The 72,089-nt window shown below is 37.7% G+C and overlaps 1 protein-coding gene across 2 annotated transcripts; it reads left to right on the top strand.

Moving 5' to 3' along the window:
* Positions 1-23,572: 23,572 nt before the first annotated feature.
* GPR63 (G protein-coupled receptor 63) lies at positions 23,573-66,712 on the top strand. 2 transcript variants are annotated; one of them, XM_054557896.2, is made up of 3 exons: positions 23,736-23,826; positions 24,712-24,824; positions 60,951-66,712. In XM_054557896.2, exon 3 carries the CDS (start codon positions 61,101-61,103, stop codon positions 62,358-62,360), a length of 1,260 nt encoding a protein of 419 aa, XP_054413871.1. In that variant the 5' UTR covers positions 23,736-23,826; positions 24,712-24,824; positions 60,951-61,100; the 3' UTR covers positions 62,361-66,712. The 2 variants fall into 2 exon arrangements, with proteins under 2 accessions (XP_002817213.2, XP_054413871.1); XM_002817167.5 differs by lacking the exon at positions 24,712-24,824 and having other exon boundaries at positions 23,573-23,826.
* Positions 66,713-72,089: the final 5,377 nt, after the last annotated feature.

Genomic DNA, 72,089 nt, shown 5'->3' with positions numbered 1-72,089 from the left:
GAGAATGAGCTCCTGATAAAGAGGATGAATTTGGCCCAATTTCCCCTCTTTATGTCTCAAGTGCTCACTTGTGCTTCTGACCTTTTGTCATATTATGAGAGAGCATGAAGGTCCTTACCAGATGCAAGCACTATACTCTTGGAATTCCAGCTTCTAGTACTGTGAGAAATAACTGTTTTTTTTTTTTTTAGGGTAGAATGATTTATATTTCTTTTTTTTTTGTAATTTTACATTTTCTTTTTTTATTTTTTATTATTATTATTATTATTATTATTATTATTATTATACTTTAGGCTCTATGGTACATGTGTGCAACGTGCAGGTAAGTTACATATGTATACATGTGCCATGCTGGTGCGCTGCACCCACCAACTCATCATCTAGCATTAGGTATATCTCCCAATGCTATCCCTCCCCCCTCCCCCCACCCCACAACAGTCCCCGAAGTGTGATGTTCCCCTTCCCGTGTCCATGTGTTCTCATTGTTCAATTCCCACCTATGAGTGAGAATATGCAGTGTTTGGTTTTTTGTTCTTGCGATAGTTTACTGAGAATGATGATTTCCAATTTCATCCATGTCCCTACAAAGGACATGAACTCATCATTTTTTATGGCTGCATAGTATTCCATGGTGTATATGTGCCACATTTTCTTAATCCAGTCTATCATTGTTGGACATTTGGGTTGGTTCCAAGTCTTTGCTATTGTGAATAATGCTGCAATAAACATACGTGTGCATGTGTCTTTATAGCAGCATGATTTATAGTCCTTTGGGTATATACCCAGTAATGGGATGGCTGGGTCAAATGGAATTTCTAGTTCTAGATCCCTGAGGAATCGCCACACTGACTTCCACAAGGGTTGAACTAGTTTACAGTCCCACCAACAGTGTAAAAGTGTTCCTATTTCTCCACATCCTCTCCAGCACCTGTTGTTTCCTGACTTTTTAATGATTGCCATTCTAACTGGTGTGAGATGGTATCTCATTGTGGTTTTGATTTGCATTTCTCTGATGGCCAGTGATGGTGAGCATTTTTTCATGTGTTTTTTGGCTGCATAAATGTCTTCTTTTGAGAAGTGTCTGTTCATGTCCTTCGCCCACTTTTTGATGGGGTTGTTTGTTTTTTTCTTGTAAATTTGTTGGAGTTCATTGTAGATTCTGGATATTAGCCCTTTGTCAGATGAGTAGGTTGCGAAAATTTTCTCCCATTTTGTAGGTTGCCTGTTCACTCTGATGGTAGTTTCTTTTGCTGTGCAGAAGCTCTTGAGTTTAATTAGATCCCATTTGTCAATTTTGGCTTTTGTTGCCATTGCTTTTGGTGTTTTAGACATGAAGTCCTTGCCCATGCCTATGTCCTGAATGGTAATGCCTAGGTTTTCTTCCAGGGTTTTTATGGTTTTAGGTCTAACATTTAAGTCTTTAATCCATCTTGAATTGATTTTTGTATAAGGTGTAAGGAAGGGATCCAGTTTCAGCTTTCTACATATGGCTAGCCAGTTTTCCCAGCACCATTTATTAAATAGGGAATCCTTTCCCCATTTCTTGTTTTTCTCAGGTTTGTCAAAGATCAGATAGTTGTAGATATGTGGCATTATTTCTGACGGCTCTGTTCTGTTCCATTGATCTATATCTCTGTTTTGGTACCAGTACCATGCTGTTTTGGTTACTGTAGCCTTGTAGTATAGTTTGAAGTCAGGTAGTGTGATGCCTCCAGCTTTGTTCTTTTGGCTTAGGATTGACTTGGTGATGCGGGCTCTTTTTTGATTCCATATGAACTTTAAAGTAGTTTTTTCCAATTCTGTGAAGAAAGTCATTGGTAACTTGATGGGGATGGCATTGAATCTGTAAATTACCTTGGGAAGGATGGCCATTTTCATGATATTGATTCTTCCTACCCATGAGCATGGAATGTTCTTCCATTTGTTTGTATCCTCTTTTATTTCCTTGAGCAGTGGTTTGTAGCTCTCCTTGAAGAGGTCCTTCACATCCCTTGTAAGTTGGATTCCTAGGTATTTTATTCTCTTTGAAGCAATTGTGAATGGGAGTTCACTCATGATTTGGCTCTCTGTTTGTCTGTTATTGATGTATAAGAATGCTTGTGATTTTTGTACATTGATTTTGTATCCTGAGACTTTGCTGAAGTTGCTTATCAGCTTAAGGAGATTTTGGGCTGAGACAATGGGGTTTTCTAGATATACTATCATGTCATCTGCAAACAGGGACAATTTGACTTTCTCTTTTCCTAATTGAATACCCTTGATTTCCTTCTCTTGCCTAATTGCCCTGGCCAGAACTTCCAACACTATGTTGAATAGAAGTGGTGAGAGAGGGCATCCCTGTCTTGTGCCAGTTTTCAAAGGGAATCCTTCCAGTTTTTGCCCATTCAGTATGATATTGGCTGTGGGTTTTTCATAGATAGCTCTTATTATTTTGAGATACGACCCATCAATACCTAATTTATTGAGAGTTTTTAGCATGAAGGGTTGTTGAATTTTGTCAAAGGCCTTTTCTGCATCTATTGAGATAATCATGTGGTTTTTGTCTTTGGTTCTGTTTATATGCTGGATTACATTTATTGATTTGCATATGTTGAACCAGCCTTGCATCCCAGGGATGAAGCCCACTTGATCATGGTGGATAAGCTTTTTGATGTGCTGCTGGATTCTGTTTGCCAGTATTTTATTGAGGATTTTTGCATCAATGTTCATCAAGGATATTGGTCTAAAATTCTCTTTTTTTGTTGTGTCTCTGCCAGGCTTTGGTATCAGGATGATGCTGGCCTCATAAAAGGAGTTAGGGAGGATTCCCTCTTTTTCTATTGATTGGAATAGTTTCAGAAGGAATGGTACCAGCTCCTCCTTGCACCTCTGGTAGAATTCGGCTGTGAACCCATCTGGTCCTGGACTTTTTTTGGTTGGTAAGCTATTGATTATTGCCACAATTTCAGCTCCTGTTATTGGTCTATTCAGAGATTCAACTTCTTCCTGGTTTAGTCTTGAGAGGGTGTATGTGTTGAGGAATTTATCCATTTCTTCTAGATTTTCTAGTTTATTTGCGTAGAGGTGTTTGTAATATTCTCTGATGGTAGTTTGTATTTCTGTGGGATCGGTGGTGATATCCCCTTTATCATTTTTTATTGCATCTATTTGATTCTTCTCTCTTTTTTTCTTTATTAATCTTGCTAGCGGTCTATCAATTTTGTTGATCCTTTCAAAAAACCAGCTCCTGGATTCATTTATTTTTTGAAGGGTTTTTTGTATCTCTATTTCCTTCAGTTCTGCTCTGATTTTAGTTATTTCTTGCCTTCTGCTAGCTTTTGAATGTGTTTGCTCTTGCTTTTCTAGTTCTTTTAATTGTGATGTTAGGGTGTCAATTTTGGATCTTTCCTGCTTTCTCTTGTGGGCATTTAGTGCTATAAATTTCCCTCTACACACTGCTTTGAATGCATCCCAGAGATTCTGGTATGTTCTGTCTTGGTTCTCGTTGGTTTCAAAGAACATCTTTATTTCTGCCTTCATTTCGTTATGTACCCAGTAGTCATTCAGGAGCAGGTTGTTCAGTTTCCACGTAGTTGAGCGGTTTTGAGTGAGATTCTTAATCCTGAGTTCTAGCTTGATTGCACTGTGATCTGAGAGATAGTTTGTTATAATTTCTGTTCTTTTACATTTATTGAGGAGAGCTTTACTTCCAAGTATATGGTCAATTTTGGAATAGGTGTGGCGTGGTGCTGAAAAGAATGTATATTCTGTTGATTTGGGGTGGAGAGTTCTGTAGATGTCTATTAGGTCCGCTTGGTGCAGAGCTGAGTTCAATTCCTGGGTATCCTTGTTGACTTTCTGTCTTGTTGATCTGTCTAATGTTGACAGTGGGGTGTTAAAGTCTCCCATTATTAATGTGTGGGAGTCTAAGTCTCTTTGTAGGTCACTCAGGACTTGCTTTATGAATCTGGGTGCTCCTGTATTGGGTGCATATATATTTAGGTTAGTTAGCTCTTCTTGTTGAATTAATCCCTTTACCATTATGTAATGGCCTTCTTTGTCTCTTTTGATCTTTGTTGGTTTAAAGTCTGTTTTATCAGAGACTAGGATTGCAACCCCTGCCTTTTTTTGTTTTCCATTTGCTTGGTAGATCTTCCTCCATCCTTTTATTCTGAGCCTATGTGTGTCTCTGCACGTGAGATGTGTTTCCTGAATACAGCACACTGATGGGTCTTGAGTCTTTATCCAATTTGCCAGTCTGTGTCTTTTAATTGGAGCATTTAGTCCATTTACATTTAAAGTTAATATTGTTATGTGTGAATCTGATCCTGTCATTATGATGTTAGCTGGATATTTTGCTCGTTAGTTGATGCAGTCTCTTCCTAGTCTCGATGGTCTTTACATTTCGGTATGATTTTGCAGTGGCTGGTACCGGTGGTGCCTTTCCATGTTTAGCGCTTCCTTCAGGAGCTCTTTTAGGGCAGGCCTGGTGGTGACAAAATCTCTCAGCATTTGCTTGTCTGTAAAGTATTTTATTTCTCCTTCACTTATGAAGCTTAGTTTGGCTGGATATGAAATTCTGGGTTGAAAATTCTTTTCTTTAAGAATGTTGAATATTGGCCCCCACTCTCTTCTGGCTTGTAGGGTTTCTGCCAAGAGATCCGCTGTTAGTCTGATGGGCTTCCCTTTGATGGTAACCCGACCTTTCTCTCTGGCTGCCCTTAACATTTTTTCCTTCATTTCAACTTTGGTGAATCTGACAATGATGTGTCTTGGAGTTGCTCTTCTCGAGGAGTATCTTTGTGGCGTTCTCTGTATTTCCTGAATCTGAATGTTGGCCTGCCTTGCTAGATTGGGGAAGTTCTCCTGGATAATATCCTGCAGAGTGTTTTCCAACTTGTTTCCATTCTCCCCGTCACTTTCAGGTACACCAATCAGACGTAGATTTGGTCTTTTCACATAGTCCCACATTTCTTGGAGGCTTTGCTCGTTTCTTTTTATTCTTTTTTCTCGAAACTTCCCTTCTCGCTTCATTTCATTCATTTCATCTTCCAGGGCTGATACCCTTTCTTCCACTTGATCGCATCGGCTCCTGAGGCTTCTGCATTCTTCACGTAGTTCTCGAGCCTTGGTTTTCAGCTCCATCAGCTCCTTTAAGCACTTCTCTGTATTGGTTATTCTAGTTATACATTCTTCTAAATTTTTTTCAAAATTTTCAACTTCTTTGCCTTTGGTTTGAATATCCTCCCATAGCTCGGAGTAATTTGATCGTCTGAAGCCTTCTTCTCTCAGCTCGTCAAAGTCATTCTCCATCCAGCTTTGTTCCATTGCTGGTGAGGAACTGCGTTCCTTTGGAGGAGGAGAGGCACTCTGCTTTTTAGAGTTTCCAGTTTTTCTGCTCTGTTTTTTCCCCATCTTTGTGGTTTTATCTACTTTTGGTCTTTGATGATGGTGATGTACAGATGGGTTTTTGGTGTGGATGTCCTTTCTGTTAGTTTTCCTTCTAACAGACAGGACCCTCAGCTGCAGGTCTGTTGGAGTACCTGGCCGGCCGTGTGAGGTGTCAGTCTGCCCCTGCTGGGGGGTGCCTCCCAGTTAGGCTGCTCGGGGGTCAGGTTTCAGGGACCCACTTGAGGAGGCAGTCAGCCCGTTCTCAGATCTCCAGCTGCGTGCTGGGAGAACCACTGCTCTCCTCAAAGCTGTCAGACAGGGACATTTAAGTCTGCAGAGGTTACTGCTGTCTTTTTGTTTGTCTGTGCCCTGCCCCCAGAGGTGGAGCCTACAGAGGCAGGCAGGCCTCCTTGAGCTGTGGTGGGCTCCACCCAGTTCAAGCTTCCAGGCTGCTTTGTTTACCTAAGGGAGCCTGGGCAATGGCGGGCGCCCCTCCCCCAGCCTCGCTGCGGACTTGCTGTTTGATCTCAGACTGCTGTGCTAGCAATCAGCGAGACTCCGTGGGCGTAGGACCCTCTGAGCCAGGTGCGGGCTATACTCTCCTGGGGCACCGTTTCCTAAGCCCGTCGGAAAAACACAGTATTCGGGTGGGAGTGGCCCGATTTTCCAGGTGCCATCTGTCATCCCTGGAAAGGGAACTCCCTGACCCCTTGCGCTTCCCCAGTGAGGCAATGCCTCGCCCCTGCTTAGGCTGGTGCACGGTGCACTCACCCACTGACCTGCGCCCACTGTCTGGCACTCCCTAGTGAGATGAACACGGTACCTCAGATGGAAATGCAGAAATCACCCGTCTTCTGCGTCGCTCGCGCTGGGAGCTGTAGACCGGAGCTGTTCCTATTCGGCCATCTTGGCTCCTCGATTTTCTGTCTTTTCTTTATAAATTACGCAGTCTGTGGTATTATGTTACAGCAACAGAAAATGAACTAAGACACTTACCATATAAAGGATATTTTTAATATGCTTTATTTTTTAGGACAGTTTTATATTTACAGAAAAATTGAGATGATAAAACAGAGTTTCCATATACCTCACGCCAATTTTCCCTTTTATTAGCACTTTACATTAGTATAGTACCTTTGCCACACTCATTAACAAATATTGATATCATATTGTTTATACTTTATTCAGATATCCTTAGTTTTTATCTAACATCCTTTTTCTATCTGAGGGCCCTGTACACATTACCTCATTAGATGTAATCATCATGTCTTCTAACGTCTTCTTGGCTGTGAGAGTTTCTCAGACTTTCCTTGCTTTTGATGACCTTGACAGTTTTGAAGAGTATTAGTCAGGTTTTTCCTAATTCTATTGGAATTTGTCTTGGTTACCACAGAGATAAAGTGCCATTCTTATCACATCATATAGAGGGTACATATTATCAACATGACTTATCACTGCTGATTTTAACCTTGATCACCTGGCTGAAGTGGTTTTGGTCAGGTTTCTCCAATGTAAAGTTATTCTTTTTCTATCTCTTTCCATCGTGTACTCTTTGGAAGGAAGTGCTATGTGCAGCCCACACATAAGGAGTGGGGAGTGGTGCTCCCCATAAATTTTTACATTATGTAAAAAGACTATCAATTTTTTCTTTTATGCTTTCATATTTTCTCAAGGAAGCCTCTCTCATCAAAGCTAAATGGACATTTTCCTAAAATTTCTTTTATCATATCTATAGTGTTTTTTAACTTTAAGATTGTTAGTCCATTTGAAATTTATTTTTACATTGTTACTCATTTCATGGTTAGACTTTTTAAGAGCTTACCTTCTGAGTGGGCCGACATATTCCAAATAGACAATTCTCTCATTTATGCATTTTATTAAGTGAAAAGCCTAATATTAAATGATTTTTGTACTGTATGTTCTAAAAGTCAGAAGGCTAGCAGTGGCTGACAAGAGAAAAGAGGCTGACGATTTACCTATGAATGCTTTTTGGGAGTTTTAAAAATTGTACCTACTGGCTTCCATTAATCCACACAATGGTGTAAGCCTTATAATTTCTGTGCATTTTGAGTGCTCAGAGTATATCATAGGAACATATTTTCATTTATAAATGTATGAACATATATGTAGGTGAACTTAAAATAGGATTCTTAATCTTACCAGAATACAAATATTAATGAAACAGTTAATTTTTGAATGGATTTTCTTTCACTTTAAAATTATGCATTTGCCTGCCTGCATCTATCTCTTTGTCACTATCTTTCTCTTTTATCCACACACACACACACACACACACACATGCACACACGCACGCATGCACGCACAGTATCTAACAAAATTATAACCAGTATTACTGTAACCAATACTAAGTCTGCAGTTCTGAAATTGAGTCTTATTTTGTCAAAATGCAGAGATATAGATATATGATTATTATTTAAAGTATAAATCTGAAAATGGAGAGTAGTATAATAATGGTAAAGATTTGTCAAAAATATCATCACATAATCTGTTTTATTGTAGCAATTTTCTTACTTTGAAACTTTAGTGAATTTCTTTCCTCATCAATTATTTTCAGCTTCCATTTTACAAACACCAAAATTCTTGAAATTTTTCTATTTACCTGACAAATTTGAGTATATTCTCAACTGTAGAAGAGATACTAGAATCAAAAGTTAAATGTCCAAGAAAGAATTGCCATAGGGTTATGTGTCTGCTGTATTCTTGAGGGGTGGAAAAACAAAATTACAAAGGCAAATTTATTTTAGGGAAGATGAAAATTAAATGAGGTAGAATTTCTCTCTACCATTTAAATTATTTTTTTCTCAACTTCTTTTTATTCTTCATATTTTTAGTTTTGGCATTGAAACAAACAGAATACTCAAGTAAGTGATAATTTGTTAATATCTATGATATTTTGTACTGAAGTTTGTACTAATTGATGCTTTTCTTATAAGCTATGTATATATGACACCAGCTGAAGAGTGCAGTTCCCTGTGGGAACGTGGATTCCCTAGGTAGTTGACAATAGTATAGCCTTAGTAAATAATTAACCAGTTGTTAGTTAACGAGCCATGGTCTAGCCCTAGATGCTTTAAGAATGTTCATGGAGTTAATGGCTGTCTGTCTTAGTTCTTTGTTGCTATAAAAGACTACTGACACTAGGTAGTTTGTAAAGAAAAGAGGTTTATTTAGCTCACAGTTCCGCAGGCTGGGAAGTTCAAGGCGCATGGTGCCAGCATCTACTCAGCTTCTGGTGAGGGCTTCTGTGCTGCATCATGACACAGCAAAAGTTAAAAAGAAAGCAGACACATGTGAAGAGGCAAAACCTGTGGTGTGCCCTGGCTTTATAACAACCTGCTTTCAACATAGTCATTTATTGCTGTGAGAACTAATCCAGTAATGCCAGAGAGAGAATGGCATCAAACCATTTATAAAAGATCTGCCCCCATGACTCAAGTACCTCCCATTAGGTCCTACCTCCCTACACTGGGGGTCAAACTTCAACATGAGTTTTGGTGGGGACAAAGGATATCCAAGCCACAGCACTATCTTAACAAGAGATCATTCTTCAGGACTTATTATCTGTTATTTTATGAATTTCTTAAATATTCAGGAACAAATGCTATGGAAGTATTTTTAGAAATAAAAACAGTACATATACTCCATAGGCTATTTGAAAACACTGCTTGTTTTATTATAAATTAGTAATATTTAAAATGTAGATATCTTGTGTGAGTAAGTTAACTATTACCCATGTTTTAAATGAATGAGGGATGACTGTTGTTTGCGTGAAGTTTCCCTAAGTTCCACTACTTATCCCTTTCACCTTTGGGGTTCCCTTGCTCATACAGCAGTATATACAGGGACTAACCCAATCAGGAAATGATGACTAGATTCATTTATTAATAACTAGGAGCATGTATTGTACCTCAGGGCAAGACTGCAGTAAAAATAGAATTGGCTAAGCGAGAGAGGAATCTGCTAAGTACTTGAACTTAGTATATTTAGGCTGCCGGGCTTCCTAACTTACCCAGTAGAGGACAGACACATGAGCAGAGGAGAATGTCCAGGTTTACACAGAAGGCTGAAAGTGTACCCACTGCCCACAGGAACATGACCTACTAGAAATAATTGGTTTGACTTCTTCCTTTAAGGTACAAGGACAGTGTACATTAGATAAATGTGGCTAAATGAGGTTGATCCATTCCACAAATATTTACTGAGAATATTTTTAACCAGATACAAAGAAGAGTAAGACACTTGATCTCCCTTCTAAGATTTCATAAACCAGAAGCATCTTTCTCAAACTGTGTATTCCAGAAAACAGGTGATCTGTGCATAAGAGATTTGTGGTCCAGAAAAACTGAGAAATGTTGGGATATCAACATGAAATGGGTTGCCTTCGGCAGGAATTCTTAGAGCATTTAATGTGTGAATGATATTGTAATTCTCCAAGGGCAACAGAGTACATCATTTCCCAAAGTGAGAACAGGAATAAGGTTCCATTGGAACTCACTTTAAGAAACATTGTCCTCATCTACTCCTCTTTCCCTTTCTCCAGCCACACGGGTCTCTCTGCTGTTCTTTATTCCAGGCTAGCAGCCCAGAGGCTTTGTCTTTGCTGTTCCTCCTGCTTGGGACACTTTTCCCCAGAAATGCATTTCCCTGAGCACTCTGGTGTTTTTTATTTTTTTATTTATTTTTTTTGAGACAGAGACTCGCTCTGTCGCCCAGGCTGGAGTGCAGTGGCATGATTTCGGCTCACTGCAAGCTCCGCCTCCCGGGTTTAGCCATTCTCCTGCCTCCCCAGTAGCTGGGACTTCCCAGTAGCTGGGACTACAGGCGCCCGCCACCACGCCTGGCTAATTTTTTGTAATTTTTTTTAGTAGAGATGGGGTTTCGTCGTGTTAGCCAGGATGGTCTCGATCTCCTAACCTCGTGATCCACCCATCTTGGCCTCCCAAAGTGCTGGGATTACAGGCGTAAGCCACCGTGCCCAGCCCACTCTGGTGATTTTATTGTTAAATTCTCCTCCAAAATTCTTGCTCTCTTTTCCCTACTTTCTTTTTCTTCATAGTGATTTTCATCCCCCAATGTGCCATATATTTTACTTATTTATTTTGTGTCTCATCTGAAAGTAAGCTCCTGACGGCAGGAGTTTTGACTGCTGAATTCCAGTGATGCTTAGCCCTGAATATATGACTTAAGGAAGGATTGGTGCAGAAGCGTCTTTAGTGACTAAGACAGATGTGCAGTAACTTTGAAATTCTAAACAATGATAATATTGTTCTCATCTGTGAGTATTTCACATTGTCCTTCCTCTCTGTGTTTGGAGATCTACTCCTTTAATGTTAATACTTTATGACTTAATTTTAAAAAGAAAAATTACTGTTTAATTCTAAAACTTACCTCACCAAGATTCTGCTTGTTGATAATGGAGAGGTTGGTGTAGATGAAAGGGAGTAGATCTGGCTTTAAAGTTACTTTTCAAAGCTATAAGGCTCTAGTTCAAAAAGAAAAGATATGCATAATGTATCCAGAGAAAAACCTAAGAAGAACTTTTAGTTTTGATCTGTGGAAAAGAAAAAAAAAACCTTTTATTTTAGATTCAGGGGTACACATGCAGGTTTGTTACATATGTTAATTGCACGTCACAGGGGTTTGGTGTGCAGATTATTTCATCACACAGGTGATAAGCATGATACCTGACAGGTAGTTTTCTGATCCTCACCCTCCTCTCAACCTCCACCCTGAAGTAGGCCCCAGTGGCTATTGTTCCCTACTTTGTGCCCATGTATACTCAATGTTTAGCTCCCACTTAAAAGTGAAAACAATGTGGTATTTGATTTTCTGTTCCCATGTTCGTTTGCTTAGGATAACGGCCTCCAGCTTCATCCATGGTTGCTGCAAAGAACATGATCTCATTCTTTTTCATGGCTGAGTAGTATCCCATGGTTTATATACACCACCTTTTCTGTATTCAGTCTATTGTTGATGGGCATTTAGATTGATTCCATGTCTTTGCTATGATGAATAGTGCTGTGATGAACATACACGTGCATATGTCTTTATGGCAGAATGATTTAATTACTTTGGGTATATATTCAATAATGAGATTTCTCTGTTTTAAGTTCTTTGAGAAATAACCAAACTGCTTTCCACAGTGGCTGAACTAATTGACATTCCCACCAGCAGCGTATAAGCATTCCCTTTTCCCTGCAGCCTCATTAGGATCTGTTATTTTCTGGCTTTTTAATAATAGCCATTCTGACTGGTATAAGATGGTACCTCATTGTAGTTTGATTTGTATTTCTCTAATAATTGTGATGTCGAGCATGTTTCCTTTTTCTTCTATTTGTTTATATATTTTTGATACAGGAACTGGCTCTGCCACACAGGCTACAGTGCAGTGGCATGATTTTGGCTCACTGCAACCTCTGCTTCCTGGGCTCAGCTGATCATTCCACTTCAGCCTCCAGAGTAGCTAGGACTTACAGGCACGCACCACCATGCCCAGCTAACTTTTTTTTTTTTTTTTTTTGACACTGAATCTCACTCCAGGCTGGAATGCAGTGGCATGATCTCGGCTCACTGCAACTTCCGCCTCCTGGGTTCCAGCAATTCTCCTGCGTCAGCCTCCCGTGTAGCTGGGATTACAGGCGCATGCTGCCATGCCTGGCTAATTTTTTGTAATTTTAGTAGAGACGGGTTTTCACAGTGTTACCCAGGCTGGTCTCGAATCCCTGAGTTCAGGCAATATACCCGCCTCGGCCTCCCAAAGTGTTAGAATTACAGGCGTGAGTCACTGCGCCCGGCCCCCAGCTAATTTTTGTATTTTTTTGTAGAGATGGACTTTCATCATGTTGCCCAGGCTGGTCATAACTTCTGAGCTCAAGCAATCCATCCGCCTCAGCCTCCCAAAGTGCTAGGATTATAGGCATGAGCCACCGCACCCAGCCACCTTTTTTCATATGCTTCTTGCCGGCATGCATGTCTTCTTTTGAAAGGTGTTCATGTCTGTTCATGTCCTTTGCCCACATTTTAATGGGGTTGTTTGTTTTTTTGCTTGTTACTTTAAGTTTCTTATAGATTCTGGATATTAGACCTTTGTGGGATGCATAGTTTGAAAATATTTTCTCCCATTCTATAGGTTGTCTGTTTACTATGTTGATAGTTTATTTTGCTGTGCAGAAGCACTTTGGCTTAATTAGGTCCCATTTGTCAATTTTCGCTTTTGTTGCAATTGCATTTGGCGTCTTTGACATGAAATGTTTGCCAAGACCTATGTCAAGAATGGTATTTTCCAGGCTATCTTCTAGGGTTTTTGTAGTTTTAGGTTTTACATGTAAGTCTTTAAGCCATCTTGAGTTGGTGTTTGTACATAGTGTAAAGAAGGGGTCCAGTGTCAATCTTTTGCATGTGGTTAGCTAGTTATCCCAGTATCATTTACTGAATGAGGGCTTTTTTTTTTTTTTTTTTTTTGCCAATTGTTTGTTTTTGTCAGCTTTGTCAAAGATTAGATGTCTTAGGTGTGTGGCATTATTTCTGGCCTCTCTATTCTGTTTTATTGGTCTATATGTCTGTTTTTCTACCAGTACCATGCTGTTTTGGTTACTGTAGCCTTGTAGTATAAAGTCATGTAATGTGATGCCTCCAGCTTTGTTCCTTTTGCTTAGGATTGCTTTGGCTATTCAGGCCCTTTTTTGGTTCCATATGAATTTTAGAATAATTTTTTTCTAATTTTGTGCAAAATGTTATTGGTAGTTTGATAGAAATAGCATAAATTGCTTTGAGAAGTATGGCCATTTTTACACTATTAACTCTTCCTATCCATGAGCATGGAATGTTTTTCCATTTGATTTCTTTCAGCAGTGTTTTGTAATTCTCATTGTAGAGATCTTTCACTTCCCTGGTTAGCTGTATTCCTAGGTGTTTTATTCTTTTTGTGGCTCGTGTGAATGGGATTGCATTCTTGATTTGGCTATCAGCTTGGGCGTTGTTGGTGTATAGAAATGCTACTGATTTTTGTACATTGATTTTGCATCCTGAAATTGCTGAAGTTGTTTATGAGATTTAGGAGATTTTGGGCAGAGACCATGCGAGGTTTTCCAGATATACAATCATATCCATTTGCAAATGGAGACTTCTTTTCTTCCTATTTAGATAACTTTTATTTCTTTCTGTTGCCTGACTGCTCTGGCTAGGACTTCAAGTACTCTGTTAATAGGAGTGGTGAGAGTGGGCATCCTTGTCTTGTTCCAGTTCTCAAGGGGAATGCTTCCAGCTTTTGCCCATTCAGTATGATGTTGGGTGTGGGTTTGTCATAGATGGTTATTATTATTTTGAGGTATGTTCCTTCAATGCCTAGCTTGTTGAGGGTTTTTAACGTGAAGGAATGTTGAATTTTGTGGAAACCTTTTTCTGCATCTGTTGAGATGATCATGTAGTTTTTGTTTTTAGTTTTCTTTACGTGATAAATCACATTTATTGATTTGCATATGTTGAACCAACCTTGCATACCAGGGATAAAACCTACTGGATTGTGGTGGATTAGCTTTTTGTTGTGGTGCTAAATTTGGTTTGCTATTATTTTCTCGAGGATTTTTGCATATATGTGCATCAAGAATATTGACCTGAAATTTTCTTTTTTTGTGTGTGTGTTTCTACCAGGTTTTGGTATTGGGATGATGTTGGCTTCATAGAATGCGTAAGAGAGGAGCCCCTCTTCTTCAATGTTTTGGAATAGTTTCAGTAGGAATTGTACCAGCTCTTCTTCATATAGCTGGTAGAATTTGGCTGTGAATCTCCCTGGTCCTGGGCTTTTTCTGGTTGGTAGGGTAGGCTTTTTATTACTACCAACCAGAAATACAAGTTCTTGTCAGATCTTGTTATTGTTCTGTTCAGGGTTTCAGTTTCTTCCTGGTAAAATCTTGGGTGGTTATATCTTTCCAGAAATTTGTCAATTTCTTGTAGGTTTTTTAAGTTTCCTTTTTTTTTTTTTTTTCACATAGAGGTGTTTGTAACAGTCTTTGAGAGCTTTCTGTATTTCTGTGGGGTCAGTGGTAATGTCCCCCTTGTCATTTCTCATTGTGTTTGTTTGGATCTTCTTTTTTCTTTACTGGTCTAGCTAGCAGTCTATCAATCTTATATATTCTTTCCAAGAACAAATTTCTACTTTCATTGATCTTTTGAGTGTTTTTCACATCTCTATATTTCATTCAGTTTAGCTCTGTTTTTGGTTATTTCTTGTCTTCTGCTAGCTTTGGGGTTGGTTTGCTCTTGTTTTTCTAGTTCCTTTAGGTGGGATGTTAGATTGTTAATTTGAGATTTTTCCATGTTTTTAATGTGGGCCTTTAGTGCTACAGACTTTTCTGTTAACACTGCTTTAGTTGTGTCCCTGAGATTCTGGTATTTGTTTTTATTAGTTTCAAAGAATTTATTGATTTCTGCTTTAATTTTCTTGTTTACCCAAAAGTAATTCAGGAGCAAGTTGTTTAATTTCAATGCAATTGTATGGTTTTGAGTTATTTTCTTAGTATTGATTCTGTTTTTATAGTGCTGTGGTCCAAGAGAGTGGTTGGTGTGATTTTGGTTTTTTTGAATTTGTCAAGACTTGTTTTATGGCTAATTGTGTGGTTGATTTGAGTATGTGCCACATGCACATGAGTAGAAGATATATTCTGTTGTTTTTTGGGTGGATAGTTCTGTAGATGTCTGTTAGGTTTATTTGGTCCAGTGTCAAGTTCAAGTCCTAAATATCTTTGTTAATTTTCTACCTTGATGATCTAATGCTGTCAGTGGGGTGTTGAAGTCTCTCACTATTATTGTGTAATTATCTAAGTTTTTTCATAGGTCTCTAAGAACATGATTTATACATCTGAGTGCTCCTATGTTGGGTGCATATATATTTATAACAACAAGATAGTCACATTTTCTTGTTGAATTGAACACTGTAGCATTATGTAATGCCCTTCTTGGTCTTTTTTGATTGGTGTTGATTTAAAGCCTGTTTTTTCCAAAATTAGAATAGCAAACCCTGCTTTCATTGTTTTCTGTTTGCTTGGTAGATTTTTCCCCATCCCTTTACTTTGAGTCTATGGGTGTCACTGCATGTGACATAGGTCTCTTGAAGACCACATGTAGTTAGGTCTTGCTTCTTTATCCAACTTGCCACTCTGTGCCTTTTTATTTGGGCCTTTAGCCCATTTACATCCAAGGTTGATACTGATATGTATGGATTTGATCCTGTCATCGTGATGTTAGCTGGTTATTATGCAGACTTCACTGTGTAGTTGCTTTATAGTGTCAGTGGTTTATGTACTTAAGTATGTTTTTGTGGTGGCTGGTAATGGTCTTTTATTTCCATATTTAGCACTCCCTTAAGGCTCTCTTGTAGGGCAGGTCTGGTGGTAACAAATTCCTGTAGCATTTGCTTGTCTGAAGAGGATCTTATTTTTCATTTGCTTATGAAACTTAGTTTGGCTGGACATAAAATTCTTGGTTGGAATTTCTTTTTTTTTTTTAAGAATGCTGAATATAGGCCTCCTCTGCTGAAAGATCTGCTGTTAGCCTATTGGGGTTCTCTTTGTAGGTGATCAGCCTCTTCTGTGCTGCCTATAATATTTTTTCTTTCATGTCGACCTTGGGAAATCTGATGATTATATGTCTTAGGGATGGTCATCTTATATAGTATCTCTCAGGGGTTCTCTGCATTTTGTGATTTTGAATGTTGGGCTCTCTAGAAAGGCTGGAGAAATTTTTGTGGACAGTATCCTCTAGTATGTATTTCCAAGTTGCTTGCTTATTCTCCCTCTCTTTCAGGAATAACAATGAGTCATAAATTCAGTCTTTTTATATAATACCATATTTTTTGGAGGTTTTGATCATTATTCTTTCTTCTTTCTTCTTTATTTTTGTCTGACTGAGTTGATTCAAAGAACTGGTCTTCAAGCTCTGAGATTATAGTATAGCCAGCCAAGGGAAGCCACAAGGAATTAATGTGTAATTCTTTTTCTCAAATCAGGAAGGCTTCTTTACAGGATCATCATGTACAGTACCTGCAGAACAGTGAGAAGCCATCTGCAACTTTAAGAAAGGCATGCATGGTTACAGCAAGGCAGAGACCAGCAGAAAGGACTGCCTATAAGAGAGGACTAAAGGTATTAGCCACATGGAGAGAGAAAGAAAAGAGAATAAAATTATGAAACATTAAAAAATCAATTTGGGAATCCCTGTTTTGGTAAGTCAAAGAGATAATAACAATGTCCACTAGAGGAAGAGAAAAATAAAGAACTATTTCTAACTTATATGAGAAAGGGTTGAGGGAGAGAGAAGGGATGATTAGCTGAACAACCACCACCAGAATTTTTCCCAAGAAGGAATGGAAGTTCCCTATGTCATGGTGGAATTAGAAGTATAATTTGTGATTTTCAAATGCCGAAGTGTTTACTTAACTACCTTGTCTTTCTAGTTAAGCCCCTGCAGAATTGGGCTGGCAGTGTGTGAGCTATGAAGACTCCTTTTGCTTCTGTAGATAAATGCAGAGTTTCAAAACCCTTAGTCATATATAAAAACTTTCCTGAATTTTGCATATCCTCAAAATATCTGCACTTTTATTCACTTAACATTTTTATTAAATTGACTTATTTGAATTAATTGCTTCTTAGTAGAGACAGGGTCTCACTATGTTGCCCAGCCTGGTCTCAAACTCCTGGTCTCAAGTGATCTCCTGCCTTGGCCTCCTAAAATGTTGGGATTATAGGCATGAGCCAATGCTCCCAGCCAAAAACGAACTCTTTAAAAAACAAAAAATCTAGCGTCATCCTCAGAAGTAATATCCATGAAATGAGATTGATATGTTATTTTTCTAATTCTTGATACATTAAATAGACATACTAAAAGTTACCCTACCCTGGCCGGGTGCGGTGGCTCACACCTGTAATCCCAGCACTTTGGGAGGCCGAGGCGGGCGGATCACAAGGTGAGGAGATTGAGACCATTCTGGCTAACGCGGTGAAACCCTGTCTCCACTAAAAATACAAATAATTAGCCGGGCGTGGTGGTGGGCACCTGTAGTCCCAGCTACTCAGGAGGCTGAGGCAGGAGAGTGGCTGAACCCGGGAGGCGGAGCTTGCAGTGAGCCGAGATCGCGCCACTGCACTCCAGCCTGGGCGACAGTCAGACTCCGTCTCAACAACAACAAAAAAAGTTACCCTACCCTAAAAGTAATCATGTGTCAATAATGGTCCAAATACCAGTGTTGGAAAAACAACAGGCTAAGGCACGGACTAACAGCAGGCTGAATGGCTGCTCTCCGTCTTCCTTCATTGGTCTTGGCCTACTGGATCTTATTTACCACTGCAGTGTTTTCTTGGAGTGTGTATGCAAGAGTGTGTGCATGTGTGTGCACGCACACACTTGTGTGTCTTCTTTGAGGGGTAGAAAATAGTGCGATGTGGTAGGATGAGGGAAAGGTTTTTGGCCAAGAGACCATGTCCTTACTAAGGCTTACAAAAAGAACAGAAACATCAACCATATAGTCCCTATGGACTTAACCAGAGACTTCATCATGGACATCCCAAGATGGAGGCAGCCAGAGCTAGTCACTGGACACCAGCCACCCGAGAAAGATGGAAGCCCAGAGATACTTGGAGAGTAAGCAACTGCAGCGCAGAGAGGCAGCTGTGTAGGATGGAGTGTGCTCTCCCTACAGAGTCCCTCACTGGTCACTCTTTTGGTCCAATCCTATGCCACTGAGGGTTCCCTTAGCAAAGAGACTGGCATTAGAGCCTTGTCCTCAGTGTACAGTGAGTTGAAAGATGCCTTGAATGTAACCAGTAAATATTGGTCAAAAATATTATAATAAAAGATTTCTGAAACTTAAAGCTTGTTTCTCAGGATACTTGACATGCAACCAGGCCTAGATCCACATATGTTTATCACTGTTCTATTAGCAAAACCAAGAGAAAGATTTTAATAAAAGGTTAGCTCAACATCAAATAGAAATTTTTAAAAATTTCATTAGGGAGATTTCCAAATATACTCAATAATAATTAGTACAAGGTAGTAAATCTCCATCCACCAGCTTCAAAAATTATTAGTCATTTTTTCACCTATTCCTCCTTCCATTATTTTTTCAGGATTATGAAATTCTTCAATATACACCCCAATGACATATTTGTTTTATATATAACTGTCATGCCATTATCACATCTAACAAAATTAACAATAATTCATTTATAGTATCTAATACTTAGTCCATAGTCTGATTTTCCTGATTATTTCAAGGATTATCTTCACAGGTTGTTTGTGCCAAACAGGACATACAGTCCACACGTTGCATTTAATTATGATCCTTAAATCTCTTTTACTCTTTTGTAGTCTGACCCCTGTTTTTTCATGTCATTGATTCCATATGGAAATCAGGTCATTTTGCTTATTGAATGTTTGACATTCTGGATTTGATTGATTGCTTTCTTCAGATGATTTCTAAATTGATCCTCTGTCCCCTGTATTTCCTGTTAGGTCTAAAGGCTTGATTAGATTCAGATTCCGTTGCTTAGGCAATAAAACCTCTCAGTGGTTCTGGGTACTTCTGATTTTGTCATATCATGAAGTACATGATATCTGCTTATCAGACTTGTAGTTTATAGTGTTTTTCCCCCTTTATCTTCGTTGTTATGTCTCTTTGGGGGAATTTAAATTTATGCTACCTTTATTATCTATCTCCAGCCAAAGTTCAGAAAAGTCTGGATTTACATAGACAAAACAATCAGTCAAAATACCAGTGGTCTAGATACTGAATTTCTTGGACAAGTTGTATTTGAAAATGTTTACTCTTTCATACACAAAGGGATTGACTAAATAGGGGAAAAAGTTTGTAAGTTATGAACACTTAAGAGGGATTACTGAATGTAAAATTACAAAAAGCACATCAGTAATCACTATGTTTAGAAACTACACTATTAAAAGTTAGGATGAAAATAGCTGGAATTTAATGAGTCATTTGCTAATTATTCAGCATATGGATTTCTAATGCCACTTACTTCTAGCCTTTCTCCTTTTCCTTAGGGAGTTTTTGGTGGCATTTTTACTGCCTTTTAACACTTCCAGAAATGACTGTATGCTTACAACTGACCATAAAATGTACATGTGGAGAGACACATGAAATATTATGACTCAGGATTCATGCTGTGTTACTGAGATAAACCATGAGCAGTTTGCACCACAGTTGAAGATTTTTCAGGGGCAAATGCAGAGTAGAAAGTAGTTAGAAATCTGCTGACTACCTGGCATGCTATCTATGGGAAGAAATAGAAACGTAACTTATGAAAGTCAATATACTCACTGAAGAAAGAGACAGGCTCCTCAGGTGCTAGATGTGTTCTTCTATGGCTCCAACTCAGGGTTCTCAGCCATGATTGCACATTGGAATCACTTGGGCAGCTTTTAATCTCACTGATGTCCAGAGTCAACCCCGAAATTGAATCTGGGTCTCTGAGGATGGTCCCCAGGCAACGGTATTTTTAAAAAAAACCTCTCAGGTGATTCTAATGTGCAGTCAGGGTTGAAAATATCCAATCTAGTCAATAAGAGGTGGCATTTACAAGTCTTACTGTGTGCAGAGGACTGTGCAGAAAATCTCTTGCACATAAAGAAACTGATGCTTGGAGTGATGTTATTTGCTCAATGTCTTGCCTCAAAACAGTTTCACACCTAGTCTATTTAGCTTCAGAACCAGAGGCTTTTGAGCTTACTGTGAACATTAACCAAACTAAGACACTGAATTCATGTCATAACTCAGAACATGCATGATAATGAAACACAAGTTTAACAAATAATACTTATTAAGTATGATGCATGCTGATATTTTATTTTGTTTAATTAAAATAATACTAGTCAAAACTCAGTAAAATGACTTCATGACTTGAAGTTTGAAACTTTTCTAAACCATGACAGTACAGGTTTCATTTCTGTTCCTGCAAGTGGCAAGATCTTTTTCCCATCAATGCCTTCTCATTTTGTTTGCTTTCTTGCTTGGAAAACCTTTCCTTTTTCCTCTGCATTTAAAAAAGACCATCTAATTGCTTCCTTGCTGGAAAGTGTTTCCAAGACTATTCCAGTCCATTGTGTCTCATTTTCTGATGCCTATTTTTAATACACAGAGATCATCCCACACTTTTTACACTAAATTATATGATATATTGTGATGTTCTGTAATTGTCTTATATCTTAGATAGTTATGTCTCTTTGAGGACAGTGACTACATTCTATGCTTTTGCTTCTATATCCTTCGAAATGTCTAGCAAAAGCACATGTGTGTTAGGGACATCACAGATACTAAAAAACAGCTATGTACCCTACACAAGTCAACCTCTGAGCTTTCATTTCTTTAGCTCTGAAATGAAAGGGACGTTTTAGGTTATTCTAAAGTCTCTTCCAGTTTATTAGTCTAAATTTCTATGATATATGAGGACTTCTATAAAATGCACAAATGAAGAAAAAAATACAAAACTTTTTTTTAATTAGCAACTACTGTAAAAGAAAAGTTCTTGTGTGAGACATAAAAAGCCTGAAACTTTTTTGTCACTTTTTGGTAGGCAAAATATAAACACCTTTTCAGAGAGACAGATAACATCTTTCTCTCTGAAAAGATAAAGTTGCTGAAGTTTAAAAACAAAGCTGGGCTCTTTGGCACTTGGATACTGAAATGTGACTATTCGTAGGCCACTTTTTTTCCCCCAAGTTGAATATATATATATATATATATATATATATATATATATATATATATATATATATCAGGGAATTTCTATGAGCTCTTATCAAATTAAATTGATTGCATAACTAAAAAAGGCCTAACAATGAATGTGAGCTTGAGGTACGTGGAGGCAGGTTTATAATTTAGGGAAAAAATAATTGAATACAATCATGGTTTATATATTGTTTGTTTGCAGGTGGTTTGTGAAATGTCACAAATGTCACTCAGGATCTTCTCAGTGGCTCTGGAGGCCAAAGGATGTGGCTGGTTGGCTCAATTACTAGCACCTCCATGACCTTCAGCATTCTCATTCTTCTGATCCTGAGACTATTGGTAAAGGAGCAGAGAGGTGGTCAGTCCCCTTGGTGACAGTGGTGGTGATGTGTGTATACTGGGGAATGGGGATTGTAGTGGGCATTTATAGTCTTTATCTACTCAACATTCTTTTGCCTTCTTTATTAACAACACTTTCATTTTCCTTTGGGAAACCTCTTTCTTTCTACTCAGTCCCTGTGGTTTGGGTATATATGAAGGGTACATACAATTATTTCCCTTGACCTTTTTGTAGATAAAGGCAAATGACCCCAGCCTGGCAGTGTGCATTCCATCCCATAGTTACAATGGTTAGTTCAGAGATGAACGCAGGATCCACGTGGGTCTGGTGAGACATTCTTCAGCTTGCTCTCTTTCTGATGTGACTAATTGCTAAGGAGGTTGGATATTAAGACTGGAGATGTACGTCTTCCCTCTGTTTAGAGAAATAAAACCAGTGCAATGAAAGCACAATGAAGACAGGGAGAGAAATTGAGTCCTGATGCTCTTCGAGCATCTGGAGGACAAAAAAGGATTTCTAAGAACATGTTTGTGTGTGTGTGTGTGTGCCAGTTCTACTTATGGGATTTATAAACATATGAACCAATAAATTCCAATGCCCTTTGCTGTAGGTTTTGCTAACTCAGTTTGAGTTGTGTGCCGGCCACATCTATCTATCCTGACTTCACTTTTGCTCACTGATAATCTCCTTTCCCATCTTAAAAGTTTGGTCCAGGCAAGAACATGTCTCCTGCTTTTATTGAGCCCAGGGCTTATTTCCTCTCCATCTGGTTACAGGAGTTTCTTCAATCTTTTGTATAGTCTCCTCTTGCCTTCTGCTTCTACAAGTTCAACACAAGTGCTTGTTTCACAGCTGTAGATTGCAGGAGGCAAAGAACTGAGATGTTCTGGTCCAGTCTCAGGGTAGTGATATGCAAGTGCCTTTGTGTGAATGAGGAAATGCCACTCTTTCCGAGCTTGGTGCTAGGACTGGTGCTCTGGAACCCAGGCTAGATCTTAACTCCAAATTGCCTGCCCACCTCTTCAGACAGAGGACACAGTGCAGAGTACAAACTGCACAACACTATACTGAAGTCTCATAGGTCCAAGAAGCAAGGGTTGAAACCATGAGGTAGAAAAACAAGTCCGTGGACAGTAGCAACCCTCTGCTGCTCATGCCCACTGCTGCTGTGATCTCTTCCTAGGGTGACGATAGCTGCTGATGCTGGGAGCCTCCTGGGCATCACCACCTGAGGCTGTGGCCTCAGTAATGATCACATATGTTGATAATAGCTGAAAATATCACTTGTCACTGAAAGCAGCATTTTCCACTGTCTCAAGGTGATACTTTTTCTGGGGGGTCTTCCTGAGTTGCTTGGCATCTTTACAGCCCATCTGTTGATGAAAGTGAATCGTTTTAGAAATCCAGTGGGAGGCCAGCTGGGGATTGGCCATTGGAAGAGAACAGAGCACCGGGTAAAGGGGGATACCTGGCAAGTCTCCCATGCCACACATCAGGGACACCTTCAAGCATTGGTCTAGGGGCCCCAGCTGGCTTTTAGTTATTTCAGTCTTCTGGGCGCCTGGGTGAGACTCTCATCATTGTGTTGGAAACGAGGAAGAATAACCAAAGAAGAAACGCGAGCAGCCTCGGGGAACGCAAATCCACTGGGCAGTCGCCACTGGAGGTGCACTCTGGGGGCCCGTGGGAGCGGGAAACCAGGGGCCCGTGGGAGCGGGAAACCAGGACCCTAAAAGGACTGCCCGCGATTAGGGGCGGGGCGACCGTCTGGGAGCGAGGCGCGGGGTGAAGGGCGCAGGCCAACCGCGAGGGTTGCCCCAGTGCCGGGTGGGCGCACTTGCGGTACCCTCGATGCCTTTGCCCAGGCGGAGGAGCGACGCGACCTGAGTGTAGAGGGGTTCAGGGCAGGGAGCGGTCGAAAGGGGCCGGCGATCCGCCCTGGGGCAGCTCGGGCGTGGCCTCCAGGGATCTCTCCGTCTCTACTTGCCTCCTCCCTCTTTACTTGCCTCCTCCCTCTTTCTCCTCTTCTCTCACTCACCTCCCGGTCTAAAACCGGGGCCGGCGCCTTTAAGAGGGAGCGTTGGTTACCCTGGGGGCGGGAACCCCTCGGCTGCTCGCGAGGCGGCGGCGCTCGACCGCGATGCACCTCACTTTCAGCTCCAGCTCCCGCCGCCGCCGCCTCTATCGCCGCCGCCGCCGCCACCACCTCCTCCTCGTCGTCCTCCTTCCTTCTCCGCCTGGCAGCGTTGTTCTCTGCAGCGGAGGAGAGAAGTGCTATGTCAGGAAAGTTCCGGGAGGGACTACATGGAGCCATGCTCCCTGGGCTCTTCCGCGGGCGCCCGCGCGCTGCTCTTCGCTTGAGGTGAGGCTCGGGATCCCGGGCCCGCGGGACAGGTAGCCGCTCGGGGCGGGGAGCGCTTGCATCCGCCGCGCTGGGCAGGGCGAGCGGTTTGGCGGAGTGCGTGGAGGGAATGAAGCTGGAGAGACCGAAGTTGTGCTGGAGAAGCTTGGGTTTTCGGGAGGATTTTTGCAGCTGGACTGGAGTTATTTCGGCCGGCGCCACACGGAGGGGGCCCGGCGGGGACTCGGTTTCTCCCGGGCCGCCCGTCCCCCTCCCCTGCCCGTCTGAGCGGTTAGGCCTTCTAGGAAAACGGTCGGCTGCAGAGGGGCACCCCACGCCGGCTCCTTCCCTGCTGGGCTGTTCTGGTTGAGAATTCAGTGCTGGGAGTGAGAGGAAGGAGATGGGCTTTACTTGAACTTTTACACGGTGGTCTCGCTGCTTGAGGGCTGAAATTTACCTTATTTGCGAGAGCGAAAGGTCCCTTCGCGCTCCAACAGTTACGAGAGGTTCCTTCTCTCTTCCATGTGGTTCAGCCTGCGGCGCTGTGTGTGTTTCATCCTTGGCCGGTTTTCAACGTCGCCCTGATTTCAGTCTTCTCTCCCTCTGCCCCTTTTCGGAAACATTCTTCTTTTTAATAATAAAATATATCGTGGAGGCTCAGAGTGCTTAAAAAAAAAAACCCAACAACATATCTTTATGAAAATTTCCCCCAGGGCTTGCCCAAATTTTCAAAGAGATCGTTTAGTCTTTGATGAGACTGAGTCTTAGGGAATACACTTAGGGAATACAGGCATCCCTGTAGTAGCATGCAGGTTTTTAGTGAGGTAGGATGAAGTTTAAACCATATGTTTTTAAAATAGGATTCTCTTTGTTTATTGGGTGAGCTTGTTTTTCATTATGTCTTAGATTAAGAAGCCTTCAACCAGTTCTAGGAGTAGTGTTTCTAAGAATCATGGATAAAAACCTCATGTTTCCTGCATAAGCTGATACTGTTTCAGACATTCTAATCCATGGACGAGGTATGTAATACGTGTTTCATTTAATGAGACCTAACGTAAAAGTACATGTATTGCAGACGTGGATAAGTTTTTTTTTTTTTTTCCACGTGTCCTGTGGGTAAAGGAAGTCCCGTTTTCTCACACCCCTAGGTCTCTGCCACACCTCTATTCCTGTTTGTCTTATTCACTCACATTGCCAACTACAAATCGAAGGTGCTGATGGAAAGTCCCTATATTTTGTAAAATGTTGCACAGCCAAAATTTTAGTGACATAATTGATTACATCAATTATGAGCATTCAGATCATTTTGAACAATAAAAACAGAATGTGGGAGCTTATTTAAATAAAAGAGTGCCTTGACATATTTCTGGTATATGCGTTACATACAATTTTGTGTGTGAAAAGTATACTACCAAGGCAGACGGGATAGTGTAGGAAACATATTGTTTGTAATGGGAAGTTTTCAAGGAAAATCATCCCAGAATAACCAGTAATACTGTAAAATTTTGTTTGGGATGTAGATTTTCATCTCTAAGTACAGTTTTGTCCCTTTGCTGTAAAATATACCAGTACCGAAACTGAAAAAAAGAACCCACCATCTCAAGCATTTTCTGAAAATTTCAGCAAACTGAACATTCTTGGAGAAAAATTTGCTTAGGAAAAATAAACATAACTAAAACCCTTATGTAGTTACTATTTTACCTTAAGTTTGTTGGACTACAAGCAAGAAAGTAAGGATTTAGTGTTCCTAAGTGGATGTGACTTAGTTCCTAGAGTTACTTGAGCACCTTGAGATTTTGTATATGATTTATTTAATTTGGGTTGGTTGTTTTGTGAATAAGTATTTTGGAAATGATACACATGTGGATTTATATATGTATATATCCATATCACACATATATCTATATTTATGTATCCATACTATATATAGTATAACTATATATACCATAGCTATATATGCTATTGAATGTATAAAAAACATGAAAACCATTTAGGGACCTAATAATACATGTGCACCAGGAAGAGTAGGTCTAAAAGATCAGCTAAAAATAGTTATTGCTAGGGCTTGTCATCTTTTCAGCATTTTAGTCAATATCAGTTAAGTTAAAAAGCACTGGTTTTCAGTATGTTCTCGAACTCTTAACAAGGCTTGGATCAGGGAGCCATATCCTAACCACATTTATCTATTCAAATGGATTGAATTACCCCACCAATGGATAATTGAACCAGGCATTTCTTAAGCTTCAATAGGCAAATTCTAGGTAAAATTTAGTTTGTCAATATAGTATTTTCTTCTTTTAATACTTCAAAAATAACCTTTAGGACATTCTTCATAGGTCTGGGATTTAGAGAGTAGACCTCAAAGGCATGAGAGGCAAACCTTGGGGAAGTTCTGGTACTCCAATTTGTGAAATGATGTCTTAAGCACTTGATTTGAGAGAGGGACCCATTAATGCTTGGAAAAACACTATGTATAAATACAGTGCTCCAGTTACTACAAGCAAAACTATTTCATTCACCTTTGTTATATTTGTTACCACATTTCACAGCTGAAGTTGCTTTATTTCAGCTTATGTATGAAAATTAGAAATGAAATGAAGTAATCTGTTAGGCGGTTTTTTTTTCTTTAATTTGCTAGCTGTTTACCAGAAATGTGTTTATATTTGCTGCATATCACCTTTACTTTGTTGCAGGTGGCACTTTTTCCTTTTTGTTTGCAACTATGACATATGTATATTTAGGATGAGTTCTTTGTGTTTCCTTGAAAACACATTAATGAGTTTCACAGAGTTTATGTTGCATTTCTTCAACTTTCAAAACATAACATTTGAGATGTTTGACTACTAGCCTGAGATCATAGATCTTAAGAGCTGATGTGATCCTGGTCAATTATAGTTTCAATTTCCTGGGAATTTTCTGTTTAAGGTTAGATGTGCCCTTAATTTGAACTAGATGATCCACAAAATTGGTACTTTTGCAACCACAAAACATGAGAACATTCCAAATGATTTGAAGTGTGGGCAGCCCAACATGCTTTAGGATTTGGTTGGCTTGAGGCGGTATGCCATGCTTGTAAAAATGGTTTCTGAAGCTGACAGCAAGCTGTTTCAGGCTTTGAGTTTGACACATAGGATAAAATGCATTCTAGCCTCTGCACCAGTAAATATGGACAAGATTTGTATCCACTTCTGTTTGTATGACAGAAGATTCAGAAAACTCAAGCATGAAACTCTAGCTTAATACACAGGAAAGCTCATTCATGTTCATTATGAACATAATGAAGAGTTAGAAAAGTTGGATTTTAACACAGCTCTCGGGTCTTGAAGAATAGATGGTATATTTGCAGGTATGGGGGCAATCTAGTGGTCACCTATTGAAATTAATAATAGGATTATTATTATCAGCATTTCCTTTGAGTGATATGCTAAAGAATTACATCTTCCCAGATACAATTTAGATTAAAAACACCCCCAGCCAGATACTGTACCAATCACCTGGCATATATATTAATTGATTGTTAGATCATTTTCAAATTCTTACATCATTTTCAATTTAAACCTTTATGTGTTATTATAGTTATAAGCTTTACATACCTTTTAGGGTTTTTGAGCAAAGCTTCTTGGTTAACTTCTTTCTCTCAATTGATTTAGCTCAGTCTATGTTATTAAAGCATTTGAAAAACATTTTAGGCAAATTCTTTTCTGTGGAAACTTCTAAGGATCTGCCTTGGGGAGCCTGGTGCAGAAGGGACATGATTCTGTATTCTAGCTGTTACCTTTCTCCTGAAGTGAGGCATCTTTACATCTTCCTACTTTATACAATATAAAACAAAACAAAAACAAATGCGTAGGTAACTTTAGAGAGAGAACATTTGTAGGCATTTAAAGAAGCCTGAAGTTTAGATCAGAGTAAGAGTTTCAAATGAAAATTATTTAAGAATCAATTAAATCTATCCCATGTGTTTGGTATGGTATTTGGCTGAGGCTGTCTGGTGCAGAATTTTTTGCTCAAGTTGATCCTGGGAGGATGTGGATACAAAGGGAGTTGAGGTGTAGGCATAACATCCATTGTCTTCAAGAGGGAAAAATGTTCAGGTAAGTGTGCTTTTGTAATAAGATCCATTCTTTTCATCATTTTAACTTACTCCATTTCCCCTGTATTTGAAGCACAGTCTTCCTACTCCATTTTGATTAACCCTGCATAAACCGTGATACCTTCTAAAGTTTCACACTATCACTAGCAGAAAGTCTGTTCTCTCAGCTTGTTCCTACTCAGCACTTCTTTAGATGTTTTTCCTTCTTTTGCATTATTCATTTCTTGAATGATAGGAGTTTTGAGTATAAGTTGAGTATCAGGTTTCTCTATTTTCTATAAATTGGATAAATTTGCACCCACTTACAGGTTTGGTGATATTGGGAACTTCTCATTTTTGTTTCTATAGTTCATGTATAGTTACTATTTCAAGGTTTCAAATCTGTTTTTTTTTTAACTTTTATTTAAATTCAGGGGTATAAGTGCAGGTTTGTTACATAGGTAAACTTGTGCTGAGGGGCTTTGTTGTACAGATTATTTCATCACCCAAGTATTAAGCCTTGTACCCATTAGTTATTTTTCCTGATCCTGTCCCTCCTCCTACCCTCCATCCTCGTGATATAATAGATTTTTTTCTTACTTTAGAAGTTTTTCTTGTTCATTATAGGAAATTTAGAGGCCAGGCATGGCCACTCATGCCTGTAATCCCAGAACTTTGGGAGGCCGAGGTGGTAGGATTCTTTGATCCCAGGAATTGGAGACCAGCCTGGGAAATGTGAGGAGACCCTGTCTCTCCAAAAAGTAAAAAAAAAAAAAAAAAAAAAAAGTTAGCCAGGTATGGTGGCACGTGGTTGTGGTCCCAGCTACTTGAGAAGCTAAAGTGGGGGATCGCTTGAGTCCTGGAGGTTGAGGCTGCAGTGAGCTGTGATCATACCATTGCACTCCAGCCAGGACAACAGAGAAAGACCCTGTCTTCAAAAAGAAAAAGAAAGAAAAGAAAATTTAGAAAATCCAGACAAGCAAAAAGCAAAGAAAAGAAGAATTATACCCAGATATAACTATTATTAGCATTTTGGTATCTATTTTTATATACATATAGAAAAATACTATGATATTTTAATTTCTAAAAATGGCCCTTAGTGTAGATATATAGCTTTGTAATTTCGCGTAAAGATGAACCACTTCCCTTCTCATGGAATGATCTGTAACATTTGGAATTCTGAATAATATTATTCTATGGATGTATCGTAATTTATTGGGGATATAATTTTTTTCTTCAGCTGTACAGTAATGACTATCTTACAGTGCAATTTTTAAAAAATTATTTATATATTTATTTATTTTTTATTTTTTTGGTGACAGAGTCTCACCGTGTTGCCCAGGCTGGAATGCAGTGGCGCAATCTTGGCTCACAGCAACCTCCGCCTCGCGGGTTCAAGCAATTCTCATGCTTCAGCCTCCTGAGTAGCTGGGATTACTGGTGCCCACCACTGTGCCTGGCTAATTTTTGTATTTTTTGTAGAGATGGGGGTTTCACCATGTTGGTTAGGCTGGTCTTGAACTCCTGACCTCTAGTGATCTGCCTGCCTCAGCCTCCCAAAGTGCTGAGATTACAGGTGTGAACCACCGTGCCTGGCTATAGCTCAATTTTTATACATATCTATGGTTATTCCCTTTGGGTAAAACGCTAGACATAGAGTTTTTGGGGAGGAATAAAAGGGCATTGATATTTTTCATTGCCCTCAAGGCACTTTATTATTCCCAATATAAAATCTGTAGAGCTAATCGTTGTCTTCCCTGTTTATCTTCTACAGGTTTTTTTTTTTTTTTGGTAAGTGTAATATGAAAGAGTCAAGTCAGATAGGGTTTGAACCCAGACCTGATTGTCTAGTGCTTTTTCCAAATGAAATAACCCTAGTTTATAGAGATTTAGCCTCAATCCAAAACCATTCATGAGTGCTCAGTTATAACTATAAATGTTACCTCCAGCTAAACAGGTAGAGTAGTTGAGTGTGCCATGAGAATGCTATCCCTTTTTCAATTTCAGTTTACTGTATTGCCGTCTGCCCTCTTGCCCACACATATTGATACATAATTGTGGAATAATAGAGTGAATGAATGTCATTTCCTGTATAGTCCTCTCTAAGATGTAAAAATATTCTGTTTGCTGCACTTTGCTGCCAACTCCTCGACTCTTAACATTTAAAATACATTTGGAAGGTTTAAATTTACAAAATTTAGCCTTGAGCTATGTGTGTATGTGTATGCGCATGTGTTTGTTTACATCTATATTTTATCTATATATTTGTATCTTTCTTTCTTTCTGTCAGTAATATGAAACTTCATCTTAGCCAGAAATTACCTTTTGAAATCAGTTGAGTATCACTCTGGCTACTACAGAAGCATGTGGTCACTTCTAGTAACAAAACTAGAGCTATAAAATGAGCAAAAGTCAGGAAAAGGTAGAAACTTAAACACTGATGGCTAAATTTAGAGAGAAATTCTCCCTTTTATTTTTGAAACTAAAATTATCTTTAGCTATTAAACGTGTTCCAAATGAATGCAGTTATATTTGCATTTTTCATTTTTAGAATTTGATTCTGGATGTAGAAGGTAAACACACATGTACTCCCAAACATGCTTTCTGGGACAGTTACTGTTTTCCAGACATTGTTTTCTTCACTGTGGAATAGTTTCCTTTCCTCCTTTCTCTAAGTCAGGCTTAGGTTATCTGCTCCCTTAATACCTGGTACTTACCTCTGTTTTAGCACTTGGATAAGTGCTAAATACGTTTTTTTGTTTAGGTAAGTATCATTTTCTTTTTTACTATCTCAAATAACAGGAACTATATTTTCAGTGTGGAATGTAACAAGCATGGATAGGTTAAACAGGTAAATTTTTTTTCATGAGGTCTGTGGATGTTCACTGTTTATAGGAAAGTTCAGAATATCCTTTAGAAACTGATTTTGCCATGTTATTTTTAAAGAATGTTTATTGTGATGTACATTGTACATTTAAAATTGCATAAAACATACCTTTAAGTTTAAAAAATTGAATACTCATGGACTTACTACTAAAGTTAGGAAGTACACCTAGAATTCCTCTGTCTACTCATTCCTCACATGAAGGCAACTCTTGCTTTATCAACCCTCTTTGTGTGGTTATTTTTGGCCTTTTATTACATAAAGGGAACTTTACTACTGTAAATATTTATACTTTTATGCTTGCTTCATTTGCTCACTTTTATATTTTTTAGGTTCATCAGTGTTGTTTGTAGCTGTAATTTGTTTTTTGTTAATTTATTGTATATAATATATTATATAGTAGAGATGATCAGCAAAGCCAAAAGTTGCTTCTTTGAAAATATTTATATATTTGTTTCTAACATGTTCATTTTTACTCTTTTTTTCAATGTTTTTAGGTTTATTCCTACCTTTATTCTAATTTTTTAGGTTGAGTGCTTAGCTCAGTTGTGAGTCTTGCTTTGTTCAGAGTATAAATCTCCCTTGAATCATCACTTTAGCTACTTATCGAATTTTTTATGTTTTCATACAGTATTTTCTTTGTTTTTAAGACAGATTCTCATTCCTTTGTCCTGGCTGGAGTGCAGTGGCGTGATCATGGCTCACTGTAGCCTTGACCTCCTGGGCTTAAATGATCCCCTCACCTCAGCCCCCTGAATAACTGGGACTACAGGTGCATGCCACTATGCCTGTCTAATTTTTTTTATTTTTATTTTTTGTAGAGATGAAGTCTCGCTATGTTGTCCAGGCTGGTCTTGAACTCATGGGCTCAAGCCATCTTCCCATTTTAGCTTCTCAAAGTGTGGGGATTCCACGCATCAGCCACCGTGCCTGTCCTAAGTATTTTCTATGATTTCTTTGATCCATGAGTTAATGAGAATCATGTTTCCTAATTTCTAAGCATATTTTGTTGTGGTTGTAGGTGATCTCTAAACTATTTGTGACATGGTCAGAGGATGTGGTTTGTATCTTACCAGTTCTTTGATGCTTGTTAAGGTTAGCTCCATGGACAATGGCAGGTGTTTGCTACAAATAAGTGTTCCATGTGTAGCTTTAAAATGATGTGTATTCTCTAGCTACTGGATGCAGTTTCATGTGTATCTATAAGATGAAAATTTTAAATGTGCTATTTAAATCTTTATCCTTCTTGATGTTTTTATCTACTTGATCATTTAATTACTGAGAGATTATAATTATGGATTTATTATTTTCATCTGGTTAATTCACCTTTTACTTTATATGTTTTTGAGGTTTATTATTAGATGCATACAAGTTTAGATTTTTAAATATTTTTGTGGGAAATTAACCCTTTTGTCATATATCATACCTTCTGTATCTCTAATAGTATTGTTTGAATTAAAGTCTCTTTTTCTTTGATAGTAATACAATGATAAAGGGTCCCCTATAGATTATGATGGGCTTGACACACCTTTCCCTACTTGTTGGCTTTAAAGTTGGTTCTATATCCTTATGATTTTAGTTGTGTCTCTTGTAAATAGCATATAGCTGGATCTTTGCTTTTAACTGGAGAGTTTAGTCTCTTTAGAATGAAGACTGACTTGGATTTATTTATCATATTATTATGTATTTTCTATTCTGCTTTTTCTTTGTCTTCTTTCCTTTCTTGCCTTCTTTTGGATAGACTGACCCTCTGCCCCTAACTTTTTTTTTTACTATTTTTATTTGGGGGGTCAGGAGATTAGCTATAAGTTCTACATCTGTTATTTTAGTGGTTACCCAGACAATTTTAATATATACTCATCTTTATCTAAAGTTAATATCTTTGCCTTCTATTATGGAATTGAATTGTATCCCCCAAAATTCATATGCTGAAGCCCTAATCCCCAATATGACTATATTTGGAGATAGGGTCTATAAGGAGGTAATGAAGATTAAATGAGACTATAAGGGTAGGGCCCTGATCCAATAAGATCTCTGTGGAGATACAGAGATCTCTCTCCCTCTGCATACACAGAGGGAAGGCCATGTAAGATCATACGTGTCTACAAACCAGGAAGAGAGGCCTCACCGGAAATGCATCCCGATAGTACCTTGATCTTGGACTTCTGGCCCCCAGACCTGTGAGAAAATAAATTTCTATTGTTCAAGCCACCCAGTCTGTGGCATTTTATTTCTTAGGAATTGTTTAACTCTTATGATACCTTCCTCCAACTTGCATGTCATTGTTGTTGAGTATTTTAGTTCTAGCCTGTTTTTTCTCTCTCAAGTTAGAAATTACTTTTATTGCTTTATACAGTGTCTGTTATATTTAGTCCTTTATTCATTAATATCTTTCCACCCAGTTTCTTCTTGTCTATCAGACCTTCTATCTGGGATCATTTCTCTTTTGCCTGACATACATCCTTTAATTTTCCTTTACTGAGTGAGTGTGTGTATGTGTGAAAGAGAGAAGGAGAGGGAGAGAGAGAGAGAGATTTTTGTTTGTGACAGTCCTTTTAATTTAATTTAATTTGCTGAAAGGAAGTATCAAAAATTTCATTGTTTTCTGAATTTTATTATTATCATTGAGAATTAAACAGTCAAGCTCATTTTTTTCTTTGTCAGGGAATCTATCTTTCCAAACTCTGGTTCCTTCTAAGATCTTTTGAAGATACTCTCTTTCTCCTTAAAGATATTATCTCTGTCTATTCTGAATTTTTGATCTGATGTTTTTGGGTATGAATTTTAACATCTCTTATTTGGCATTAGATAGGCTGCCTTGAGGACTAGCATTTTTCAGGAATTCTGGAAACTTCTATTTACAATCCTTTTGAATATTTTCTCATTAATTTTATGATCTTCTGGAACTCCAATTCCATGTCTGGTAGACTTTCTATGTTTTTCTTCCTTAGTTCATCTCTTTTATCTCTTATCTTTCATTGTTTTCGCTTGATTGTATTTGGAAAAATTTCTTATGTTCTAACTTGCAGTTTATTCACTTCAACTATGTCTAATACGCCACTTTGTCCATTTAGTTTTTAATATCAGTTATATTTTTCATATATAGAACTTTATTTTCAAATCTGCTTGTCTTCTGGTCATAATTCTAACCATTTATTATTTTTATATTCTTTGTCTAATAATTTTTATAACTGAAGTATTTTGTGAGTTTGTCTTTTTTTCCCCTTGCTCTTAATCACTCATGTTGCTTTATTTTGAGGTTTTTGTGGTTTTTTTTTTTTTTTTTTTTTTAGACTGTGTTCACTTGCCTTGGAACTTTGTGGTAATTATTTCAGGCCTATGATGAAGGTGAGTTCCTCCAGATGGGAAATATATTTGCTGTTGCCTACTAGCTTGGGTGGTATACTGACTTCGGCATATTTTAAATCAGATTTCTGTTTGATGATGCTTTATTTATTAAAATATACCTTGTGGTTACAGATCTTTTGGGAGAGATTATTTTCTTTTTTCCATGGTGTATTTTCTTCATGCAATAAAATATAATTTTTATTTCCGTTTCTTTTGACATGGTAGAGTTTATTTTTTGTTCACTTTTACCCTAGCAAATATTGGCCCCGTGAAGTCCCTGGTTGCCATTGAGGTCTTCTGACAAATATTCTAATTCTGTAATGGCAACTCAAATGCTTTTAATTTGACTATACTAAAGACACTATTTTATTTCTGGGATCATAAACATGTATAAAATAGAATATGTTTGTTATTCACGTTAATAAGCAGACCTTAACTAATCTTACTGTAGAGTGTTTGCTTTTGAAAAGAAGCAGCAGACATTAATGTATTACAATATGATAGCAAAATACCTTTCTCTTTTTAATTTCAATTTTTAATTTGACATTTTTCTCTGTTAAGAAATTAGAAATTTCTGTATATGATGTTGTTGTCAGCACTTTCTGTTCTTCAGTCTCATACTTCATTTTGTTTACAGTCATTTAGTATTTAGTTTTGTATTTTGTTTTTTAGAAAGTTACTATCAGCTCCTTGTTTTAAGTTTGGTTTCATCTTCCAGCTGGAAAGACACTGCCAGTCACATTTAGTTTTCTGTTCCTTCATATATCTAGGCTTTGCCTTCAAAATGGTAGCAGGTAAAGTTAAAAAGCCACCCATAATTCACAGATTCCTTATTTATAGTCTCAAAAGCAAGTTAAAGATGGCAGACTGCAGGGTTCTTCTGGGTACTTCACTTTTAAAAATGAATAGTTATTTTATGCTTATTTGAAATGGTACATCTTGGTAAACATTTTAAAGAAATGTTTGTTTTTATTCTTTTTATTTTTTATATTTTAGTTTTTATAACATCCTCAAATTTTTACTTTTAATCCTACATGATATGGTGATGTGGATGCAGCCTTGGTTGTGATGAACAGTTAGTTACTAGAAAGAGTTGAAGAACTTCAGCATTATATCTCTCAATACTCAGTTGCTGCAGGTTAACAATAAAAGCAGGTATAGTAGTAAATGAAGCTGAATAAATAAAAAAAAAGACTAAGGTAATTAGCTTGATTATCTTTGGGGAATGATTCCATTCATCAGGTGATGATGGAATAAAATTAAGCTTCCATGTCATAAAATTAAGCTTTTACTATTTTCTGTGCTCTTTTTACATTTTCAGTTTTAAAGCCTTTTTGTCCTTTTACTTTTCCTCACCTTGAGTAAACAGGCACCAAAATGGAAATAATCTTTGATGCATACATAAAAAAATCTCACTTTGGTAAGATCTTTGCTCATATCTAGATTCTAGGTTGGAATAAAGTTCCTGAAAACAGTCCCTCTAGTAGCTATTTTTTTTTTAGTAGATAGAAGACACTCATATCAAAAGCCACATTTTATAAAGAATCCATTTAGTTTGTGGCCCTTGTAGGAGGGAGAATTTTCTTTTTTATCTTATACAAACTTGAGAGTTGATCATTTCACTGAATGTTGTTTCTCCCAGACCCTATGTTCAAGTCTGATTTTTTTCCTGCTCAATTCCAGTGTAATAAATATTCTGCATATAAGAATTTTCACATTTGTTTCATTACCTATTATACAAACTTAGCATTTGGGCCACATTGTTGCAGTGGTTCTTGCCCTAATTGAATATATATTGAGTATACACATACGTACACATATACATATCACTTTCTGGTGTTAGTCAATCTCTCACGGGCCCTATTTGCTAGAAGAAATAAAATGAGGAGTGAGCATGAGTGAGGTGTAATACAAATGGAAAAACTTTACGTAAGTGTAAGCAGTGATATTTATAAACAATATTTCATACTTTTCTTTCTGCACCTTTGGTTTGAGAGAAAATCCAGGAATTGTGTTTCTGACTATTGTGTGCACAGTTAATGCTGAGCCATTGAATTTCCTATGGGCCTTTGGTCTTACCAGTCTTAATATCAGTTGCATCAGCTCTTTGTAATCTTGCAAAGCTTTTACCGATGCTTTAATCTTTGAGCAGAGGACTAGAAGACTAGTGGCAGATGTCTTACTATGTGGGGACAATAACTTGCAACACTATCAGTGGGACACCCAGTAAAAACCAAACACCACAACCTCCCACTGGACCCTTTCTCCCTTGTGACTGTGGTGCATGATGATAAATTGTTCTTTGGTGTTAGGAACACAGCCATTTTATCATTTTGATTTTTTTTTCATTTTTAAAAGTTCAAAATGAATAGTGCAGATTTTCTTTAATACTTTTTTTTTTTTGCTAAGGCATATTTTTGGTGGGGAGTGAGCAGGGTTTATGTTGGTCGGTGACATGCAGTACTTTGAATTTAGAATGATAATTATGTAGCCCTTTTACTTGGTGTAGTCCTTTCCAATTGTTGGTTGCACAGGAAACTTGACTGAATATTAAAATTTAGAAATAATAGAAATGGGATTGTTTTAGAGGAGTTAGATTTTCTTTAGATGAATTCTGCTTTATAACAGGATTCAGTAGAGTCTTTCAGCTAGTGAGGTTTCAAGAAACATTAAATATTCTTGAATTTAAAATGGTTTGCCAGCAATTTGATTTTAGAAGACTTTTTTTCAGGACCACATGCATATTGTAAAAATTTATCTATTCTTACAGTGAAAGACATCTGTTTTTGGTCTTTATTTATTTTCTTTCTGCTCTTATTCCCCAGGACCTATTCTTTCCCACTCTTTGCCTACCAAACTATAACAAATAAACTATAACTTCAAAACTAAAATACACTAGTCTTTAGCCTACTACTTAGAGATTCATCTTAGTGGATAATACCATACTATTATAGAGCATGAGATTTAGAGAGTGTTATAAGAAAATATGGACACATAAATTTTCTGAGAAATGAGTCATGAGGCAGTTTCTTCATTGTGTTAACGTCATAGTGTGCACTTACACGAGCCTAGATGGTATAGCCTGCTCTACACCTAGGCTATATTATGGTGTAGGCTATTGCCTCTGGGCTACAAACCTGTACAGCATGTTACTGTATTGAATACTGTAGGCAATTGTAGCACAACTGTAAGCATTTATATATCTAAACATAGGTACAGTAAAAATATGGTGTAAAAGAGAAAAAAATGGTACCCCATATAGAGTACTTACCATGAATGGAGCTTGCAGGATGGAAGGTTACTCCGTCAGTGAGTGAGTGGTAAATGAATGTGAAAGTCTGGGATATTAACGTACACCACTGTAGACTTTATAAACACAATATACCTAGGTGACACTAAATTTATTTTAAAAATTTCTTCAATAATACATTACTGTAAATTTTTTACTTTATACACTTTTAAATTTCTTAAAACTTTTTCATTTTTTGTAATAACATCTTAAAACATGAATGCATTGTACATTTGTATACAAATATTTTCATTATATCTTTATTCTATATGCCTTTTTCTGTTAAAATTTTTTTTGTTAACTTTTAAGCTTTTTTGTTAACTAAGACACAAACACACACAATAACTTAGGCCTACACAGGGCCAATATGACTGTCTTCCACTTCTATAGCTTGTCCCACCGGAAGGTCTTCAGGGGCAATAACACACGAAGCCGTCATCTCCTGTGATAACAATGCCTTCTTCTGGAATACTTCCTGAAGGATGTGCTTGAGGCTGTTTTATGCTAACTTTTAGAAATCTTAAAAAGTAGTACTCTAAAATAACAATAAAAAATATAGAGTAGTAAATACATAAAGCAGTAACATCCTTTATTATGTTTGTTCAGTATTATGTGCTGTATGTGCTAGACTTTTATACAACTGGCAGCACAGAAGGGAAGGTTCATTTATGCCAGCATCACTACAAACACATGAATGTTGTGTCATACTACAAAGCTATGATGGCTACGATGTCACTAGGTGACAGGAATTTTTCAGCTCCATTATAATCTTATGAAAGGAATTTTTCAGCTCCATTATAATCTTATGAAAGGAATTTTTCAGCTCCATTATAATCTTATGAAACCACTGTCATATAGTGGTCTGCCCTTAGCTAAAATGTCATTAAACAGTACATGACTGTAAATGAGGAATTATGTTTTCACTGTTTTTCACTCTTGTAGCATCCTGAGTTTTTCTTCACAGAACATACATCATGGCATAACCCAGTAGTTACCATGTATTTAGTGTGAGTCTCCCTGATAAACTTGTAAGTTACATAAGATCAGGAGATATATCCAGTTTGTTTCCCATTGTAAGCAGTGCTTAGTCAGAAGCTGGCTTAGAGCAGGTGCTTAGCAACTGTTTGTTAAGGGAAGGATGGAAATGTATTTAAAGAAGTGTGTAAGTCAAGTTGAAAAGTATATGCCAAAGATTTATATAGTATACATGGATAGCGTGGTGGAAGACTGAGTATCAGGGAAAGATGGCAAGTGAAGGTAATTTCAGTTGGCGCATGATGACGCTGTCAACATTTCTTTTGTCTTTATCTGGTGGCCACTTTGAATACTAAAACTGAAGTCTTATTTCATAGATTTTTAAATTCTAAGTATTTTTAGTATGACCTTTAGAACCTTTTTTTCAGAACCTTCCCAAGTTAACCATAATTATTTTGATCATAGCAGTGAATCAAGGTCAAAACAGATTTGCCGTTTTTTTTTGAGGGTGAGTCAACATTGCTCTTCACCAAACCTATTTTGAAATGGTGTATGTTAGAGCAGAATGATCTTTATTTCAGTGATGTTTCCCTTGTGTTATTTTCTGGTTTCCCACTCATGAAAAAATTTCATAATTCTATATTTTTCTTTGTGTTCATTATTGGAATTTGCTATGGTAATGCATTACATTTACATAGTGCAGGACCAAAGGACTGAAGATCCATCCTTTGATTTTTTTTTTTTAAGTGTGTGTGTATGGTTGACTGTTGTATATACAATCATGAAGTTATTTGAGGTATCTGATGATGTTGTGAAGGTCTTCTGATTCTACGTTCTATGAAATTTCTATTATACCCTTGGAAACGAGGTACCTGGTTGATGGGGGAGAGGTAGGGTGGTAGGGTAGGGAGTCTACCAGATGTGTCTGTTATGCCAAGAGATTATGCTTGAACCGTCTCAGATGGTCATGTTGTCTGGTGTGGGAAGAAAGAGGAGACCATGGTATATGTATATGTGTCTTTCACTTGTTTTTAGTAGACATCATGTCATATATGGTCTTGGTACATGATTGTTGCCTGAGACCTATTGGTTGAATTGACTTGGCTGGAGCTGTCAGAGATAATCACAGGCTGGAGCTCTCAGGGATAATCACAGTCAGCAACAAAAAGTGTTATTATGAAAAACAGGTAAGCCAGACTGCAGTTGCATCTGGGGATAGAGGAATAATCTGGGCATAGTTGTAGTAGACTATTCCTAGAAAGTTGAGTAAGAAATATATAGAATTCTGCCACTGTTTAAAGTAGTGAAAAGACAAAAGAAGCCGTACGTTTTTTTGTTCTGAAAAGAGATATTTGAAAGTCACTTTTCTGAAATAAAAGGGTATGTTAGAGGAAGAGAAACGAAGGCATCTGATTAAAATCACAGCGCAGAATCTTGAAGTGAGAAAGAGGTTTAAACTCAGTTTGAGGTGAAGTATGGAAAAATAGTCATTTGCAAGGATGAAGGAGTAGAATCCTAAATGTCACTGAAAGGTTGGTGTTGTAGAGGATGTGATTTTCTTTTCTGACTTAAGTGAAACTGCTAGTGCATATTTATTGAGCACTATGTGTCAATACTTAACATTTGCTATCTCGCTTAATCCTTGCTATAGCGTCATGAGCTAAACTGCACTATGATCATCTCCATTTTTCTGATGAAAAACCTGAGGTTCAGTAACCTACCCAGTGACACACAGTTTGTAAATAGCAACCAGGCACTCTGACCACTGCCAAGGTGGGCACAATGAGCTTCTGGAGGAAGAATGTGGAAGTGCTCAATAGAAAGACTACTTTTTCCCCGACTGACTTTTTATTCCCTCCAAAGAACACGCCAAAATCATTTGTAGTGAGAGGCAGTGAAGAGAGTACCAGCATTTTTAGAAGAAATACCACCAGTATGATGGCATAAACATTTCATTTTGATTAGATAAACTAATTCTAAGTCCTTGGAAATTTGTGCTAGATTAAGGAAAAATTAAATGTCTAATCGTGAAGATAGGCATATGGGGTCAGATGAGTACAGAGTTGCTAAGGGAACAGGTTAAAAAAGTGAGTGGCATGCTGAGCTCTACCCAGAAATTCAGTTCAATGCTAAAGCTGGATGAAAAAAAAAATTCTAGTGGAATAGCATGAAAGTAACAAGCATGCTTTTTTGGTTCGTTTTGCTTTTTTTAAAAAAATTACACTGATTCTGAGGGAATATTTGTGGAAACCAGAAAGGTGACCTAGAGATTAATATGAAAAGATAAAGACTTTTTTTAGATTACTAGGTAAGTAATTGCAGGAAATATGGGGTACACTTAAAAGTAGTGACTAGGTAAAGCACCATATTTAAATTTTATTCTTTAGGGGATAACAAAATCCTATTTTCATAAGAAACATGTGCCCTTTACCGATGAGAATACATTTCTTGCATAATAACAGTAACACTTACCTGACAATTGACATTTGAGTAGTTTCCTCCTGTCACTAGTTTCTAAATGTCTAAATACCTTATTTCGTTTTACCCATGGACAACAGGCATGATGAGATAGGCAGGAGAATGCTTATTTTGCTGTCTTAATGTATTTCCTAAGGAACAGAGTTTTTTTTTAAGGAATATGTTTTATGATCATTGAAAGCAAATATTAACATATTTATAATATATGAAACGTTCAAGAAGATTTTATTTTCTGACTATAAGAAAACTACTCATTTTACAATATTTGGAAAATAAGGGAAAGAAAAGCTGGAGAAAAATGTACCACAGACTGTCCTACTGGTCAGAAATATTTTTTTTGTGTTGTTTGTTTGTTTGTTTTTTTTGAGACGGAGTCTCGCTGTGTCGCCCAGGCTGGAGTGCAGTGAGCGATATCGGCTCACTGCAAGCTCCGCCTCCTGGGTTCACGCCATTCTCCCTCCTCCGCCTCTAGAGCAGCTGGGACTACAGGCACCCACCACCACGCCTAGCTAATTTTGTTTTTGTATTTTTAGTAGAGAAGGGTTTCACCATGTTAGCCAGCCATCCCTGACCTCGTGATCTACCCGTTTTTTTTTTTTTTTTTGGCAATTATTTGGGTTTTTCTTTTTCTTTCTTTTTATTTTATTTTACTTTAAGTTCTGGGATACATGTGCAGAACATGCAGGTTTATTACATGGATATACATGTACCATGGTGGTTTGCTGCACCTATCAACCCCTCATTTAGGTTTTAAGCCCCGCATGCATTAGGTATTTGTCCTAAAGCTCTCCCTCCCCTGTCCCCGCGCACCCCGACAGGCCCCAGTGTGTGATGTTCCCCTCCCTGTCTCCATGTGTTCTCATTGTTCAACTCCCGCTTAAGAGTGAGAACATGTGGTGTTCGGTTTTCTGTTCCCGTTAGTTTGCTGAGAATGATGGTTTCCAGCTTCTTTCATGTCCCTGCAAAGAACATAAACTCATTCATTTTTATGGCTGCATAGTATTCCATGGTGCATATATACCACATTTTCTTTATCTAGTCTATCATTGATGGGCATTTGGTTTGGTTCCAAGTCTTTGCTATTGTAAATAGTGCTGCAGTAAACATACGTGTACATGTGTCTTTATAGTAGAATAATTTATAATCCTTTGGGTATATACCCAGTAATGGGATTGCTGGGTCAAATGGTATTTCTGGTTCTAGATCCTTGAGGAATCACCACATTGTCTTCCACAATGGTTGAACTAATTTACACTCCCACCAACTGTAAAAGCGTTCCTATTTCTCCACAACCTCTCCAGCATCCATCTGTTGTTTCCTGACTTTTTAATGATCGCCATTCTAACTGGTGTGAGATGGTATCTTGTGGTTTTGATTTGCATTTCTCTAATCACCAGTGATAATGAGCTTTTTTTCTTATGTTTGTTGGCTGCATAAATGTCTTCTTTTGACAAGTGTCTGTTCACATCCTTTACCCACTTTTTGATGTTTGTTTTCTTCTTGTAAATTTAAGTTCCTTGTAGATTCTGGATATTAGACTTTTGTCAGATGGGTAGATTGCAAAAATTTTCTCCCATTCTTGGGTTGCGTGTTCACCCTGATGTATGTTAATATTTTGATATGTTCTCTTCTTATTCTTTGAAAAAAATTTCAAAACGTAGTGGGAACATATTATGTATACAGGGTTTCTTCACTCAATATGCTAGCATAATATTTTCACGTGTCATTAAATACTCTTCAAAAACAGTTTTAGTTGCTGTACAGCATTCTATTTTATAAATCACATAATTCTATCTGTTTTTTAAATGTAAACCTTAGGATTGCTTCGAATTTCTTACTATGATGTACATGAAATTTTTTTTTTTTTTGAGTGGGAGTTTTGTTGTCCAGGCTGGAGTACAGTGGTGCGATCTTGGCTCACTGCAACATCTGCCTCCTGGGTTCAGGCGATTCTCTTGTCTCAGCCTCCCAAGTAGCTGGGATTACAGACATGAACTACCACACTTGGCTAATTTTTGTATTTTTAATAGAGACGAGTTTTCACCATGTTGGCCAGGCTGGTCTCGAACTCCTGACCTCAGGTGATCCACCCGCCTTGGCCTCCTAAAGTGCTGGGATTACAGGCCTGAGCCACCACGCCCGGCCATGAAATTTTTTTAACTTTTTGCTCAGGATTACTCTGGCTATAAGGGATCTTCTGTGGCTCCATAGAAATTTTAGCATTTTAAAAAATATTTCTATGAAGAATGTCATTGGCATTTTGAGAGATTGCTGTGAATCTATAGATTGCTTTGGGTAGTATAAAATTATTTCTTAAGTATGGATCCTGAGAAGTAAAATTTCTAGAAAGTTTTAATATTTTTCATAAACTTTTTGAAGTTTTACATAACAAGCAGAAAGATGCACCAATCGTAAGGGCACAGTTCAGTGACATTTGAAAAAAAATGAATATATGAACCTCCCAGAAACCCTTTCCCAGTCATAACTCCTACTCTTCCCCAAAGTTAACCAATAAACTACTAACATAGATGAATTTTGCCTGTGTTTGAATTTTATATAAATTGAATAATATTGTATATACATATTTGTGTCTGTCTTTTGTTCAATGTTGTATTTGTGAGATTCATCCATGTGTTGCGTTATAGTAGTTTTGCCCATTTTCATGGCTGTGTAGTATTTGATTATATGAATATAATGACATTGATTTATCAGTTCTATTTATGGACATTTTTGCTGTTCTAATATTTCAAATAATGCTTCTAGGAATATACTTGTATTTGACTTTTCGTGTACAAATCTAAGTATTTCTGTTCATTACTCAGGAGTGGGATTACTGGGTAACAGCAGGCATAACTACAAATTTACCGTAGACAGCATACTGTGATCTAGTTACCCATTTCCACTCCCAATGAATGAAAGTTTCATTTGCACCACATCCTGGTCAGTATTTGGTATATTATATTTATATATATATATATATATTTTTTTTTGCAACATTAGTCATTCTGTTGGATTTTTATTTTATTGTGATTGTTATTTGCATCTCCCTGATGAGTCGTGAGGAAGAACGTGTTTACATATGTTGTGGATTTTGTTTTGTGTTGTTTTGGCCGTTTGGATATGTTTGTGAAGTTTTTGTTCAAATCCTTTGCCTGTCTTTCAGCCTGGGTTGTTTATCTTTTTCTTATAAATTTGTTGGCATTTAAATATATATATTCAAAGGATGAGTCCTTTGTCATTAGTGATTGCAAATGTCTTCTGCCTTTTGGCTTGCCTTTCTGTTCTTATAATTTCACCTTTTGGTGAATTTATCACTCTTTATAGCCAGTGCTTTTGACATCCTGTTTGTGCCTTAAAAATCTATTTGATTTGGAAACTTAATAAATATTAAGAAACTTAAACTTGAGCTAATTATAGGCTGATCTTTGGTTGTTATGAGGGCTATTCAATTTTTTTCTTCATGCCTATTCCAAGAGTGACATCTTTCAGATGTTGTTTCCCCCAACCTTTCCATGAACCCAGAACGCCAGCTTCCAGCCCACTGAGACTGTGCTCTGCTTAGCTTCCTAGCATTTCAGCTGCCTCTTTTACCAGACTTTCAAGCTTTTCAGCAGCTTTTAATCCTTTCAGCTGCCACTTTGCAGGCTCTCGGTTTCTCAGCTGCCTTGAGAAAACATCTGAGCTAGCATTTCAGAATTAGCTCATGCCTTCAGGTGAAAAATAACCCGAATTGCAGAGCGCCTCACTTTTCTATACTTCATTTCTCTCAGATAGTAGCCTGTCAGGTTCTCCCTGCTTTGGTGGCTCTCAGATGTCTTCAGAGAGATTTAAAAATGTTATCCAGCTTTTTTGGTTGTTTTTGGTGGGAGTGTTGGTCTGTTACAGGCTTGACTTTATTTGCTAGAAGCGGAAGTCTCTAGGAATGTTTTTAAGGCTGTTGAAATAGCTTCCTGAATTGCTATAAGCTTACATTCCCATTGGTGGAGTATCAACTTGCTAGAATTATTTTCATCTTGTTTAAACGTTTGAAAAGCTAGGCACAAAATTAACATTCCATTATGTTTGAATTCTCATTTTTACTTGAGTGAGACTGAACACTGTTTCAAACAATGGTTGTTTTTTTGCGTCTTCTATTTATGATTTACTTGCTAATATACATTATTATTCATTGATTTTTAAGAATTTTTAATGTGTAATATTGCCTGTATTAACAAATAAAAATCCATGCATTTGAAGATATTATATTAATAGACCAGAATAATTAGTTTTTTCATTAATCTTTATAATGTTTTAATATTTTTGAAGGCAAGGGTTGTGTCCCCTTTTCTTTTGTATTCTGTCTTGGTATCTGGTATGTGGTACAGGTCACATTAACATGAAGCGGATTGCATTTCAAAAATAATGTAGAGAGAAGAGCAGGAAACCCTTGAGGAATGTTTTCTTATGTTACGCTGTGTTCAGTGATTTATCTGTATGAAAGTTTGTCTAGTTATTGATTTATATAATTTCATTTAGGAGCATCGCCTCAAGTCTAAGTTCATGAGGCATCTCATTTTTTAGCTCTGTTGATGTATATGATATACAAAAAATTGTACACATTTAACATATACATCCTGAAGAGTTTGGACATACGTGTACACCTGCGATATCTTCACCACAGCCAAGGCACTGAACATATTCATCACCTCCAAAATTTTCCTCATGTTGTTTTGTATGTGTGTGTTCTTGTAAGAACACAATATCAGATCTGTCCTCTTAATGTATATTAAAGTACACAATACTCTGTTGTTAATACAGGTACTGTGTTGTACAGAAGATTATTAGAACTTATTCATCCTGCATAAAAAACTTTATAACCATTGAAGAACACTTCCCCATTTCTCCCTCTCCCCAGTCCCTGGCAACTACCATTCTGTTCTCTGCTTCTATGAGTTTGGCTATTTTAGATACCTCCTATAAGTAGAATCAGAGCCATTCCAATTTTGAGTTATCTTCTTTCCCACATCCATGCAAATCATTAACTTAAGATCAAATTCTCCTTTGTGATATATCGGAAAGTACCTGTTTTATAAATCGCCACAAATTTAAAAGGGGAATTATATGTCTTGGCTTCCTCACATGAAGTTAAATTATCTTGCTCCTGGAAGCATTCATATAAATGGTGAGTGTCAGCCTTACCAGTTGCATTTGGAAGGCGTTGAAGTGTTAGACCACTTTAAACTGATTTCAGAGTTCTAAAGTATGCACATAAAAATTTAGAAAATCTAAAACATTCTTCATTCCCATAGTTTATCCAAGTCTTAAGTGTTTGGATTTCAAGAAATCATCCAAACAGTTTAATTTTTAGTCAGCAGTATGAAAATTGTGTCTGGGGTTAAGGGATAATGGAATTTTCCTTATCCACATTTTGGCTGTATTAGTTGTGAAAGTATGATATAACTCACAGAAATGTCCTTGTTTTAGTCACTGCCCTACATTTTTTTTTGGTCATTTTGTAAAACACATTATTTGCTCTCATGCTGCCTCAGGCCCTCAGGGAATGGTGTTCTGCAGAAAACTTGAAGCCTTTAGGGAAGGCTAGTCTAAAAAACCCTCAAGGTATTAGACCAGGGATGAGGGACAGCATTTTTAACATTGCAAATTACTATATTAAGTGGAATAAAAGTATCGTTCTCTTTCGTAGGTTATGTGAGAAGCAGCAAAACATTTTGGAAAGAGCAGAAACTTTGGAGCTGGGCGCCCTGGGTTCTAATCCCGGTTCTCCCACCAGCTGTGTGATTGGCAGCACATTGCCCTCTGAGCCTTGGTTTAATTCTCTTGAAAATGGGGAACATAACTTCTGTCTTTGGGGTGATTTGTCAGGGTTAGCAATAATATATGTTAAGGTCTGGTACATGGTAGACATTTAAGAATTGGTAGCTATAATAATTGCACATCTGAAATTTTTTTTCTTTTTCTGGGATAAGACTTTTTTTCCGCCCCTAATGTAATGATGGCTCAAAGACGAGAGGCAATTTTACCTGAGTTCCAATCCTCGCTCTACTGTTTACCAGCTGTGTGACCTTGGGCAAGTTATGTAGTTTCCTTGTGGCTCAGCTTCCTCATCTATAATTTACATTTCCTCCTTTGCTTGAAAACTTACTAAGGTTTTATACGTATATAATATTGTATGTATTAGATATAAAGTTGGAGATTGAACAAGTGTATGGGTTATTTTCTGAGTACCACTAAATGTCATTTACAAAAAATATTTTTTCTTTTGCTTTGAAGTAACAATACTACAATTGTTTTCTTTTTTGTTGCATTTTTATAGTAATTTTTTTATATCCTACATTTCAAATATACCACTTTTTACATAAGGTTTTGTTTTACTCCAGTTTAGTATCAGGTAGTCTTATGCAGATGTTCATATGATGCCATCTTTATGGCTCACCCTTATGTTAATAAACCATAGTAATTCCTCAGAGACAGAGAATATATAATCATAGCCACTGCTCAGAGATAAAGATCAAATAATAGAAGACATCTCAAAAGTAAAACAAACTTGTAGGGGAGACTAAAGACTATGTAGGGGACTTCAACACCCCATTCTCAGCGTTAGATCATCTAGACAGAAAATTAACAAAGAAACCTTGGATTGGACCTAACAGACATTTTCAGGGTATTTCACCCAACAGCTACAGAATACACATTCTTCTCATCAGCACATGGAACATTTTTCTAGGATAAACCATGTGTTGGGATGCAAAACAAATCTCAACAGAATTGAAAGCATATCAAGTATCTTTGCAGATGACAGTGGAATAAAAGTAGAAATCAATAACAAGAGGAACTTTGGAAACTTTACAAATATATGGAAATTAAACATGCTCCTGAATGACCTCTGGGTCAGTATGGAGTTTTCTCTAAAAACAAAGAGGAGAACTACCATACAATCCAGCAATTTCAGTGCTGGGTATATATTCAAAGCAAAAGGAATTTGTATATCCAAGGATACCTGTGGTCGCATGTTTATAATAGCAGTATTCACAATAGCAAAGATGTGGAATCAACCTAAATGTCCATCAACAGACAAAGGGATAAAGAACATGTATATGTACACAGTAGAGTGCTATTTAGCCATAAAAAATGAAAGCATGTTATTTGCAGCAATATGGATGGAACTGGAGGTCATTATGGTAAGTTAAATAGGCTAGGAACAGAAAGACAAGTACCACGTCTTATTCATGTGGGAGCTGTAAAAGCTATGTCATGGAGGTAGAGAATAGAATGATAGATACCAGGAGCTAGGAAGATACCAGAAGAGGAAGAGGGGATGAAGAGAGGTTGTTTAATGGATACAAACATACAGTTAGATAGAAGGTAGAAGTTCTAATGTTCAGTAGCAGAGTAGGGTGACTATAGTTCGCAACAATGTTCTTTATATTTCATACTAATTAGAAGAGAGAACTTGAAATGTTCCCAACACATAGAAATGTTAAATACTCTAGATGATGGATACTCCAGGTACCCCGACTTGATTATTACACATTCTATACATGTAACAAATGCTCACATGTACCCCATGAATAGGCAAAATATTATGCATCAATAAAATAAAAAAATAAAAAGAAATAGAAGTAGGAGACAAAGGGAATATGAACAAAACCTATCACCGATAGGACTTATCACTTTTGCTTTTTGCGTTTCTAAAAGGTTAATCTATTAGCCACTTAAAAATACATTTTTAAAGTTTTCAATTATAATTAATTTGCACTTCTATTAAATGCTGACCTTTCCTGCCACTTGAGTTTCAGTTTTAATTGTCATCAGAAGTCATTTAGCATATTCTCTGAAACAGAGCCCTTCCTGACATTTAGTTTAATTTCTTTTTAGTATTTATGGGGAAAAGTAACAGGAAGGCAAATAAATCCTTGTGCTTAATAATCTCATTTTTTAAATGTCTGTGGAAAAACTAAGTGTTCCTTTGAACATTAGTGAGAAAATTCTTTTTTTGTGGTGAATATTGTGGTTAGAATTAGAAAGATGTTAGGAATGGAACATCATTATAAATAGAACACTACTTGTGGTTCATACTTAAAATGTACACACAGCATTTTTTCCTTTAGCTTTATTGCATATAGGTTTTAGGTTAGATATGCCTTGCGAATAAGGTAATTTTGATGCCATGATGATGTGCCCTATATAAAAAATAACTTTAAATAAGCTCTTCCCTACCCTGTCTCACTCTATGTGATTATTGTATATTCCTTTTTGGTTTGTTTTCAAAGCTTCCTTTGACTCTACTTACAGATAAACCAGAGAATAACAGAATTAACGACAAAAAAAATAGACATTGTTATAGTGATCTAAATTTATAGAGTATTCATTTTAATTGCAAAGTAGGTTGCCCAATGAAGGTGATTGCCTTTTCTTTTTTTTTAAATGAAATAAAGTTCTGAAGTGAAATGGTTGGTTCTTTATTTCTGGTTCCACCTTTTTCAAAACAGAACTCAGGAGTATACTTCCATCCTGGTGTGTCCTTCGACTACCATTCCCCCAGTTTTAATTAGAATCTCTGGATATGTAGCAAGGGCCTAATATAGGAAGGAATATAAATTTATATGTGATACATTTTTTTCTTTCCTCTCTTAGTTTGCAATTTTATTTCTTTCTTAGATGAGAGGAAAGATAGGAATGAAGGGAGGACCAAGTGAAATTCTTGTTGGCTAAGAGTGTGGCAAATAACAGAAGAACATGATGTGACATCTTTTCTCTTCAAGCACAGCCTCTGGCCCAGAATGAGAGAGAGATGCTCCGTAATGTCACAAGAGCTCTCCTTTCTCTTAGGCAATTGTTCTTTCTTTTAGACTTTCATTTTGTTCAAGACAAAAGCAGACACTCTTGAGTAATGCCAGTATTTCAGATTCCTACCTGTTTTATTCTGCTGTCAGTAAGGAGTTGGCTGGAGTGCGTGGGTTATTCCCAGCAGCCAGTTTCTGTTTACCCATTAGGGGATAGAATAGTTTTAGAACAGCAATTTTTTCATAGTGGTGCCACTCGATTCTTCCCAGCATCCTGGGATCGGTGGAATCAAGGCCAACCTTTAGAGCATATGCAATGAGTATGGCATTTTAGAGGATTGGATTGGGACCGGGGCTGGTGGGAGGTCTCTGCTGGGAGCCCTGGGAAGCTTAAGCCCAGGTCATGCAGAATCTGCAGACTGTGGTTTGCTTCTTACCCTCTTTTCCATAGAGAGTGGCATAAATGGTTATTGTTATCTTAAGCAACTCTAGGATACACAGCTTTGTGTTAGGTCAGATATGTTACAAATAAGATAGGTTGCAGCTTGCATCCTCAAGGAATTTTATACAGGAAACAGGAAGAAAAGTGTGACAGAATAGTACAAGATCAATATTGATTTAATGTGAAAAAAATTATACAAAACTGTAAGTGTATGGGGAAAATAATATTTTACTCCCTTAATTTCATACCAGAAAAGAAATCCCTTTTGTCCGTTTGGTCTGTGTTTGTCTACATACATACATAACAGTGGGACTATGTTTGTATGTCATTCTGCATGTTAATTTTTTTTTCTTTTAGTATATGATGAACATTCTCTGATATCACTATTCTACATTGACCTATTGTTTGTGATAGCTGCATGGTATTCCTAGTATGTATGTACCATACTTTATTTAACTGTTGTTTTCTTTTTTTTTTTTTTTTTTCTGAGATGGAGTCTCACGCTGTCGCCTGCGCTGGAGTGCAATGGCGCGATCTCAGCTCACTGCAACCTCTGCCTCCTGGATTCAAGCGATTCTTGTGCCTCAGCCACTGAGTAGCTGGGATTAAAGGCACATGCCACCACACTCAGCTAATTTTTGTATTTTTAATAGAGACAGAGTTTCACCATGTTGGCCAGACTGGTCTCGAGCTCTTAACCTCAAGCTATCCACCTGCCTCAGCCTTCCAAACTGCTGGGATTACAGGTGTGAGCCACTGTGCCCCAGCTTATTTAACTGTTATCTTATTGATGAGTATTAAAAAGATGTTGAGTTTTTCACTGTGAAGTAATGCTGCAATGAACATTCTTATCTGCATGTTTATGCTAGTGTTTTTATCATGTAGAATTCTAGACAATATTTAAATTGTTTAATATTAAGAAATACTGCCTACTCTTACTCCCAAAATGTTGTACCAGTTCATACTCCCACCAATAGGCTATAATAGAGATATTGATTGCGTAACATAGTCGAAGTCTGTAGAAGATTATGGTTATAATATGTTATAATTTGATAGCACTTTGTGGTTTATAATTCACTTTCATCTACCTTATTTAATTCACCAACCTATGGTGTGGTTTTATATCTGCATCTTTGAGATAAGGATATTTGAGAGTCAGGAAAATTCACTGACTTGCCTGAACATCTTAGTTAATAAATGGAAGGGCCAAGACTATTACCCAGATATTTTTTCTCTACTTTTGACATCCTTATAGTAAGATAATTTAGGAAAAGCTTGAAGTTGGCCATATTTAGATGACATTTTCTTAGCATTTGTGAAAGTTTATAGGTTTTATGTAGTACTGGGTTACTATGGATTTGAAGGAAGAGAAAAATACAGAAAATGATTCAGATCAAATTGCATATAAAGAGAACATATTTATTGAACCATGAAAGAATTTTTTGGTTATATATACACATGATATCTATCTGTAGATATACATACATGCCTATATCTATATCTAATCTGTATATCTTTATATCTCTATCTAGGCAGCCCAGTGAATTTTAACATCAAGGCAGAATTTTGTATAATGAGTTTCTTTCTGAGTTGTAATGTGGTGCTCCTATCTCTTTTGCGAGATTTGTAGTCTGAGTCATGGTGGAGATAACAGGCAGTTAGACACATTAGTTAACATGCACTCTGAATACAGGGTCATTTGAAGGCCTAACTGGTGAGGCAAAGATAGCAGGATTCTCCTAGAGGGGTTAGAGATGGAAGTTGTAGAAGAGAGGCTATGATTCTAATGGGCTGGTAAAGCCAGTGTACTCCAGCTTGTATGTGGATCCAAGGATGGTCTTTTATTGGAGATTAGAAAGGGAGGTTGGTTTTGAAAATTTTCAGTGTAGAGATACAGTCAAAATAATATAAAGGCAGAGAAAAAGGAAAGGAGCAGAAAGGAAACAGAATAAAACCATCTTGAAGAATTAGAGATGGCAGGATGAGATAAAGAAAGAAGCTGGCCCTGTTTAGTTGACTGGAGTTCAGTGTAGATGTCCCACTTTTTTGCTCCTTTTCTCTGCAGTCCCAGTTTTGATGAGGACTGCTTTGCAGAGTTTTATGGAAGCCCCAGCACTTCAGCCTGTGAAACTCTTCTGAAAAACAGCCAGCATTTATATTACTGCAGCATCAGAGAATCCTTTTGGGCACTGAAAGAATTGGCCTGAAGAAATCTTTCCTTTTACTTACTAAATATTCACTTCTATTGGGATTGTAGAATTTTCACTTCATTTCATGTGAAATTGTGATTAAAAGGTGGTCACTCCAGTTTTAGCAACCCCATGGGAAAACTAATCTCGTTACTTTGGAGCTTTATTGTATTTTTACCAGATATTTGTACCATCTGCATTGGGAAACACTGAGCAAATTCAGCACTGTTAAGATTCTTTTTACTGAGTCTCATTTTTTGAAAGAAAAAAAGTATTTGTATTTTTCATGCATATTTAGATTCCATATGTCATATATTTTTGGCAGACCTAGACTTCTGTAATCACAGCATAGAGCCCTACATTTACATGAATATTCTGGTAAAAAATATAGATATAATCCTGATTCATTTCCACATCATTTCTAAATTTATTGTAATTGCTTTTTAAATTTAGCAGTATGTTTTTGAAAACATACAAGTGATATGTAACAGAAAACAAAGTATTATGTTTTTCTTGTACTGGTGGCATTTCTGTATGTTGTATTCTCTGTTTTACAGCGTAGCATAGTGGCTAAGAACAGACTTCCTGGGTTTAACTCCGAGCTTTGCCAATTATCAGTCATGTGACCTTGGACATGTTACTTGACCATTCTGTGCAATCGTTCCATCATCCTTAAAATGGATATTATGGCAGTAGTAATGTCATAGTTGCCGTGGAATTTTTAAAGCTAACATATTCAAAGAGCTTAAGACAGTTCTTTGATATTATACTTCCTAACAAAACTCAGGAGATAAAAGGTTATTCTTAAGAATGCAGATTGCCCCTTTGAATACTGAATATCTTGATATGTCTATTCCTTTATGCTTCTGGATACTTAAAAAAAAATTTTAAGAGTTTTGTTTTTGAGTTCCTACTGTTTTTATTTGAAATGTGTAACCACAGTGGAGGTGATTATTAGCTTTCTGATTACTTTTCTCTGATATGTGTAGGATATTGTGTGAAAGGAAGGAGGCACAGGATACTAAACATATTGATATTATGCTTGATGGCCTAATTTGGTAAAATTATCCAGCATATGGATATATTCTAATAAAAACAGTCACCAATCATGGAAGTAGTCCATGTCACCAAGTAGCTGGCTAGTGTCTCCAGGAGATTATATCATTTTCAGTAAGTTTAGTTTTGGTCCCTGTGTTGCCATGGTGAGTATCCAGTGGCTATAGCCAGATTGATCTGGGTGAGTGGAAGTCCATGTTGCTGAGCACATGTATAATCTCTGTCTCTTCTGCCATGGCTATGTTGTTCATGAATCCTTTAGGGAAGGACAGGAGTGACTAGAGAGAGAGGTTGATTGATCTCAATAGAATAGGTCATCTTGTCTGCCTGATTATCAAGCTCTTCTTTTGAAAGTTGCTATTTGGTGAGCATTTACATGACTAGCCAGTCAAACCATTAGCTACTGTCTATGTATGAATGTAGTTTTTCATCTCTGACATGAATTCGTCAAAATGAACAATGAAGTATACTATTCAAAATGTTGCCCACTGGGAGGTTTTCTCTGCTGTGCCCTTACGGGCTTCCAAGTGGGGCTGTAATGCTACAACTCTTCACCCCTGGGTGGCAGCAATTTATTGTGCAGTACCATCTGCACAATAAATCAGGCCTTAATTTTTTTCTTCTTTAGTTAACTGGTCATAAGAAACTCTTCTCAGTGAGGTCACAGGTGAAGTTTAAAGAGAGGGTCATTACAGCAAATATAGGAGCTGTGGGAATCTCAGCCACTTGCTCATGTAACTGAACTGTGCCCTGAGCACCTGCCAGGTCTGATTTCATACATATCCTTCTGTATAAGGCTAAAATGCTCCATGCAAACCCAACTGTATGGCTTCAGAAAGTCAGACAACACCAAGTTTATGTGGAGCACTCATGTTCCATAGCTTTGTTCCAAAATACTAAAGATCTGGTCTGACCTTTAAGGGGCCTGCCAAATGGTATACAGAATCCCTATGTGCCACAGACACTTAACACACCAGTAAATCTTTCAGCTCAGTGGCAGAGCAGCTTTCATAGCAGCCTGGACCTGTTGTGGAGCCTTCTCTTATTATTACTGATTAATCAAATATGGCAGCTTTTCAAGCTACTTGATAAATAGGTCAGAATAACATACCCAAATGAGGTGCATGTTGCCTGCAGAGTCCAGAAAAGCCAGCTAGATGCTGTGTCTCTGTATTAGTGGTAGGCAAGAGAGCTATCACTTTGGAAGGGATATCTTGAAATACTGCTAAGACCCCTAGAAAATTTAAAAGATGGCAGGCCTCTGAATTTTTTTAGGACTCTTTCTTCACTCTGTCGCACTTGTGTCTTACCATGCATAGGGTATTTACCACTTACTGTGTGGTCAGCATGTAATGGGCAGCATGACATTCTATTGACTAGAAGTACAACCAAGGTCCCTGTGGACTAGATTATGATAGTGTGCTGGAGACTTGACAGAGTCCTGAGGTAGGATAGTAGGGTAGGCAAATGCTTCAAGTAGTCTTTGCTAACACATATAGAGAAAACCAGAATTTGACAGATCAATAGCCGTGTACCAGATGCCAGGAAATACATTGATTTGCTCCATCAGTAAAACCACATCTGGTACAGCATCTGCACTCTTCAAAATCCATCTGTTTTCTACAAAGCCAAAGAGGCAACTTGAATAGAGATATGGCAGAAATGATCACCTTCTTCTTGCAAGTCCTTGATGGTGACTCTAATCTTTTCAATCTCTGCAGGAATGAAATGTTGCTTTTGGTTTATTTTCATAGGTAGAAATAGATAGTTCTAAGGGTTTGCAGTTAACGTTTCCTACCATTATACCCTTGATCCACAGATTAGAGAACCAGTGAGGGAATCTGCTGAGTTTGTCTGTTCTAATTCAGCATTTCAAAACTGGTAGAATAACCATGGCATGAGTTCTGGGATGAGTGGGAGTTGTACTGAGCCCAAACTTCATTAATCATGTGATTTCCATAAACTCCTGCTCTGAATAGAATCAGTGCTGTAGAATATGATACTGACATGGTTGCGCTGTTTGTCCCCTCCAGATCTCATGTTGAGATGGAATCCCCAGTGTTGGAGGTTCGGGCCTGGTGAGAGGTATTTGAGTCATGGGGTGAATCCCTCATGAATGCCTTGATGCTGTCCTCCCAGTAGTGAGTGAGTTTTTGCTCTGAGTTCACACAAGATCTGGTTTTTTAAAAGGGTATGGCACCAACCCCTCTCGCTCTCTTGTTCCTGCTCTCACCCTTCACCTTCCACCATGATTGTAAGCCTCCTGAAACCTCTCCAGGAGCAAATGCTGGCACCATGCTTCTCATACAGCCTGCAGAATTGTGAGACAAAATAAACCTCTGTTCCTTATAAATTGCACAGCCTCATCCTTTGGGAAAAAAGAATGTATGTGTGTGTGTGTGTATGTATATTTAAATGCCAACAAATTTATAAGAAAAAGATAACCCAGCTGAAAGATGAGCAAAGGACTTGAACAAAAACTTCAACAAAAAATATCCAAACAGCCAAAACAAAACAAACAAAAAAATGGAGAATAACTATGTAAGTTAATTATTAATTTTAGGATTTCTAAAAGTTAAACAAGAAAGGAAAATATTCTACTGTTGGCTTATCAGTAAATGTACTATTTACATAACTACATTAATACACTACTGTAATTCAGAAGCTTCAAATAAAGATTTTGATAGTACAAAGGGAAGAGAAATTAGTTGGAAATGCTGTGACAGCTAAATCTACATCTATACTTACAGGAAATCAGGAGTTAATATATATAAGTGATAAACCAAAAAGTAATTTCTTCATGTTATTTAGATATATAAAGAATAAATATATGAAAAAACCTTTAAAATAATTAAGAATGAGTACCTCTGAAAACAGGAATGGGGTGGTGAAGATTGGGACAGGGTTTGATGATCACCTTAAAACTTATATAATTATTTTTAAAATTATATGCATATTTCATGAATATTAAAATGAGTAAACAAAAAATTGATCCCACAAAACAGTGCAAATGAATTTAGTTATCTAAATATTTATCGGAATGTGTGCAAAGCATAGTGGTCGTAGGGAACAATGGGATTAATAAAATCAATGGCTGCCTTCTAGGAGAATATAGCCTTTTCAGAGAATGAAACAAGTACTTAAAGCACTCCAAAGATCACTTGAGCTTGGGAGGTCGAGGCTACAGTGAGTTGTGATTGTGCCACCACACTGCAGCCTGGGTGATAGAGTGAGATCCTGTCCCAAAAAAATAAAATAAAGCACTCCAGTGGCTGGTAAGACTAAGGAAAGAGGACCAAGAGAATACTACAACCTCCACTGACCATTCTAGCCACTGAAGCCCTATAAATGTGACATTCTGGCACACTCCAAATATAAAACACTCCACTTATATCATTAACCTGATAACCCGCATTGTTTCTGTAGATGCAATAAGAGAGAATCGTAAATCCAGTCACTTCTACCATACATGAGTTTTACAAGTACACATACATGTGGTGTGTTTGTATAAACATGTGTATTATGTATGCATATATCATGTGCACACATTCACACATAATTTAAAATTTTTCTCACTTGGAAGATTTGTTAAACATTTCCAACAAATGGCAAATAAAGACTAGTCTAGATTGGATTTAACATTAAGACTCCTGTGTAAATGTTACCAACCTAAGCTAATTTTCTGTTGCTCTCATGCTGTTACTGTCCTATTTCATTTAGAAATACAAATTGTAAGTATGAAACTTTTTAACCTATTCTTACATAAAATTCAAAGAAACTTCAGGTGACAATGATATTTGATGAGAAATGCTTAGGGGAAAGAATCTTTTAATGTAGTTACTGTGAGCATTCAAGAGCACTGCTTTGGTTATTATACTTCATGAGAAAAGGAAGAAGGCCAGGGAATATTTACATTCCAGTGAGCCAGGAGTGAAGTGAATGAAGACCACTGTACAGATACTGAGGCAAAGGCATTATTAAGCCTGTTCATGCTATTTTCCTTAGTATTTTAAATTGAAGTTATTTTCCTTAATGTTTAACTACAAAAATGCTTTTAATTTCTTTGTTAAACTCTTTATTTCTTAGAGAAATTGACCATTTATATTTAATAGGCACTGAAAAGTTGATTAGAATCTCTGTGTTCATGGGCTTGTTTGACAGTGGGTGGGCTTCTATATACAGGTGACTGGTCACCAAGCTGGCATTGTTCTTGGGCTACCATCAGATGTTAGTATCTAGAGGTTTTTCCTCTGTGGCAGTTTAGTTACAGCCTTTCAGTCTTCTGCATGGGCAATATGTGCCTGGCTTCTGGCAGTCTGAGAGCAGGATGGCAAAAGGAGCTAGGTTCTCAAATTGAATATGCATTCACTCAGTCCCACTGTTTTCAGCCTTGCACTAATATTTTTGAGTGTGGTGCTTGTCAGGTTCAGTTGTGCCACAGAGTTGGGCTACTGAAATGGAGATACATGCTTTCATGTGATTGTTCAGAGAGGAGGAGAACTAGATGTGGAGTGGGGTTCCAGTGTCTCTGATTTTCAATTTTCCAGTTTTCAGCTCTGCCTATATACTCTGTGGTAATTGGCATCCAGAAATTCTCTGGGGATCTACAGGATTATTTCAGTTTCTTCAAAGCATATTTCCCGGGAAGTATTGAGAATAAATTGTTCTCTGTTCTGGTTTCTTAAGTCAGTTACTACAACACCATTTGCTTTTTTTGCCTTAAAACATTAAAAAACATCCTGGCAAACCAGGTGAAACCCCGTCTTTACTAAAAATACAAAAAAAAAAAAAATTAGCTGGGCATGGTGGCGGGCGCTTGTAGTCCCAGCTACTCGTGAGGCTGAGGCAGGAGAATGATGTGAACCCGGGAGGTGGAGCTTGCAGTGAGCCGAGACTGTGCCACTGCACTCCAGCCTGGGTGACAGAGCGAGACTCCGTCTCAAAAAAAAAAAAAAAAAAAAAATTAGAAAAAAATTTTTATCTACTGATGTGTTTTTTATTTATACCTCTTGTCCTTTTGGTTTATATACTTTGTTTAAAAAATCCCTTTACTGTCATTTCAGTGTAATTTTCAGGATGTGGACTGTGGTCAGTCTGCATTTTTAACCAGAAATTTAGAAACCATTTATTTGCTCACCGTTTTCCTTTTAGTACCTGGCATGTAGTAGGTTCTTAAATAGATATTTGATGAAATATTGAATGAATTGTTAGAAGTTTTTATAGTTGTGGGAAGCTTTTATGGTAGAAAGATACTATGACTATGCAAATATAACAAGTTAAAAGGCATCTTTTAAATTATGGTTTTACTTTGGCTTCATCCCATTTTTTGTTTTTGTTCCTTAACATGGTCAAAGAAATGAAATATTTTAAACAGTGTGGTAGTACAGGATGGATATATGTTAGTTTACTTTGTCAAACACAATTTTAGCTGCCACATTAGGCTTAAGATACACATTTGTCTATTTATAATTTTTCTAGAGAAATTACCTCTACCTCTATGGAGGTAGACTTGTATTGAGGTTAATTTATAATTAAGCACAGCCTTTAGTCTTAATTATATGTATATTTAGGGTACTTCTGTAGAGGCTGATGGTGATTATGGTGTAAAATCTTCCAACTACCACTGCTGTCTTCCCACTGGCTCCTTTGTGGTTAATAAAGTTCAAGAGCAGCTGGCTTAGTGTGGCATCTTATCCAGGTATGTTTTGTATTATAAAGTGAATATGTGAGGATAGATAAAATCTAGTAAGGGCAAAGAAATTAAACCGTAGAAGTGAATGTAAGTAGTAAAGTTGATATTTTGAATGAATAGATCAGGATTCTTCTTTTTATAAAGGCAGCCCTGGACAATACAAGATGGGATTGTGGAGCTATAGGTATGTAGAGAGTCCCTGATTTGGCTACATTGCTAGATCTTGGGTCTTAGAAATGTGATATCCCTACCCATCATACATTAGTAAATGAATGAATGAAATTTTGACAATGACCCTTAAAATCAATGACTAGGCTGGGTGCAGTGGCTCACGCCTGTAATCCCAACACTTTGGGAGGCTGAGGCGGGTGGATCACCTGAGGTCGGGAGTTTGAGACCAGCCTGACCAACATGGAGAAACCCCATCTCTACTAAAAATACAAAATTAGCCGGGCTTGGTGGCACATACCTGTAATCCTAGGTACTCGGGAGGCTGAGGTAGGAGAATCGCTTGAACCCAGGAGGCGGAGGTTGCGGTGAGCCGAGATCACGCCATCTAGGCAACAAGAGTGAGACTCTGTCTGGAAAAAAAAAAAAAAAAAAAAAAATCAATGACTGATTCTGTCAAAATAATGAGTAAACTGCAATTTGTTTTAAACTGCTGTACATGTATGTTTTCCCAGTCTCTTAAGAGCTTATTAAAGGAATCTACCCAGAAATTCAGAGACTTCTAACTATAAAGAGGTTACCTCTCCAGTAAAGACCTACAGAAGGAAAAACCCATACCACAAAATGTGTAAGACAGCAGATAAAGAAAGTCACTTACAGAAAATTCTAGAGCTACAGAAATCTGGGTAAGAAATTGGGGGTTAGGATAAGAGAAAGGTGATATGAAACTTTTTGGAGCAAGCTAACTAAATATCTTTGTAAGTTTTCTGGAATGGATTCTTCATACCTGAATATTTTTCTAGTTATCTCTCCTTTAACATCTCTATCTTTGTTGTTTGGTTGACATATTCTGATCAAGTTGCTAACACAAAGTAAGATTGGTTTTTTAGGGAGAAGAAAATAGAGAAGATAGATGTATACATATCAGAAAAGAAAGGATGAAAGTCAGTGGACTTGGGAGAGAAGAGAGACTATGAGAAGCAAAGAGAGCTTTAGTAAAATAAAACTTTTGAAAATATTACCAAGATGTCTTAGAATTTTTCTTCTCCTCTTGAGTAAATTCTCCAGTATGGTTGGTGGTGGAACTTCTGGAAAGAAATTAAAAATGAATGAATTTTTAATTCAGAAACTAAAAATGAAAAAAATTGATGAATTAATTGGATAAATAAATAAATAGAAAGCAAGCCAAGAAAATGTTTCAGATCTTCATTGACAATTACCTAGTGCGTACTTACAAGGATGTTAGAACTAAAGTGTGTAATTGTTATGTGTGAAATAGGAAACCTGCTTTAGGTTTCTTTTGTCATCCGGTTTTGTGCTAATGTAAAATTAGAGTAAGAACTTGTACCAAGGAACTATTAATTTAAAAAAAAATAGTGCTCAAGAGAACCAGGTAATAAAAATCTGTATTAATAGTGACTGTAGAAAAGCATGAAAATTAAAATTAATGTTTAATTAAAATTAAAGGCACTGGAAATATTTTAAAAATTAACAGTAAGATTATAATTTTTGTCTTTGGGGCAGTAACACATTTTGAGATTCCTCGCACTTTTGCTTTACATATGAATGTCATGAAATTTCCACCATGGTTGACTAAAGATAAAATAACAGAACAATATTTTAGTGTTGACTACACTGGAGGCTAAAATATTTTTAAAGGGTCAAAAAGAGCAAAACTGATCCTTCATGATGAAAGGCAGCCCTGGAGTTAAATGTTATTTGCAAATCTCATTTCTCATTTACTTTTTGTGTTTTGGTTTTATTTTCAGGCAAAAGGACTCTTGTGGAAGATGGAACTCATTGTCCATTTTCCAGAATGTATTTCCAAGCCCATCAATGGAACCTGATACTGCTGTTCTGTGTTGAAATGCTTGAAGAACACCTGCATCTCTGCTTGCATCTTCCATTCAACTGAAACCATGGTCTTCTCGGCAGTGTTGACTGCGTTCCATACCGGGACATCCAACACAACATTTGTCATGTATGAAAACACCTACGTGAATATTACACTCCCTCCACCATTCCAGCATCCTGACATCAGTCCATTGCTTAGATATAGTTTTGAAACCATGGCTCCCACTGGTTTGAGTTCCTTAACAGTGAATAGTACAGCTGTGCCCACAACACCAGCAGCATTTAAGAGCCTAAACTTGCCTCTTCAGATCACCCTTTCTGCTATAATGATATTCATTCTGTTTGTGTCTTTTCTTGGGAACTTGGTTGTTTGCCTCATGGTTTACCAAAAAGCTGCCATGAGGTCTGCAATTAACATCCTCCTTGCCAGCCTAGCTTTTGCAGACATGTTGCTTGCAGTGCTGAACATGCCCTTTGCCCTGGTAACTATTCTTACTACCCGATGGATTTTTGGGAAATTCTTCTGTAGGGTATCTGCTATGTTTTTCTGGTTATTTGTGATAGAAGGAGTAGCCATCCTGCTCATCATTAGCATAGATAGGTTCCTTATTATAGTCCAGAGGCAGGATAAGCTAAACCCATATAGAGCTAAGGTTCTGATTGCAGTTTCTTGGGCAACTTCCTTTTGTGTAGCTTTTCCTTTAGCCGTAGGAAACCCCGACCTGCAGATACCTTCCCGAGCTCCCCAGTGTGTGTTTGGGTACACAACCAATCCAGGCTACCAGGCTTATGTGATTTTGATTTCTCTCATTTCTTTCTTCATACCCTTCCTGGTAATACTGTACTCATTTATGGGCATACTCAACACCCTTCGGCACAATGCCTTGAGGATCCATAGCTACCCTGAAGGTATATGCCTCAGCCAGGCCAGCAAACTGGGTCTCATGAGTCTGCAGAGGCCTTTCCAGATGAGCATTGACATGGGCTTTAAAACACGTGCCTTCACCACTATTTTGATTCTCTTTGCTGTCTTCATTGTCTGCTGGGCCCCGTTTACCACTTACAGCCTTGTGGCAACATTCAGTAAGCACTTTTACTATCAGCACAACTTTTTTGAGATTAGCACCTGGCTACTGTGGCTCTGCTACCTCAAGTCTGCATTGAATCCGCTGATCTACTACTGGAGGATTAAGAAATTCCATGATGCTTGCCTGGACATGATGCCTAAGTCCTTCAAGTTTTTGCCGCAGCTCCCTGGTCACACAAGGCGACGGATACGTCCCAGTGCTGTCTATGTGTGTGGGGAACATCGGACGGTGGTGTGAATATTGGAACTGACTGATATTTTAGGTGATGCTTGTTCTTTATTGACATTGAATTTTCTTTCTCATAGCCTTTCCACTTTATTGGTTTTTATAGGGTTTGTGTATGTATGTGTGTGAGCAGTGTAAAGAAAGAATGGTAATTATAGTTCTGTTACCAAGAATAAACAATAGGAAAGTGATTACACATATTACCTCCAGGGTTCAGTAGAAATCCTCAATTTAGGGTGAGGAGATTTTTTTTGTTTTTGGGTTTTTTCCTTGATTGATTTTGTTTTCATAGTGGGAATCAGGATTGTGCTTTATTGAGCCTGCAGTTACATTGAATTGTAGGCGTTTCATGTGCTGCTAAGGTATGCTTAATTGAGTTTATCAAGACTTTTTTTTTTCTGGAAGACACTGCTGCTTTTTACCATCACATTGGAGCCAAACATCTCAATCAATATATATTTAGTTTTATTTTAAAAACAAACCCAAGAAGGTTAGAGACATTTTAAAGGTCATTACTGTTTACTTTGGTGCACTTTAAGAGACAACGTACAAATTAATTTAGTCTTATTTTTCAGAATTGTTTTTATACATGATATGTGCTTTAGGAAATGTGCATTATCATTTATGGGAAGATAGTTTTAAGAAATGTTTTATCTGCATGTACAGTTGTAAAAGAGAGAACATAAAATGTAGAAATTTTTCTAAGCACAATAGCAACTCTTCAGAGCAATAGCGCAAAATCTAGGAGACAGGATCCTTGCAAATTTAAAAGGTGAATGTAGTGAGGGGGATGGCAAGTGGCCGGTGCAGGCTGTGGTGATTCCTTTTACTCAAGGGTTTTTGTGGAGTACTGGGAGAAGGGGTTGATATTTATGGACACCTATGTGTCAGGTACTGTGCATCATTTTATCCTTACAGGATGTTGTGAGGTAGGTATTATTGTTTCCATTTTTACAGGTGAAGAAAGCAGGTCTCAGAGGGACTAAATTCCTGCCCAAGGTTAGTGGTAGAGCTGGGATCCAAAAATCTGTCAGAATCCTGAGGCTGCGCTGTTCCACTGTGCCACGCAGACAGTTCATTCAGTTTAGATGTCAACATAGTCAAGAGGGAACTCTATGCATCCTTTAATTTTTTAGACTGTGATGTTCTTTTTAAAAATTAGCCTTTATTTTCTAACTACCAAAAGAAATATGAAAGCATTACAGAAACTGGAAAATAGAAAAGAAAAAATAAAATCACTTACAACCACTTTTTGTTTTTTGGAGTCTCGCTTTGCCGCCCAGGCTGGAGTGCAGTGGTGTGATCATGGCTCGTTGTAGCCTCAACCTCCCAGGCTCAGGTAATCCTCCTGTCTCAGCCTCCTGAATAGCTGGAACCACACACACACATGCACACACACTTGTGTGCCACCACACCCAGCTAATTTTTTGTATTTTCTTTTGTAAAGACAAGGTTTCACCATGTTGCCCAGGCTGGTGTCAGAGTCCTGAGCTCAAACAATCTGCTTGCCTTGGCCTCCCAAAATGTTGGGATTACAGGCGTGAGCCACCACACCTGACCTATAACCACTTTTTAATGTGAGACTTAAAAATCTTACATAAATAAGGCTATGAAGCAAAACCAGTGATTTTTTTTGTTTTTGATTTGCAAAACAAGTGACTGACAATTATTGAGAAATTAAAGATAGCTATGTGTAGGTCTTGCCCCTGAGAGTTTGGAGGTTTCCAGTTGTCCACTTGTGTTAGTTCTAAGTGTTCCAGGCAGAATAGTATTGTTGCCCCAATGCTTGCCCAAACTCTAGCAGAGCTGGAGTTTGTGAACGTGCTCAGTTGTGTGTCTCCTACAAAGAGGGGAAAATGAACCCTGGTCTGAGCCTAGAACAAGTTTTAATAGGGCATGTCTGACATTTCAAATTATTTTTCTCTTGCCGACAGTCTGCCCCCAGGTGCATCTAGGGCCTTGGTCAGCTTCTCTGTTACCAGTGGCTCACTTTATAAAACAGCCCACAGGGATAAGGGCTGAAAGTATAGCCACTTGGCTACATCATTGACTAATGAGTAAGTTAACTGTGGATTTATAGCATCTTTTCAGGATGTTAGTGCTTTGTGAGCCAGTGGAAAAAATAAGCTTCTATTTCTTCATTTGTAAAACCCGAGAGTTGGATTAGATAAATCTCTAACGTGCTGTCCAACTCAAATGTGCTTTCCTCCATACTAGGGTATAGATTTTTGAAGAGCCTAGCTGACTTCAGCATCACCTCACCCTTTGGTCTCCAGTATTACTTCTTCACATTTTACTTCATTAGCTATTTCTTAATATTAAATGTCTGAAGAGTGTGGCACTGTATTAGGAGTTGGGGCATTGAAAGGTTGATGACATCATGAAATATCTGGGAAACCCTGCTCTTAAGGAAATTGCACCAATGTTGGAACTCATTGTCCAGTTAAAGAGCTCTTTGGGGACTCAAGCATATTATTCAACATGTTGTTTTGGGATTATCTTCAAATGATAGTCACCTACCTCTTTCATTTCTAATTTTTATTCACAGGTAAAATTGTTCTAGTCCATAGGGATTCTATAGGACATAAGCACTGTAGTAGATACTAGTAGCATGTTGAAGTGTATTATGCTCTCCATTTTCCATATAAACTAGATTTCAAGCAGATATTGATAAGGACATTTTTTATTAGACTTTTCTCTGAGGAAAGTCAGCATGATCTGTATTCATCTTACATATTGGTAGGTCATAAAGACTCCTTTTTGGCTGGAGCTGAAACTGAGCTTTGTTTTTTTTTTTGTTCCTGTTTTATGGGCAGTCTTTAGGTACTTTCATGCTGCTTAATAGGCAGTGCCTCATTTGGTGAGAGCTCTGGAGTGCCTGCCGAGACGCTCCCTGTTTGTGAACAAAGATTATGAAGGGGTCTTTGTGAGAATTCAGCAACAACACTGAACAGCAGTTCTTTTTACACTGGATTATCTTGATCTGATGAGAGTTTGCAAATCATTTTGAACATTTTTATTATGTATACATTGTGAAAGCTTTAAAAATAAGTACTATGGAGCACCTTTGAGAAACGTAGGTGCAAAATCATGTTGCCTATTCCCCCATATTTTCTTGAGGCAGGGAAAGATACCACTACTAATTCTCACTGCTGACAGGCATAATCAGAAATGGTTTTTTGTTTGCCTGTTTTTCCTTCTGTCTAGTAAGAAGTATGAAAGAGATAACGAAATATTTGTGGTCAAAAGAAAGATGCAAGAGAAATTCCAAATAGTGTGGAGTAACGTTATTTAAACTTTTAATACATGTTTAAGCATCCCCAAGGGAGCTTCTTAACAGTACAGATTCCTGGGCCCCCAGAGGGTCTGTGGTTGAGTCCAGGAATGTGCATTTTTATTTTATTGAGCACTCTGCCTGACTCTGGCTCAGGTAGTCCCTGGGAAACTCTTCAGGAAACATTCCTGTAGAAAATATATCTATTTAAATATTGTCTGTTTTATCCCACAATGTTTGTTTCGTGTTGCAAGCCGTTATCTTCTAGGCATGGATAATCCACATTGAGAGGAAAATCCACACAACATTGTGCCTGATTTGCTGCCACCTGTGTTTGTGCTGGATCTTGCCAGTGTTAGCTTTATTTTCTTTCAACTGGCAAAATTCTGATAAAGCATATAGCTTCACAGTAGAGCAAAATGGGTGACTTAATTGAAAGTCATGACTTTCAGCAGTCTAATTATGCTCATTTTATTTTCTTCTAGAGAGGTGTCTTTATTGTATGTAATTCCCTGAAGAATGTAAAGATTTATCTAATTCCTATTGCTCTGCCAGTTGTGTTCAATGCAAGCATTGAGGTAAAATAAAAATAACCTTTTTAATCTGTGTATTTCTGTTGCCCACAAAGATATTTAATTTTTTTCTTGATCTTTGTTTTTATGTGAAAATATTTACATATGTATCATTTCTGTATATATCACAGAAAAGTTTCCACTTGCTTGACATTTTATTCTACAATGATTTTTAGTTTAAGTTTAAAGAATGGCTACATTCAGATTTATTTTCACAACTATAGTCCTGCTAAACTGCCTTCATTGAAAACTCAGTTTTTATGATAAAAAATATCAAAGCACAAGTTTGTTATTGGAGATAAATTATACATTTCTTAGATATCTATTGGTACTAGACCTTTGTAATTAAAATTAATTTATTTTACAATAGTAACTGACCTGTATGGAAAAAAAAACAACCTTGAATTATGGGTTCTAACATTTAAATATCAAAAAATATGGTTATTTGTGCATATTCTTATTACAACCAAGAAAAGAGCTCCTGATAAGAAAATAAATAAATATTTAACATTTCTAAAGTGGAGTTTTTTTTTAAAAAAGGACTACTGCATTTCATTTAGAAAAGTTTATCATGAATAATAATTTCTGTTAAAAGCTGAATTTAGCTTCAAATTCTGCTTCCTTTGGGTTCTTATTTTCAAATTAGACCTCAAGGCCTGTGTGCATATAACTATATTCTAGTTTTACAAGTTCTCAGAGTAGTTCAAGATGAAATGACAAAAAAACTAGTAGTATAGTCAAAAACTGTTGAGTTATAAAGCTGTTAAACAGCTTTAAGAAATTCTGTCTAGGAAAGTGATGAAGATTTTACTGCTGAATTATTTAAAATTAGATTGTCAGTTTGGCAAAGCAGTGATAATGTCTGCTTCTATTTTGATGAAATGATTTCATACTGCATTTCCATTTCTAAAAGCAAAGGCCTTTCTGTACTTATAAATCCATAGGAAACATCGTTTATTTGTATATAAGAGTTTCAGTTTTGTGCCAGTTAAACATGAGGGTTTTAAGTCACAAAAGAAGGTTGATTTACAAAAGCAGGTTGTTATTGAATTTACATTCGATGTTTCCTTCTGACACAAAAAGGTAAGAAAGACACAGCAAAATAAATATTAAAGCAACATGTTGAATTAAAAGAATATTCACATCTACTATAAGAATAATGAACCCCAAGTACTTTTAAAGAATTTGAAAGCATTTATAGTTACAACAGTATTCTAAGTGTGAAAGTACAATAATAGTACCAATAATAACAGATGCCATATTTTGGCCACTAATTGTGGTCAAATACACCTTCAATCTATTTAATGCACAGTGTTTCCCCTTTTCTAGCCGAGGTAACTGTTCCCAAGAGGTTAAGTACATTTTTTCAGGAATAGCTAGGATTCACATCTAGGCCACCTTCCTCTATTATTCTCTGATAACTGAACCAAGCCCCTAGTGAGAGGAGCTTATAAATGTCATAGTGAATGAGTATTACTCTTAATGCATCAGATAATCAGCAGCAAAATCTGTATTCCAAGATGTGGATATTAATGCTAAACTGAGATTGGTTTAGTCTTGGTTTTAAGTTGTGAACTGTATTTGGCTAAGTCATAAATAAGACTCTTAGGCTGACTGGAGCCCTGAGAGCCTGGGACACACCATCTGTAATGTCATGGAACATTCACAGAACCTGCTGACTGCAGCAGAAATATTGGAGCACCCAGCCACTTTCCTCAGATCACATGGATCCCAGAACTCCTTTTGAATAGACTCTCACCCTGGTGCATAATTGGGGTTCCATTATGTACTAATTTGTCTGAAATACTGGGGGTTATCTGTAGTAGCCAAGAATGAGAGAAAGGAGCTGGAGGTGATGAAAGTCTGGCAAGGCTGGGTGGGGCCTAAATGTTGAAGGAGGCAGTGTGAGACTTTGCTGATCACTGCTCTCTCCTGTACCCTACCCTTGCTGGAGCCATCTGCGTAGGTGTTCTGGGGACGGAAAACCCCAAGAATAAAGAAGAACTGCCAAGGACTCCAGCAGTTCCACAGAGGAAAACTCCTGTGAAAGAGCTCACCCTGAGAAGTGGTGATTTCCTCCACCAGACTGAGCCCCTTGAGCCAGTAAGCAATGTTTTGCTTACTGCTGCATCCCCAGTGTTGAGTCAGAGCTGTGCCATGGTGCGCACTCAATTAATATTGTTAGCAGACATTGTTTTTTTGTTTTTGTTTTTTTTTTAGACAATGACTAAGGAGAAAACCGATGTTCAGAAGAGATCGGTGTTTGGGGATCAGAATGATATTGGCATCTTCATATATAAACTGACTCAGTGGGACTTCTCTGCGTGTCATTAAGTGTCTTATCTCTGGCCAGGCGTGGTGGCTCACACCTGTAATACCTGCAGCTGGGAGGCTGAGGCAAGCAGATTGCTTGAGCCCAGGAGTTTGAGACCAGCCTGGCCAACATGGTGAAACCCTGTCTCTACTAAAATGCAAAAATTAGCTGGGCGTGGTGGCACATGCCTGTAATCCCAGCTACTTGGGAGGCTGAGACATGAGAATCGCTTGAACCCGGGAGGCGGAGGTTGCAGTGAGCTGAGATGGCACCACTGCACTCCAGTTTGGGTGACTGAGCAAGACTCTGTCTAAACAAAACAAAACAAAACAAAACTATCTGTTATATATATAAATACAGTAACACCCATCAGTTTGGAATTTAGGATAACTAGGCACTGGTTTGTAGATAGTTTATGTAAGGTTGATTAAACCAACTAATAATATAAATTGTTACTGGAACATATTTAACTGTCAAAGATAAATCAGATAGTACTGAGCATGAAGTTGGGGCCCTTTGGGTCCCCACACCAGCTTTGAAATTCTTGCTGTGTCACCAAACTTTCAACATGTCATAAAATGGCAGTATTTTAAGATACTCTGAAACTCATAATTGTTACAAAAATTAGAATTGCTTAATCAATTGAGTAATTTGTATAAAAAACTGTCCCAAAAAACTGTGGTACTGTAATTTTTTAGATATATTTGAAAATAATGAGACAGAATATTTTTAAATTATGTAATTTATCATCTGTTCTATGACAGAACCTCCATTAGAGGTTTTTGGATACATTACGCCCTAATAAGCAGACAAGGAACTAGTTCTGGGGCAATTAAATGACCAGACCAAATTTTTGCAGCAGTTAGAAGACAGAGGCCGGGCGCGGTGGCTCACACCTGTAATCCCACCACTTTGAGAGGCCAAGGCGGGTGGATCACGAGGTCAGGAGATCGAGAACATCCTGGCTAACACGGTGAAACTCCGTCTCTACTAAAAATACAAAAAATTAGCCGGGTGTGGTGGCGGGTGCCTGTAGTCCCAGCTACTCGGGAGGCTGAGGCAGGAGAATGGCGTGAACCCGGGAAGCGGAGCGTGCAGTGAGCCGAGATTGCGCCACTGCACTCCAGCCTGGGCGACAGAGCAAGACTCCGTCTCAAAAAAAAAAAAAAAAAAAAAAAAAGACAGAGCTGGGATTCAAACCAGACTCCCCAACTCCCAACTTTAGAGCTGTTTCCCACTTCACTTGAGTCAGTGAGATATTTACTGTCAGAAAGGAAAGGGCTGAATAGTGAGGTTGCAAGCCTTGGAAGAACCTGTTATCAAGTAAGAAGAGGCCAGACAAATGATTCTGGAAAATATCTTCATCTAATAGGTACGTTTTTACTAATAGAAGCAATAATAATGGAACTTTTATAATATTTTATATAAAATAACAATTTTTTAAGGAGTTCATCTACTCCGCCTGGACTTAAACTTCTGAGGGGACCTAAGCTGGCCTTCCATAGCCCACCTGCTCTGGTAAGTATTGCTATCACTTTTACTGGACTTAAACTGGAAGAACTCTTTGTTCATGGATGGTGGGAGTCCTTGGGAAGCTGTCAGCCAGAGATACCTTTCTGTACTTACCTCCTGTCTGTGGACTCATCTCATTAGCAAGGTAATTGCAAATGGCACAGAAGACATTTCTCTCTGACAGGAGAGAAAAAAGGATTTTTCTTAACAATTTCCTCAAAGGTAATCTCAAAAGCTATGATTAACCTAGAATGCAAGACATCACTGTATGTGAATCTGTGTGAAGGCTGCTATTGCCAAGCAATGGGTTCTATTTAATTTCTCCTCAGGGCAAAAGCCTTCTCATGAAAACAAATATACAGTAAAACAAGATGCATACTGAAGGGAAATATAGAAATGTAATCTAACAGAGATGTGATGCCAGCCACCTCTTCCACACCCCCCCACCCAAGACTTCTCATGTAGACCTAGATCTTTATTTCTAACCCCACCTTTCTCCTTTAATTACACTTTGTCTCCTACTAGATGCTAAGCTCCCTGAGGGCAGGGCACTAGGCTTGTTCCTGGTTTCCCCAGCATCTACCATGGTGGCTCACAGAGAACAGTACCCTCTCAAAGTCTGGAAGTGGACCTTTTGATAATAGAATCTTGCTGGTAAAAACTAGGATGGACTTCTCCAAGCCAAATAAGTTCTAGGTAGCAAGAACTGAGATCAACGCCCATGTCTGCAGTCTCTGGTGACTCACCTACTATTCTAACCTGCTTCCTGGACTTAAGAGAGAAAGTAATCTTGGGGTTTTCTTATACCATCTAGGCAAGTTTGGAGATTAATATGTAGAGTGAATAAGATTGCTAATTTGTACTTGCTAAATCTGGCAGCCCTGAATACTGAACATATGTATATATTTTTTTGGCCCTATGTTTTACAATTCACGTCATGCAGGAGGTCCTCCATTTCACTTATTTATAAGGTGGCCCTGTGACTGCATCTTGTGGTCTCGACTAAATATGCTGGGGCTCAGGCTCTTCACAGGGTAGAGGGAGAACATGACTTATGATGCAGCTGAAGAGTGCACATGCAGATGGACTAATAACAACTGCATGTAAGGTGTGTTTCTGTGACTATTTTGGGTAATCGGAATGAATGATGATGGGGATATGGACAAGTCATATTCCATGACCAGCTCCGTCATGGAGATTTGGATTGGGAAAAGTTTTCTGTTGATGGAATTAGATATACATATGTCGAATGCCATTTTGAACACTTGCAACAGATCTTCAGAGTTTAAATCACTTTCACCACAGTTTTGGCAGGACTGTGAACACATTTTTTTTCAGTTGTTCTTCCTGATGGGAGCTATAAATAGCTTTGAGGAAGGATATAATTATCCCAAAGTAGAAGCTAAAGATAAAAAATCTGCTTGAGATTTTTTAAGGAACATTTAATAGTTATTATTATGTAACATTTATTAAGTATGCTCACTGTGCTCATTGTCTTTCCCAGAAGAAACTGGGAATAAAAAGTCAATCCAAGATGTGACATGTATAAATAGACTAAAAGGTACATACATTAACGTGGTGCCAGAACAAACAGTTGGCTTAATAAAAAAAGAAAATTTAGAGGAACAAAAAGGCAGCCAAATCGGTCTACTATTGTATAGAAGTGTGGAAAACTTAAAATTTAGTAACAAATCTTTGAAACACTGACCATTTAAAACAAAGATGGATAGTCTGTAAAAACAGGGAACATTGGCCGGGTGCAGTGGCTCATGCCTATAGTCCTAGCACTTTGGGAGGCCGAGGTGGGCAGATTGCCTGAGCTCAGGAGTTCCAGACCAGCCTGGGCAATGTGGTGAAACTCCATCTCTACTAAAATACAACAAATTAGCCAGGCGTGGCAGCGTGTGCCTGTAGTCCCAGCTACTTGGGAGGCTGAGACAGGAGAATTGCTTAAACCCGGAAGATAGAGGTTGCAGTGAGCCAAGATTGCACCACTGCACTCCAGCATGGGTGATAGTGCGAGACTCCGTCTCCAAAAAATCCCCAAAAAAGGCAGAAAACATTATGGT

This window comes from Pongo abelii, chromosome 5 (genome assembly GCF_028885655.2).
Source record: "Pongo abelii isolate AG06213 chromosome 5, NHGRI_mPonAbe1-v2.0_pri, whole genome shotgun sequence".
NCBI classification, from domain to species: Eukaryota; Metazoa; Chordata; class Mammalia; order Primates; family Hominidae; genus Pongo; species Pongo abelii.
This window is presented reverse-complemented; position numbering and strand designations above follow the sequence as displayed.

What these genes read in the sequence shown, in the direction of transcription:
- GPR63 (XM_002817167.5), top strand. Translation starts at nt 61,101, where the DNA reads ATGGTCTTCTCGGCAGTGTTGACTGCGTTCCATACCGGGACATCCAAC.